General features: G+C 39.2%; 3 protein-coding genes and 2 pseudogenes across 5 annotated transcripts in view; 4 read left to right on the top strand and 1 right to left on the bottom strand.

Moving 5' to 3' along the window:
• Nucleotides 1-513, bottom strand: part of LOC133711475 (probable RNA-dependent RNA polymerase 3) — a 3,492-nt gene extending 2,979 nt beyond the window's left edge. Inside the window, exons 1-2 of the mRNA XM_062137592.1 lie at nucleotides 277-513; nucleotides 88-157 (exon numbers count right to left, since the gene is read on the bottom strand). The gene's annotated coding sequence lies outside the window, so the exon portion shown is untranslated. The remainder of the gene's footprint in view (nucleotides 1-87; nucleotides 158-276) is intronic.
• Nucleotides 514-11,755: 11,242 nt separating this feature from the next.
• LOC133707736 (probable aldo-keto reductase 2) lies at nucleotides 11,756-16,621 on the top strand. The gene is made up of 5 exons (XM_062133220.1): nucleotides 11,756-12,388; nucleotides 12,462-12,662; nucleotides 13,811-13,983; nucleotides 14,065-14,167; nucleotides 16,112-16,621. The coding sequence occupies exons 1-5, from the start codon at nucleotides 12,176-12,178 to the stop codon at nucleotides 16,451-16,453; spliced, it is 1,032 nt and encodes a 343-aa protein (XP_061989204.1). The 5' UTR covers nucleotides 11,756-12,175; the 3' UTR covers nucleotides 16,454-16,621.
• Nucleotides 16,622-31,956: 15,335 nt separating this feature from the next.
• Nucleotides 31,957-36,651, top strand: LOC133712619 (probable aldo-keto reductase 2; annotated as a pseudogene).
• A 3,225-nt stretch (nucleotides 36,652-39,876) lies between these two features.
• LOC133711474 (IN2-2 protein-like) lies at nucleotides 39,877-42,745 on the top strand (annotated as a pseudogene).
• A 13,469-nt stretch (nucleotides 42,746-56,214) lies between these two features.
• On the top strand, nucleotides 56,215-58,493 carry LOC133712961 (uncharacterized). Of its 3 annotated transcripts, none has more exons than XR_009847680.1 (4): nucleotides 56,215-56,522; nucleotides 57,354-57,438; nucleotides 57,622-57,790; nucleotides 57,918-58,493. XR_009847680.1 is itself a non-coding variant. In XM_062139078.1 (3 exons), exons 1-3 carry the CDS (start codon nucleotides 56,248-56,250, stop codon nucleotides 57,625-57,627), a joined length of 366 nt encoding a protein of 121 aa, XP_061995062.1. In that variant the 5' UTR covers nucleotides 56,215-56,247; the 3' UTR covers nucleotides 57,628-58,493. The 3 variants fall into 3 exon arrangements, 1 of the variants encoding a protein (XP_061995062.1); XR_009847681.1 differs by having other exon boundaries at nucleotides 57,622-58,106; nucleotides 58,229-58,493; XM_062139078.1 differs by having other exon boundaries at nucleotides 57,622-58,493.
• Nucleotides 58,494-72,089: the final 13,596 nt, after the last annotated feature.

Raw genomic sequence — 72,089 nt, 5'->3', positions numbered from 1 at the left:
GAAAATGGAGCTAGTATAAAGCTCCCACCACCATTCTGTGGCACAACACAATTAGCACTGAAGAACAACTCAACTAAAATACACAACCTGATATCTCATATATTACTGTTGGGTCATGGATATATCTTTTCTTTTTGGAGCACTGAACATCCTTTTCCTTCCAAAAAGTAAAGAGGCAACGTCATCATCCATAAAAGTTTAAAAATAATGCATCAGAATGATATAACATCAAAAAATAAACAGACAAAGAGGCGAAGGGATCTGGGCAAACAAAACCTTAAGAATGAGGGACTGCCATAAGAGAGGGATCAACCCAAATCCCAGAAATCGCCGAGTCCCTGCCAGGACCTACAGAAACGACACACTGGTCTTGGAATCTACGACGGAGGAGTTGAGTGCGTTCTGGAGAAATGGGTGTGTTGGGTTCGTGGGGTTAAGTGTGCGAGACGACAGCGACTCCGCCGCCTTCGTCACCTCCTTCTCCAACAACTCCTCCTCAAATCCCTAAATCGAATTTACACCCACACATACAACTAAATTTTGAATCACTGGAATTGAAGGACTGGAAAACATAGATCGGTAGCTGTTTTAATCAACGAGAGAGAGAGAGAGACTGTTAGCTCCGATAAATTTCCCAAATTTTCTATTTGGGAAAAAGCATAATGAAAAAGCCATAGTCAGATCGAAGGGAGAGAAAATTACCCTTTCGTGGTGAGTGAATTTTTTTGGCTCCGAGCTAAAGAATCTGAGATCCACAATTTGGTTCTTCGACGAGAGGAGATGGCAAATGATAGAAACGAGAGAGAGAGAGGGAGAGGGAGAGGGAGTTTAACTTTTGGCCCAAAAAAAAGAGCGCCTTTGTGTGGGAAAGTTTAATTTTGGCCAAAAAAGGGCTTCTGTTGCCCTGTTTTTTTTCCGGCTCGTCCTTAAAAGGATTTTAGGACACTTCAACTAAAAGACGTCCTTATAGGTAGTATTTGTAGTAGTGGACATCCTACAATCTTCTTTCCAACCGGCATAGGTACTAGCTCCCATGTTGCATTCTTTTGAAGAGCTTCCAATTCTTCATTCATCGCCTTTGTCCATTTTGGATCCGTCAATGCATCCTGCACGTTACTAGGAATAGATACAGTAGATAATTCATCAACAACAAGTGCATGTAACCCAGAAATCCTATGGTTAGACATAAAATTAGCTATAGGGTATTTAGCTTTGGCTTTGATATCTGGTTCATATTGTTTATTAGGAATTCCATTGGTAACCCTTTGTGATTTCCTAGGTTCGACACTTTCTAACCCAGAAGACTCATTAAATTTTAGGGGTACCTGAGGTGGATCATTCTGACCGGGATCTTTAGTTGGTGATGCAGAAGGGGGAATATCTTGTGTGTGAGCTTCAGATACGTCTTGATTTTGATTCCAACTATCCAGAAAAGTCGTCTCTTCTGTCTCGAAGTTCACAACGCTCTGTTCGGCAGTTGCATTTTCTATTTCGGAATTCACAACACTCCGTTCGGCAGTCGCATTTTCTGTTTCGGAATTCATAACGCTCTGTTCGGAAGTTGCATTTTCTGTTTCGGAATTCACAACACTCCATTCGGCAGTCGCATTTTCTGTTTCGGAATTTCTACCTTCAAATCGTTCCTCCAAATTTTCCAAGTCTTCAAAGACATCAAAATCAATAATAGAACGAGGATTCCCTTCACAACCTCTCTCCCCCTGAAGGGAAGACTGAGAAGCTCCCCCTGAGTAATATGGCTCAGATTCACGGAATGAGACATCAAGAGATATATGTACTGTATTGGTGAGCGGATCATAACATCTGTAGCCCTTCTGAAACTCTACATAAGCCACAAAAATACACTTCTTTGCATGAGGATCAAGTTTGCTCTGTTGTGGCTTTGGTATGTGGACATAAGTTGTACACCCAAACACTCGGGGCTCCAAATTAGGCATAGAAAGGATGGTTAAAAATGTATGAAGCTTTTGATAAGGATTCTAAAACTCAATTACCCGTGAAGGAGTACGGTTGATGAGATATGCTGCTGATTTCACTGCTTCTCCCCAATAGGATCGAGGTACAGTCATGACAAATAAGGAAGCACGAACAACTTCCATCAACTGCCTGTTCTTCCGTTCTGCTAAACCATTATGTTGAGGAGTATAAGAATTGGAGGTTTGATGACGAATTCCATGTGACCGGCAAAACTCAATCATAGGGCCATTCACAAACTCTCCACCATTGTCAGACTGAAACACTCGGATGGATTTTTGATACTGAGTTGCCACCATGTTGTGAAATTTAGTAAACATCCCAAATACATCACTCTTATTCTTTAGTAATGATATCCATGTCATGTGAGTACAATCATCAATAAACGTTACATAATATCGAGCTCCAGAAAGAGAAGGAATTTTTGCAGGAACCCAGACATTAGAGTGAATTTTCATAAAAGGAATAGGAATTTTATTAAGACTTGGTGAATATGAAACACGGTGGCTCTTAGCCAGTTCACAAATGTCACATTGGAAATCCAAATCACTGACAATAGAAAACAAATGAGGTTGCAGCTTCTTAAGATAACTAAAAGATAGATGACCTAAACGGCGATGCCATAACCATACAACTTCCTTCGCATTCTCTACCTCATTGATCTGATTCGCTTGCCCCAAAAGATGCTTCTGGTTCTCTCCAGTCTCTGTCAGATCCAGGTAGTACAATTTCCCCCTTCTAACACCATAACCAAGAATCCGCCGAGTCAGAATGTCCTGAAACACACAGAAAGACGGATGGAAGATCACAATACATGCAAGAGCTAAAATAATTTTACCAACAGACAGGAGATTATAAGCTAGTGATGGAACAACTAAGACAGATTCAAGGGTTAAGGTATCAGATAAAGAAATAGAACCTTCTCCGGTGACCGGAGTTGGAGTACCATCAGCAGTAGAGACAACATTTTGAGGGGAATGTCTAAGGTTTTTCACAAGATTAGGGTCATTGGTCATATGATCAGATGCCCGTATCAATTATCCATGTCTTATTCAAAGTAACCTTACCCTTCATTAGCGGAGGCACTGTCTAGATGTTCTTCCTCTGTAGTAGCAATGGCGGCCTTATCCAGATTCTTTCATGGTTTCTTGGTGAAGTCCCACCAATCAGGGTAACCAATCACTTCATAGCACCGCTCCTTGTTATGACCTTGTTCCCCACAAACAATGCACTTTCTGTTTGCATATGGATATGGTTTACCTAGAGGACGACGTGGAGAAGGACCTGAGAGGCCTGGAGGTGGACTTGGTTTGCGTTGGACAGCCATAATAGAAGATTCGGTAGGTATCGAATGCCCCATAGCCTGTTTCTCTTATTGTACTTTGCAAATGTAAGCGTAGCTCTGCTCCAAAGAGAATTTAGGTTCCTTGCGCAGGATTTCTCCATGCACTTGATCATACTCTGGGTCAAGTCCACTCAAAAACATGTGAACACGCATCCGGGACATCGTTGAGGTCTCTTGAACTACAGCTGCAACATTATCGTTCTGAGAGGCCACCCTTTGATCAATCTCCTGGAACATCGCCACTAACTCATTATAGTAGGTAGGAATGGGCCATCCATTTTGCTTTGCTTCAAAACACTTCTTATTCAATTCAAAGATCCGAGTTTCATCAGAATCATCATAAAAAGTTTTCTCTACAGCTTCCCAAATATCTTTTGCAGTAGGAAGACGAATATACCGGTTCATAAGAGAGGACTCCATGGAGTCAATGAGCCAACTTTTCACCTTTTCATTGTCTGTGGCCCAAGCTTCATACTCTGCAGAATTCATGGCAGGTTCAGCCTTCACTCCGGTCAGATAACCAACATTCCCTCGTGCGCCAATGCGCATCCGCATGAGAGGAGCCCATATGGTGTAGTTGGATTCATTCAAGACAACACTTGTTGGGAACGCAGAGTTGTCTTGTTGAGTGGTGTAGTGGTGATGGATGACTTGTGAGGATGGCACCATTGCCTTCTTGGGATTTGACTGTTCGGCTTCAATTACAGGTCCGGCCATTGAAGAATTCGGGATTTTTGGGTTTCAAGATGGATCTGAAATTTTTTTCAAAAAAAAAAAGGGTAGGGTGATGGTGATTTGAAATTCAGGGATGGTTTGATTTCAACGGTGGTGGTACGCAACGGTTTGTGGTGTTCTTCGGGATTCAGGATTCAAAGGATGCAGTGTAATTTCAAAGGATTGAACCTGCTCTGATACCAAGTAGAAAAGAATATTTCAATTCAGGGTTAATTCGATGATTCTATTCATCCCACAATGAGGGTATATATACAAGTACAAAGGAGTAGTCTAACTCTAATAGGAAACAATCTTTCCATAATTACAGGATATCCTAATTAAATAAAATCCTAATTACATACAAATTTACAGCGATTCTACACCTTACATATGTGTAACAAGGAAGTCATTAACCATGTATGAAGTCATGAAACAGCTATGTTCACATCCATGATACACCATCTTTCCGAACTTGAAGATCATGGTTCCCTATAAAAGTAGGTTTGACCTCCAAACATGGGATATTGCATTCCATCTCCAAACATGGAACCAGTCATAAGAGAATGGAATGAGAGAAGGAAAGAAGATCACAAAGAAATCATAGATAGTAATGTTCATTCCATTAGCTTCCAGTCGGAAATCGGAACTGTATTCATTCACAAAGAATCAAAGGAAATTCCCAAGCCAAACCTTAAATTGAGAAAGCAATTCTGCTAGAAGTAAAGCCAGCAACTTTGGCCATAATGAAACACCACTCCTTCGTTTTGATTACAAAATGATTACCATAAACACAATTCCACAAAAACTATAAAACCACACTCGTCCTCTATAACTTGCTAACATTTATCCAATTAAATAGAGATGGGCAACAGCGGCAAACAATTACAAGGTATCAAAATTCCAATTCCAATTGACATAACAGAGAAACACGAAACCATCCAAAGAAAGCAAGGAAAGTTGAGAGAAAAGCAAGATCATACCTTAAACTCCTTTTCTTCAAATCGAACTACAACTCTCCAACTCTCTTCAAATCGAACTTATTTCTTGCTCCAATTCTGTAAATAGCCTCCTTTAGAACCAAATTCATGAAAAAACTTATGGGCTCTTCATGATTTTATCAACTTTTCGAGTAAGGGATTGGGATTGGCTGCTCTTGAGAGTGAAGAGTTGGGGAGGAGGTTGTTTGAGTGATTTGGGGCTTGGCTCGGGTATAATACACGACCTAAATGAATCAAAACCCTCTAAAAACACCAAAACGACGTCGTTTTGGTGTGTTAAAAAAAAAATCTCAGGCGTACGCTCAGGACGCCTTAAGGCGCGATTTCGCCGCCTTCAACACCTCCATCTCCGCCTCTGCGCCTCATCTGCAAAACAGAGGCAATTTCCTTCACGCCTTCAACGCCTTTCAAGCTTTAAGGTGCGCCTGACGCGCGCTTTTTAAAACATTGGTGACAACAGTCAAAGAAATCACATTTGGCGCTTACATGGGTTACAATCTGGTGCACAAGGCCAACCCATATACTCCTTTGCCACCCAGCACCAAGCTAGAACCTGGAGAGGTTTACCATCTTGTGCCAAACCTTGTATGGCTCAATAAGGCTTCAGTTCCTTCAAAAATAGCCCACCAAGAACAGAAAAGCGGCAAAAGACAGAAGGTGAGGATTGTGGTGACTATAGAGCAATTGGAGCTGTTGTTGAATGGCGCAAAGAAGATCCGGTCTTTAAACATTTGGAGTCGTGGGTTAGAAGAGCCTCGAAAATGGAGGCCGTCTGAAAAAAAATAATAATAAAATAAAATTTAAAAGGACAATAATTTGAAGGACCAAAGAATAAATATGTAAATATGTGAATAATTTAGTAAAATTTAATAAATATATTAGATACACACACATATTTTTGGTGATGGGACATAATTGTTGGAGTTGTAATTACAGTGGGACCCACCAAATGCATTCACACGGACTGAAAAATCTGTGTGAAAGTAGTATTAGCATCGCCAGTAATAAGTACGGATTATTAATCCATCGTTGTACCGTGTGTATTGATGTTTTCACACAGATTTCCATATGGAATACTCTGATTCCACACGGATTCTCATCCGTGTGTGTGATGGGGTTTTTCCGGAACGTCTTCGGTGCTCCGAGCTCTCCATGCTCGTTTTGTTTGTCCCAGACACGTGATATGCAGGTGTAAATTTATTGAGAGGAATTAGAGACGGGAAAGGCTTAGCCTGTTCCCGGTTGGTGCAAGTTGAATCTCGAGTAGTCGGGTTAATTGGGTGAAGTTAGATTTACCGAGCCTCCCCTTTGTCATGTAGCACAGACGAGATCACGAGAATCCCACTGATGGTGGGGTTAATTGACTTTATTCCAGACCGGAGTGAATTCATTTATCTCGGTACTAGCTTGGATCGAGTCACCATCCCAACACATTCTATCTGTTTCTTGAAACTCATTTTCGTCTCAACTCGAGACTTTAGCCGGGATTTGATCGTCCGAATCATTCAGATCTTGAATTTCCAAACGAAATTGAATTCCAATACTTTGGCCTGCAAATCGAATCTGGAACAAACTGAATTAGACGAAATAGCCAACCTTAACTATGAATTTTGGTGGAAAAGATTTTCAACAGAGACGAAATTGGGAAAACGAACGTGTTGAGCTTCTTCATCAAATGCACGCAATACCGAAATTCTGCAAAATCTCATGAATCCTTTTGAAATTCTCAATACCCAAATTCGTACTTGCATTTTCACCTAAAATTGAAGGAGAGATTGGAATAGAGAGTAGTTATGTTTGTTTGCCTATTCAAGACGGAAAAAAGATTGGGCTATTTTATACTTTGCAGCAAGAAGAGTTACTTGCAGTTACAGAGGAAGAAAGAATTTTCAGTTCCTGAAGCAGATGGAGGAGAGAAGACCAGACCAAATGAAGAAAAATGCATCACCAATGCTGGAGCATGGTTGTGAAGCCACGTACTAGTTGTGGTGGAATGCGGGTTCGAGCCCAAGTAGAAGTTTATTGTGTTTTTGTTTTTATTTTTATTTTCTGCCGAAAGCTTTTTTTATTTTTTTTTGTTGGACTGCACTTTAATCATAATAGAGTTTTAGAAGAGGAAAAGCAATGTTCAGCTTCATATTTAATTTTTTATATATAATAAACACTAAAATGTGTAAGAAAAAAATTGATGAAATAAGAAACCTAAGTGTAAATATTAATTTCAATTTAAAGCAAACTTTTTCTTGTTTTCTATTATCTTGTTGGAATGAATTATAAGTTTCAATTAAGTTACTATCAATTGCAGAGGGTTGAATTTGGCGGTTGAAATGGGAGGGGATGCTTTGAATATTTTTATTTCTCTCCACTTTATTATATGTCTATTAATGTTGTCTAACTTGTTTATTAGATGTATCAAATAGTACACATTCCATGAGGAAGAATGTGGATAAAATATACTATATCAAAATCGACCGTTAGATGTTATCATGATAAGAACATATGAATATGGTCAGAATTTCAACTATTTTCGTCGTTGTTTGGGTCTCAATTTACTAGGTCAACCCTAAACCCTAAGTACCATATAAAACTAATATGTTCATTATCGCTCATTCGCAACTAATATTTTCGATCTGTCAGCTCTCACACTCTCGTGGGTATGAGCTATATCAACTAATGTAAAAATTTTAGGAAGTTTATCTCTTCGTGGTTTAGCTCCCCTTAGGGAAGTAGAAGCATATAAAGAGTTTAATTACCGCTTTATTTAATGTCGAAATGACGGCGGATCAGGTTAATTTTTTTAAACAGTACCTATTAATACTCTATAAATAGATGGGTAGTGTCAAATTTATCATTCCAATTTCAATTATTTGGATCACACAAAATCTTTATATGTCTACTAATGTGGTCTTGTTTATTAGCTGTATCAAATAGTGTACCTTCCATGAGGAACAATATGGAGAAAATATACTTTATCAAAATCGATCATTGGATGTTATCACGATAAGAATATATGAATATGGTCAAAATTTCAGCTATTTTCGTTGTTATTTTGGTCTTAATCTACAAGGTCAACCCTAAACCCTAAGTACCAGATAAAACTAATATGCTCATAACCGCTCATTCGCAAATTATTTTTTCGATCCTTCAGCTCTTACACTTTTGTGGGTATGAGCTATATCAACTAATTTAAAAATTTTGAAAAGTTTATCTCTTCGTGGTTTAGCTCCCCTTAGGGAAGTAGAACCATATAAAGAGTTGACCGCTTTATTTAAGGTTAAAAAAATATACCTTCCATAAGCAACAAGGTGGAGGAAATATAATTTATCAAAATCGACCGTACGATGTTATCATGATAAGAAGAAATGGTTATGGTCAAAATTTCAACTATTTTCCTCGTCGTTTGGGTCTCGATCTAGTAGGTCAACCCTAAACCTTAAATATCACATAAAGCTAATATGCTCATAACCGCTCACTCGTAACTTATTTTTTCGATCTGTCAGCTATCACTCTCACGTGGGTAGGAGCTATATCAAATAATGTAAAAATTTCGGGAATTTTATCTCCTCAATGGTCGGCTCCCCTTAGGGAAGTAGAAGCTTTTAAATGGTTGATCAGTTTATTTCATGTCAAAATGACGGCAGATTGGGTTAATTTTTTCACACAATACCTACTAATACACTATAAATAGATAGGTAATATCAAATTTATCGATTTTTAATTTCGATTTTTTGGATTGCTTAAAATTCTTTTATCTCCACTAATGTGGTATAAATAGCTTGTTAGTTGTAATGAAAAGTATACATTCCATGAGCAACAATGTGTAAGAAATAGACTTTATCAAAATCGACCGTACGATGTTATCATGATAAGAAGAAATGGTTATGGTCAAAATTTCAGCTATTTTCGTCGTCGTTTGGGTCTCGATCTAGTAGGTCAGCCCTAAACCTTAAATACCACATAAAACTAATATGGTCATAACCGCTCACTCGTAACTTATTTTTTCGATCTGTCAGCTCTCATGCTCTCGTGGGTAGGAGCTATATCAATAATGTAAAAATTTCAGGAATTTTATCTCATCAAGAGTCGGCTCCCCTTAGGGAAGTAGAAGCTTTTAAAGGGTTGACCGGTTTATTTCATGTCAAAATGAAGGCAGATTGGGTTAATTTTTTTACATAATACCTATTAATACGTTATAAATAGACGGATAATTTAAAATTTATCAATTTTCAATTTGGATTGTTTAGATAGCACAAAATCCTTATATGTCTACTAATATGATATAACTTGTTTATTAATTGTATCAAATACCATACATTCCATGAGGAACAATGTGGAGGAAATAGACTTTATTAAAATCGACCGTAGGATGTTATCATGATAAGAAGATATAGTTATGGTAATACACTATAAATAGATAGGTAATATCAAATTTATCGATTTTTAATTTCGATTTTTTGGATTGCTTAAAATTCTTTTATCTCCACTAATGTGGTATAAATAGCTTGTTTATTAATTGTATCAAATACCATACATTCCATGAGGAACAATGTGGAGGAAATAGACTTTATTAAAATCGACCGTAGGATGTTATCATGATAAGAAGATATAGTTATGGTCAAAATTTTAGCTATTTTCGGCGTCGTTTGGGTCTTGATCTAGTAGGTCAACCCTAAACCTTAAATACCACATAAAACTAATATGGTCATAACCGCTCACTCATAACTTATTTTTTCGATCTGTCAGCTCTTACGCTCTCGTGGGTAGGAGCTATATCAATAATGTAAAAATTTTGGGAATTTTATCTCATCAAGAGTCGAGTTATATCAATAATGTATAAGCTTTTAAAGGGTTGATCGGTTTATTTCATGTCGAAATGAAGGCGGATGGGGTTAATTGTTTTACATAATATCTATTAATACTCTATAAATAGACGGGTAATTTAAAATTTATCAATTTCTAATTTCAATTGTTTAGATCGCACAAAATCTTTATATGTCTACTAATGTGATATAACTTGTTATTAGTTGTATCAAAACCATACCTTCCATGAGAAACAATGTGGAGGAAATAGACTTTATTAAAATCGACCGTAGGATGTTATCATGTTAAGAAGATATAGCTATGGTCAAAATTTTAGCTATTTTCGGCGTCGTTTGGGTCTCGATCTAGTAGGTCAACCCTAAACCTTAAATACCACATAAAACTAATATGCTCATAACTGCTCACTTGCAACTTATTTTTTCGATCTGTCAGCTGACTCAGCTCTCACGCTCTCATGGGTTGGAGCTATATCAACCAATGTGAAAATTTCGGGAATTTTATCTCCTTAAGGGTCGGCTCCCCTTAGGGAAGTAGAAGCTCTTAAAGGGTTGACCGGTTTATTTCATGTCGATATGACGGCGGATGTGAGCCCCGGAAAAATGGATCGAGCTTAGTGGAGATCGTACGAGAAAATTTAACGATCTCAATAAATGTCAAAGTGCTCGAGAATATTTTCAGAAATTTTCATAAAGTGAAATCCTCGATTTAAGGATTGAATAATAAAGTACACGACACGAAAAGTTCTTGAAAATTTTCGGGGAATTTTTAGGATACCCGTATCGTGATTTTCCGAAGTTATGAGATTTTAGAAAATAATAGAAAATCAACGGTGCAATCGTGGCCTTCAATTCCACCACCGCTTCATCCTAGCCTTTGAAATAGATTGAACTTGGGGTTATAAATACCCTTGATCAGATCAAGGATTGAGATCACGTCCAGAGGCTTCGAGGTCTCCCGACTAGAAACCGAGAGCCAGCGACCCAATCCCCTAACCTGACCGGCGCTCCACCGTCAGGCCGCCTGCGACTGGCGCACGAGCACCATCCTCTTCGTCTCGCTGTCGCCTACGTTCCTGTGGCCTCGGATCATACATGCAGCGACTGTGAACGGAGAATTGACGATCCAAAGCTTGAAGAACCTCCGGTGAGTTTCAACGAATTCCGGCGACTCTAGCCACCGTTTGGGGTGCATGTGGTATGAAAATCACTCATCTCATCATGCTCTACACGTTGGTGTACTTAGTTTTCGAATTAGATTAAGTTATGATGATTTTCATTTCTGGGTTACTCTCGGCTCCGGCGCCGTTCTCCGACATCGGTGGTTTTCCGGCACTTCTTGGCTGGGTTTCTGGTTCGATTGCATCTATAGGCGAGGACTGACCTTGATTGAAGTTAAAGTCTGGAAATTTCGAGTTGGTGACTGTCAGATCGTACTTCATCACTAGTTGAGCTTCGTCGAGTTTCCGAAAAACGTTGAGTATCAAAATTACGTTAGTTGAGTTAGTCTCGGCTTTGGTGAATTGTGATTGTTGTTATGTTGTTGACGGGTTGTTATTTTGGTGGAGTTATAAATTCAGAAACTTTTGAGTTGTGGACGTTGAGGCTTGGATTGCCAGTTCATCACCGGGTTCTTAGAGAGCTGCTGCGAGGGAATTGGGATTTACCTTGCAGATTGTCAATCAAATTGGAGAATCATCTCTCAAGATTGGATTGCAGCTTCTTCGGACTTGAAATGAGTTTCTGTCAATTTCTTCTTGGGTGTTTTGGGTTTGTATGAAGATGGAAAATAAATGAAGTTGGAGTTGTTGTTGCTGGGTTTCGGTAGCAAAGGAAAAGGAAAAAGGAGATGACAAAATAAATGTTTTTTTCAGGTGGCTTTTTTCTGTGAGCTGGGCAAATGTCCAAGCAAATTTGTATCCATGGAGAGCAGGTCACCTGGTTAGCATTTTCAACCATCAGATTTCAGATTTGATATCCAGCGATCCATATTATTATGCTGACGTGCCCAAACATGGCAAGCTCGGAACATTGTAGAATTTTCGGGGTTTTTCTGGTAGTGGGAACTGGCGTCATTTGTTTGACTTCCGTTTGGTCAATGGTGCATCTCTGTTCGTCACTCTGACGTACGCTCTTACGCCATCCCCTCGCTCCATTCTGCTCTTCTTCTTCTTCACCCATCACCCCACTGCTGACGCCACCACCACCACCACCACCAAACAAAACTCACCCAAACACCTTCCTTCACTAACTCTGCTACTCTCTGCTTCTGCTCACTCACTCACAGAGACATTTAACACAAAGCATTTATGGCGAGCATGAGGAGGATGAAGCTCGGGTCACAAGGCCTGGAGGTCTCAGCTCAAGGACTGGGCTGCATGGGCATGTCTGCCTTCTATGGCGCCCCGAAGCCCGAAGCCGACATGATCAAGCTCATCCACCACGCCATCGACTCCGGCGTCACCTTCCTCGACACCGCCGACCTGTACGGTCCCCACACCAACGAAATTCTCCTCGGCAAGGTATGTCCTTCACTCTTGTAATCGATTACTATTTTTATGAGATTGTTTGGATTTCATTGAATTGATGGACCAGGCTTTGAGTGGAGGGGTGAGAGACAAGGTTGAACTGGCCACCAAATTCGGTATCAGGTTTGCGGACAACAAAATGGAGGTTCAAGGCGATCCGGCATATGTGAGAGCTGCTTGTGAAGGAAGCTTGAAACGCCTTGGTGTTGCTTCTGTTGATCTCTGTTATCAGATTAGGATTGACACCCATGTCCCCATTGAAGTCACGGTTTGATCTCCTGTTTTCTGTTCAATATCGCTGCATGCAGTCATTTTAATTCATAGATGTAATTAGTTACTCAATTTCTTCTAGTTTGTGGTTTTCCTAATGGAACTGAGGGCTTGACCACTACTAGATACTCTCTTTTTTAGCCTCAGCTGCTTCGTATTGAATTGATCAAGTTTGAAGAGGTAGTCAGTGATGAGGGTAAATGGGCCTTCACAAATCTTGCTTTAGTTGCATTGCGTCAAGTGATGAGGAAATAGTCCCATCTTTCGAATCATTACACACGGTTTGTGTAAAGATGTGTGATTCTCTGTTATCTTGACAATCACTGATTTACAAATCATCTCTAGGCTGCCAAATTTTTTTGGTTGATGAAAAGTTGCTTTTAGTATCCAAGGCATTGATTCTATAAATATTCTTAGTGAGCCCATCAAACCGTTACATCTTTGATTGACCCATGCATATATACTCCAAGCTCCTCCTCCTTCCTCGTGTATATATGATTTATGCACTATTATACAGTAGGAGAATGGTAATTAATGTGATTGCCTCTTTTAGTTGAGATTATGACTAAACTGCAGATCATTTTTAATTCTGAATTTTAAATCAAATGTGCACTGTTTTTGAGCTTCCATTTGCTATGTTCATGCTATCTTGGGCATATACCTAGTTTGCTTCTGTTATCTTATTCATATGTCTAGTCGCTTGTGTTATCATCTCCATATGTATATGACTTATGTTATGCCCTATGTATAAGGGAAATTTACATTATGACACGACACCTGTGAATAGAAGTACATGTTGATTAGAGGTGCATCCTTTAGTACAAGTCTACAGTACAGTCCAGAAATTTATAATCTTTAATCTATGTGGAAAAGATTTTGTGAACTGCCATTTTTTAAACACAAAAGCCACTACATTCTGTCATCATTTTCAGTGTATATCATTTCCAAATTTTTTAAAATCACAAAATGTTCTGTATTATCATTTTCAGTGTATTATCTTCTGTATCATTTTCTGTATTATCATTTTCAGTGTAGCTTATGCATCTTCCCTACTAGACTATTAATCTTTTGTTATTGCGATGCGTCAGTCTGTTATTTTGAGCAAGCTCTCATTTTCTTAAATTCCTTTATTTTGTCTTTGTGTAGGTGGGGGAGTTCAAGAAGCTAATTGAAGAGGGTAAAATAAAGTACATCGGTCTGTCTGAGGCGTCAGCTTCAACAATAAGAAGAGCCCATGCTGTTCATCCAATAACTGCTGTGCAGCTGGAGTGGTCCTTGTGGTCAAGAGATGTAGAGGAAGAAATAATCCCTACTTGTCGGTAAGGCTTGACGGAGCTACCTAGATTATTATAGAGTACGTTGCTAGCAATTCATTGATATTACTGTCCCAAATTTCTCAGGGAACTTGGCATTGGCATTGTTGCATACAGTCCTCTAGGAAGAGGATTCTTATCATCGGGGGCAAATTTCATCGAAAATCTTCCCAATGATGATGCTCGAAAGGTTGGTTACACAAATATTAATTGTGATATGCATGTGCATTAGATAATAAACTTAATTATATAGCTGATCCCATGTCTCGTCCTTCTATCTCCTTGAAAGTTCTTAAATCCTATGTTTGTAGTTGGCCTTTTTAGTAATCTGTGTTTGTGTGTCCTGGTTGACTTCATTCAGTAGTCTATTGTAATTCCAGTATCCAAGCCTTGTGTATCACTCTCGAGAGGATCACTACGTGATTAAATTTAATAAGTATTCATAATATGTTTTGAGCTGTGGTTTCTGAGAGGGGGTATTGCAAATTTGATTTAGGACAAATCATTTTTGCCCTTTCGATTTTAATTCCGACACTTTTGAGAAAGTATAGATATTATTGACAAGTCAGGTAGCTTAGCAGCTCTCACCGCACGCACAGCGTAACTAATTGATTATTTGACAAGTCAAAGTGCAGTGTCATGCTTACAACAAAAGGAGTGCCATGCTATGATCGTAATCATAAGAAGCTTATTATAATTCTTAGGGTTTTTGTCTATTTACTCCACTTTTAGAGATTTTTTTCCCACTTATCTCATTAAGTTTTTTTTTATTAATTCATTCTTAACCAAAACACTCTAAGGAGGCCTTCCCTAATATCATATTAAGATTTTTTTTTTTTAATACCATTTTACCCTCACCCATTTGTTACTTATAGAGAGAGAGAGAGAGAGAGAGAGAATGGAAGAGAGAGAAACCAAAGGAGACTTCGCCAGAGCCGGTCACTGATCGCCGGATTCCGGTCACCGGTCGCGGAAATCCGGCCAACCTTCGCCAGATTCCAGCCAACCTTCGCCGGATTCCGGCCAACTTTAGCCGGAGTCATCGACCGGACTCCGGTCACTGACCACTGCCCATAGGAATTTTTTGAAACTGCCAATAGACGTCTATTAACCCCCCAATAGAACTTTCGGTCGCCGGAATGGGAACTAATCTTCCTAGAATTAGACAAATAAAACTTTGATTAAAGAAAAAAATGAAGAGATTATATCAATTCAAAACATCTATTGCCCTCCAATAGACGTCTATTGACCCCCAATAGACATTCAAATTTTTTTTTCATTTCCTTCTTTCCCATTACATAAAAAAAAATAATAAAAAAAAAATTCCTTTTGATTTGGGCACCCTAGCATCCAACATACCCAGCAACCACCGCATATGATTCGCCGATCAAAGCCTGGCTGCCCAGCTTTCGAGTGGTGAGCTTTGTCATGAACCATTTCGAAAGCAAGCCACTGAACCATTTCGAAAACAAAGCAAGCCAAAAAAAAAAAAACGTAGATAGATTCACCTCATCCTTCCCCTACCTAGTTTGCGGCTTCGTGGCCATCACCGGCTTCAGCGGAGCCATACACGACGATGAAGAAGACGACGGAGCTGAGGGAGGAGAGAGAAGATGATGACGGCAATACTGCTCACCAATCTGATCAGAGAGAGAGAGAGAGAAGTGAAGGATCTGCTCCCCAATCTGACTGGAAACGATGGCGACAAGGTTCATCAGCGAGCACTGAGGATCTCGGCCGTCAGCGTGAGGGTGGCAGAGAAAGAGAGAGAGAGAGTTTCTCGTGACCGGTGGGAGAGAGGGGCAATGGCATGGATGTAGTTTTTTAATAAAGTTGAGGGTAAAAATGTCAATTTAGTTTAAAATGGGTTAATGGGAATAAAAATTTGTTTTTGGGGTAAGTGAGATAATTTTGCCTCATTTTGGTGCTTTGGGTCAAGAACCCTAATTCTTACTACAATTCTCAAATATCTTTCAGTGCTAAGAAAATACAGCAGTTGATCTGGAAGAAGCCCAAATTATTTTTCGTATTATGTACGAGTTATGTTCAATATGCATATTAGTTCCTTTGGATATCATTTGGTTTGATAAAGCTATATTTCTTGATGCTTAAATATGTACTGCGTTGGTTGCAGAATATGCCCAGGTTCCAAGCTGAAAACCTAGAGCATAATAAAACAATATTTGAGCGAGTAAGTGATCTTGCAGCAAGGAAGGGTTGCACCCCATCTCAACTAGCATTGGCCTGGGTTCATCACCAAGGAAATGATGTGTGCCCTATACCCGGAACCACCAAGATTGAGAATTTTAACCAGAACATTAAGGCTCTGTCTGTGAAACTGACACCAGAAGAAATGGCCGAGCTTGAATCTTTCGCTTCCGCAGATGCTGTTAAGGGCGACAGATATCCGACTGAATGCAACAGTACTTGGATGAACTCTGAAACTCCACCACTGTCTTCATGGAAAGCCACATAAGTAGGTGCCTAGATTCTTCGAGTTATGTCACAATAATGTCTCTTTGTGCCTTGAGAATTTGGTGAATTTGTATTTTTGTCTAAAGACTTGGTGATTTATGAAGCTACCAGAGTAATATGTTTAATGTCTGTCCTTGAAACAATAAAAAGTTCTGTATTAAAATTTGAACCGGGTTCTTGTGTTTGGTGGGATGGTAAGATAATGACATTCTATTTGAAACTGGAAGGAGGTCATGTGTTCGAGCCCCATCAAAAATGGGGTTAAAATAAAAAAAAAATTGTCCTAGTATCCAGGAGTAACAAAATATCTAAGGCGAACAAAAATTCTGAAATTCTTTCAAGTTAAAAGTGCTTAAATTGTTAGAGATGTATAGTACATCCAAATCCTCAGAAGATGATTACATGTTCTACCATAGAGGTTGAGACTCTCATGAAGTCATCCCTCGTTACATGACTTATTTATCAAGTCTTTTGTTTGCTTGTCTCTCTGAGACATAATTTATATGGCGTTTCTGGCCTTAATTAGATTATATTATCTCTTTTGTTAAAAAAAATGATAAAAAAAATTACACGAAAGTGTGAAATATTTTATATGCCGTTTTTAGCCTTAATTAGATGATATTATCTTTAAAAAAAAAAAAAACTAAAAAAAAAATTAAACAAAAATGTGAAATAGTTTATAAGATATGGATATACACGAATATATTTACTGACCAATTACATATAGGGCTATTTTTGAATATTATGTTAGCCAACATGCCACTAACATTTTTTTTTCTTCATTAACCAACTAGATTTAAAATTGTTTAAATTTTAGATATCAAAAATCAACATATTTACGAAAATGTCACTAGAGTAAAAAATCGTCAATAATTCTCTCTTTTCTTCTCTCCGACGAGGTCTCTGACGACATCCGGCTACTCTCACCACCACCAAAAGCTACTGTCACCAACACCAAAAGCTACTGTCACCAACACCAAAAGTTATTCTTACTAACACCAAAGGCTACTACTCTCACCAACACCAGAAAGTTACTCTCACCAACAACAAAAGCAACTTTCACCAACACCAGAAAGCTACTCTCACCAACGTCATCATTTTCCACCATTGAGGACAATGTCTCTACCTGATTCATGGCGTCGCTCGCCATTTCGGAGAATGGGAAAATCATCTTTGGGGGCTGTTGCAATGCTACAATTTTCAGACATCACTGCGCAATTGGGCGTCTGATTTCAGTGAAGAATAAAATTGATGCAAAAGCTCTGATGGGAATGATGTCCCATCCATTTGGGGTTTGAAGAATCGCCTCTCGGAAGAGGGATCACATTGTTAATGGGGATCCCTGGCTTTGTACAAACTCTTTGCTTGCTTTAACCTTACAATGGCCTCTTCAACATGAAGTCAGTCTCGATCACTTCTATTTAAGTGTGGATGGAAGTGTTTGGTCTTCTGCTAGCATTGGTTATAGAGGCGGCTTTAATGGTTGGCTCCACTTTAGGGTTTGTGCTATAGCTTGACAAGCCCGAGATCTAGCAGGGTACCTATAAGTATTTGGTTGTGTCAGTGAGATAGGCATATCCCCCTTTTAAGTTTGAATTCTTTTCGTGAGTCTCGGTGGTGCTCCATTGTAAATATGAGAAGTTTGTCAGTTTTTGCCGGGTTTGTGGCCTTTTGGAGCGCCCATCTTCTGGCTGCGCTAGTCCTCCCTTCCCATAGGAGAATGGCGGATTGTGTTATGCTTCTTCTGGTATGCGTCCCAACCCTAACCCTAATTCTAGGATGTAGGGAAGCAGTTGATAGCTGCAGCGGCAAATCATGTCGATCCCTAACCTCTTTTCTGGTGTTTTGCTTGCTCTCTCGGTGTTTCTACCTTTGCGCTGGTAGCTCAGGTAACATATTTTCGTGTTCTGACTCTTGCTGCTACTCACAGTGATAATCGTCAATGCATGACTGTGTGTGATCTTACTCCGATCATGAGTGTTAACCCGACTCCGGCACCTTTGATCACCTATGCCAAGAAATTGAAATAGCCGGTTCCCTTCTCACCTGTTCAACTAGATTTTGAACCTTCCTTGGCTTTAGCTTTGAAGACCAGGGCTATAGCAGTTTCTCCTGCAAAGAAATGGAAATTTGGTCAACCAATTCGTAGCAAGAGCAAGGTCCAGATTGATAAGCTGCAACCTAAAAAGATGAAACTTCTGAAGGAGTCCAATTTTCCCAAAAAGCAAAGGAAGAAGTTGTTGATAAAGAGTAGGTTGCGGATCAAGTTGAGTTTGTAGCTGCAGTTGATATTCCTGGGGAAACCCCCTCTGTGTATAGTAGTCCTAGGTTTAAGAATAAATTGGGGTTGGAGTTTGAATTGCTCGGCGCCAACCTTAGTATTGTCAAGTTATTGATTTCAGAGCTTTCTATCTAGGGTAGCTTTAGAGTTACCTAAACAATGATATAATTCTGTTGTGTGCTCCAAGAGTGGTCATTAGGTTTTTTTTTTTGAAAAGGAGTGGTCATTAGGTATTATTACCCTATTTTATGTTTAATAGATTAACACCCAATTTTATTAAAAAGAAAAAAAGATTCTAGTTACATAACTCATTTTGACTACGACTTTTGTTAGAGATTTGACACCTGTGGATAAAAAAAAAAGTAAAGACAAGAGAAGTGAAACTCTACACTCCTCATTTTATAAATCCACACTCATTATTTTCATTTTTGGTTGTAATTCTTAGAAAGATACAAAATTTAAGTTCTAAAAAATGGAAATAGGAAATGTGGATTGTAAAATAGGAGAGCCCCTCTAATGAGGATCACTACAATAAGGACTAGTTGAGGATTTTCTAATCAAATGTTTGGGAGACCCAGTTTTCGATTATATTACGACAAATCAACCGTTAGATGTTTATGTATGCATGAGTAGATCACTTTTGAAAATTTTCTTCCAAATTGCTAATCGTCAATGTATCGAACTACATCAAATTTATGGACGAACCATATCTGTCAAACATGAACTGTACATGTTCATAACTGATAAATCAAAATTATGAATGTTTTAACGGTTTTCAATTTGGTTGTAAAATTTGGATAATGATATCGACACATAAACATCTAACGGTTGATTTGCATAAATATGATTGAAAAGTGAGTCTAATACAAAAGTCCTCAACTAGTCCTCATTTTAATGGTCTTTATTAGAAGGGCTCCCTGTAAAATAGGTAGTCTAATTTCACTTTCCAAAAACAACGGCCTAATAGAAAATCTTGGGAGTTAGAAAGTTGTGCTTCCAAACTGGAGCATGAATCTAAAACCGACACTTGGCACCAACGATGGCCGCCGTCCCTCACCTCGTCTTCTCTTCTTCCCTCAGTCACTCTACTACTATCTCAGATAGTCTATCTACTTCACAAATTAACACAAACGCATGGCCAGCATGAGGAGGATGAAGCTGGGTTCACAAGACCTGCGAGGTCTCACCTCAAGGACGGGGTTGCATGGGGATGTCCGTCTTCTTTGGCCCTCTGAAGCCCGAACCAGACATGATCAAACTCATCCACCACGCCACCGACACCGGGGTCACCTTCCTTGATACCTGTTAACGTTTGTGACCGAGGGGTCTAATTAACGATAAGTAGAGAGAGAGAGAGAGAGAGACACACACACACACACACACAAGAAGTATAATGGTTCGTCTCCAGACTTAGCGGGAGACTACGTCCACTTGAATGTTTAACTAGTGTGTTTGGGCCTTGCGGCCGAAAGGGGATTACAAAGCATGTTGTAATGGGATGGATGTTTAAGTGGGATGAAGCATTCCTTTTATAGGTGAAGGAAGCCATCTCCTTTACATTTTCTTAGATGTGGGATGTAATAATCACTATTCTAGTCTAGAAAGCCATGTTGTGAGGGTATGTTGACAAGGCCGGGAAGGTGGCTTCCCGGCGACGTATTTGCCACTTTTGGATACCGTAGCGTAGCTTGGACATCCGACTACGTGATGCATGTCGCGGTTGGGCCCCACCGTGGCTTGTGGGCCCCCCTAAGAGGGTGTTACTTATGCTTGGTGACATAGAACATAGCCTTGCTAGTAGAGGTATCTACAAGTCCCCGAAGTCCCCAAGTAAGAGGAGCTTCTTGGTTGGGGAGTTATAAACATGAAGTCATCAAGCATAAGTAATGTCCGGGCGGCACCCAGCCCCTACAAGTCCCCGAACTCCGTAAGCAAGAAGAGACTCGTTGACCTGCACAACAAAGACAAAAGCACGCACTTGTAGAATAGTTGTTGTATTGGGCAACAAATGTGAGTTGCATTGATATGATGTGCATGATACATGTTGATGTATACATGTGGATGGCGCCGAGTACGATCGGTTATGACGTATAGAATCGAGAGCGCATATGGTCGTGTTAGCATATGGATTGCATATGCAAAATGTGTGACGCGCGCAAGGAAACAAATGAGGTCGAATTTTGACGGGGTTACGCTCGTGAAATGTAAGTTGCATGAGTGCCATGAAGGCAAGCGTTTGTAATTTCGTGAACGATGAATACGCGAACGCTTGTGTTTGTTTGGTTTTCGCTCGTATTAATGGAATGCGAAACGAATTCGATTTGTTGCAAACGACAAATGGTAGAAGAATTCAATGTTCCATTAATGTGCACTATGTCGAGGAGACGTGAGTGTAAATCTCGGGATTTCCAGGGAGGCGTGAGCGGAAGCTCAGGGGTTGCCGGGAAGGCATGAGCGGGAAGCTCGGGGGTGCCGGGAAGGCATAAGAGGAAAGCTCGTGAGCGGTAAGCTCGGGAGTACCGGGAAGGCATGAGCGGAAAGCTCGGGGGTGCCGGGAAGGCATGAGCGGAAAGCTCGTGAGCGGGAAGCTCGGGGGTGCTGGGAAGGCATGAGCGGAAAGCTCGTGAGCGGTAAGCTCGGGGGTGCCGGGAAGGCATGAGCGAAAAGCTCGTGAGAGGGAAGCTCGGGGGTGCCGGGAAGGCACGAGCTTTCCGCGGTAAGCTCGGGGGTACCGGGAAGGTATGAGCGGAAAGCTCGTGAGCGGGAAGCTCGGGGGTGCCAGGAAGGCATGAGCAGAAAGCTCGGGGGTGCCGTGAAGGCGTGAGCGGGAAGCTCGTGGATGCCGTGAAGGCATGAGAGGGAAGCTCGAGGGCGAAGGCGTGAGCGGGGAGCTCAGGGGTGCCGTGAAGGCGTGAGCGCGAAGCTCGTGGATGCCGTGAAGGCATGAGCAGGGAGCTCGTGGGTGCCGTGAAGGAGTGAGCGCAAAGCTCGTGAGCGGGAAGCTCGTGGATGCCGCGAAGGCATGAGTGGGGAGCTCGTGGGTGCCGTGAAGGCGTGAGGGCGAAGCTCGTGAGCGGGAAGCTTGTGGATGCCGCGAAGGCATGAGCGGGGAGCTCGTGGGTGCCGTGAAGGCATGAGCGCGAAGCTCGTGAGCGGGAAGCTCGTGGATACCGTGAAGGCATGAGAGCGAAGCTCGGGGTTACCGCGAAGGCGTGAGCGTTAGAGCTCATGAGCGCGGAGCTCGTGAGCACGGAGCACATGAGCGGGAAGCTCATGGATATCGTGAAGGCATGAGCGAGAAGCTCGGGGTTGCCACGAAGGCATGAGCGTTAGAGCTCATGAGCGCGGAGCTCGTGAGCAAGGAGCTCGTGAGCACGGAGCTCGTGAGCGCGGAGCTCGGGGGTGCCGCGGAGGCTGTGGACGTTAGGTAGCGAACCTAATCTTTTATACCCAAGCGTCGAGGGTTAACCGCCAGATCAATGGCTGCCGTGGGCTGTGTTAACTGGTCCCTTTACTTTTTTCCCAGAGGAGAAAAGTTTGACTATACTGCCGCGTAGAGTCATCGTCATTATGAGGCGTTGCCGTACCGCTTGGCGGTTGGTCATGGACCATAAACTCGTGGAGTCTTTAGACCCGTTTAGGTCTCTTTACTGTGGGGAGGGTTTGACAAAATATGGTGGCCAAGAGGCTAGACAAAATATTTACATAGCGTACATGTAAATTTTGCTAATTGTATGAACAACAAATAACCATGGCATAGTTTGTTTAGCATGTTGATAGGTTCATAATTTCATACATTTTTATACCCTTAAATGTAGGATTCTAGGCTTAGAACTTGTCATCTTTGAGTCATTTACTTTGTCTTTGTGTTTTGTAGGTTAAATTGGAGAAAAGAAGGATTTGGAGCTTAAAGTCAAACGCTGGATTGAAAGGGTGCTTGCTATCCTGAGCGTCCAGAATTGTCTCTGCTGTGCGTCAACTTTGAGGATTAAACTGTACCTTCTCACAAGGAATTAGCAGGCGAGCCTTATACCATTGGAAAGATACGGATGTTAGCTTTCTGAGAAATTTTACGGAAGTGGATTCGCATTCTTCTGGAGGAAGTTATGATGATTTAAGTGAACCTAGTTCGGGAAGGCAGATTCTGACGGATCTTGCATATCTTTTCAGAATCAGACTTGTGAGGCCTAAGTCCGTTGTTCTTAGAACTCGAATGGAACAAGACTAAACGTATCTGACATATTTGGAGTAATTTCTTGCGTTGACTATAATAACCTTGTGTTTCTTTGGAGAGAAGAAATCTATTCCAAGTTGGACTAGAAGACTTAAGAAGCCCAAGTCAAGTAGGAATTAAAAAGAGACATACAAGGCAGAAAAAGAGGACGTCTAGAGACAAGAGGCGGCTTGGAGAGCAGATTGGGACGCAACAAGAGCAAGAGGAGTCACCTCCATCTTTATTCCTCCTTCACTATGTTTTTCTTAGTTATTTTTATTGTTTCTTTTTGCTAAACTTCTAAGCTAGGGCTGAGATGAAGCCCCTAGTATGACTATTCTATTTGTTTAGTTGGTTTACTATTGAATTTCTGATTTCTATGTTAAACTCTTAATCACCGTTTCAATAGAACTTTTATTCAAAACTTTGCTTGGGATCAATAAGACCTAGGTTTTGTTTATGAGTTATTTGGTTGGAGAACATGATGCTTGATCAAAGAGTAGATGTTTTCTAGGGTGCCAAAAGATAATTCAATCTTGTGATTAAAGAGTTGTGAATTGAGAATACAAGTGCTTGATCATAGTCGATATTCTTGTTTGCATGATTTTCTAGTTCTTTAGTGCTTAATGGAGTTGAACATGTTTGCTTGAACCTGATCATTAAGTGAAGTAAATTATAGTTTGGCTACTTGAGTTCTATATGGGATCAATAAGTTAGAAGAACTTTGGCATATGTCCGGGATCAATAAGGCTTATGTACGGGAATCATTAGCATAAAATCTAGGGAATTCAATGGTTGTCAGCTAGCAATAGAGTAGAAGTACTAGGTGGTGGATTCAAAGTCTTAGCATTCAACTCTCATATTTTGTTAACCTTCTAAAAAACCATTCTCTCAATTCTTTTGTTTCTATTCTCAGTTGTTTAGTTATAATTTCAATCATTACAATATTCCCCAATGTTTGTTTATTTTTGTGTTCAATTGGTTATTTGAGTTAGAATCAATTTGAGTTTCAGTCCTTGTTGGAACGACCTCGTGCTTGCACTAACTATACTACAATCGATTCGATTCGTGCTTTAGCGGAATATGTCGCCGCCGGACTGGCTAGCGGAAAATGTCGTCGCGGGACTCGCTAGCCTCGCTCGCGGAGTATGTCGCCGCCGGACACGCTAGCGGAAGATGTCGCCACCGGACTCTCTAGCGGAATATGTCACCGCCGGACACGCTAGGCTCACTGGAGGAATATGTCGCCGCCGGACTCGCTAGCCTCGCTCGCGGAGCAAGTCGCCGTCGGACACGCTAGCGGAAGATGTCGCCGCCGGACTCTCTAGCGGAAGATGTCACCGCCGGACACGCTAGCCTCACTGAAGGAATATGTCGCCGCGGGACTCGCTAGCGGAAGATGTCGCCGCGGGACTCGCTGGCGGAAGATGTCGCCGCCGGACTCGCTAGCGGAAGATGTCGCCGTGGACACACTGGCTGAAGATGTCGGCGTGGAATCGCTGGGGGAAGATGTCGCCGCGGACTCGCTCACGGAAGATGTCGCCGCGGGACTCGCTAGCAGACCAAAAGTTCACAGTACGTGACGAAGCCTTTATGTTGGCTTCCCACAGACGGCACCAATGTTAACGTTTGTGACCGAGGGGTCTAATTAACGATAAGTAAAGAGAGAGAGAGAGAGAGACACACACACACACACACACACAAGAAGTATAATGGTTCGTCTCCAGACTTAGCGGGAGACTACGTCCACTTGAATGTTTAACTAGTGTGTTTGGGCCTTGCGGCCGAAAGGGGATTACAAAGCATGTTGTAATGGGATGGATGTTTAAGTGGGATGAAGCATTCCTTTTATAGGTGAAGGAAGCCATCTCCTTTACATTTTCTTAGATGTGGGATGTAATAATCACTATTCTAGTCTAGAAAGCCATGTTGTGAGGGTATGTTGACAAGGCCGGGAAGGTGGCTTCCCGGCGACGTATTTGCCACTTTTGGATACCGTAGCGTAGCTTGGACATCCGGCTACGTGACGCATGTCGCGGTTGGGCCCCACCGTGGCTTGTGGGCCCCCCTAAGAGGGTGTTACTTTTGCTTGGTGACATAGAACATAGCCTTGCTAGTAGAGGTATCTACAATACCGCTGACCTTTACGGTCCCTTCATCAATGAACTTCTTCTCGGCAAGGTAATCAAGCACTGTTGTTCTTTGCATGTAGCCACTATGGGGTAGCTTATTTGGATTGTTGACTTGAATAAATCGTTCAGCCATTGAGTGGAGGGGTGAGAGACAAGCTTGAATTGGCCACCAAATTCGGTATCAGCCAATGTTTTAAAACGCTGAGGCGTAGGCCAAGGCGTTTTTCGGTGAGCCTCAAGAAGGCGTTCGCCTTGAGGCGTAAAGCGTAAGCCTTACGTATAAAAGACCTATATTGATGTAATTATTACTCTTATATATACCAACTTCATTTTCATCTTAGACAAAAGAATCAGTTAATCTTGTGACTGATCCATTGTTCCAAACATGGGCTAAGAAAGAAGTATGCCTATATGGAACAGTTCCTATACACAGAACCACAAAGGAAGACTTAGTAAGGCCAAATCTCTTTCACATCAAATTTTTCGTAACATCAGCAACACTAATGATTTTTCCCCTAATAATCAGTTTCTTAACAAAATAGAAAAGGCCAAATGACAAGCACTCCCAAGAAGCTAGTATAAAAGAACTCAAATTTCAGCTAGCAATTATTCCTCTTAATTTCAGCTTTCCAGAGTTTTCAGTTCTTTTCACCTTGTATTCTTGGATCACAGCATGATAATCAGGAATCTGGAGTAGACTCTCTTCATATATAATGATACCATCACTAAACATTGAAGAATATTAACTTATTTCCCATTGGATTCTCCTAATTATAATTACTAGATAACACATGCATACCACGAATTGCTGAGTGCTGACAGTAATAAAATTCAAATGAAGGCTTCAATGAGGATAGTGGTTCACCTTATCTCAATATTCTTTGGTCCTAAGAAGCTCTGGAAGGACGGGCTGAGCAAAAAGGCCAAGAGAGAAGGAAGCAAGTTCCTGTCCGATAGGATTAGCCTTTTCTGCTGGACCACCAAGTCCAGCAACTTATCAAGATGATTAATCCGAATTGCACGGTTTCCTGCCATTCAACAACTCAGTATTTCAGTATCAAAACAAAATAAGAAACAGGCAGAAAAAATTTCTAAGCAGAGCAGAGCAATACCATTTTTCTTGCTCGAATGTCAAACATGAGATGAAAAGGTCTCTAAACCTCAATACAATTCATGGCAACATTTCTTATCTCCTGAAAGAAGGCAAACAATTCAAGAATAAATCCCTACCAATGTCTAAACTCTAAACAGTTTGAATGACTAAATGAAACCTCTAAAACCAAAACAAAGAACACACAATAACGATATACTCAACAGAGATATCCAACCCAGCAACAAATTCTAAATGAAATCCAACCCAACAGAGAGGAACTTCATATAGATCGGAGGTTTCACATTCACCAATGAACTCCACCCCAACAGAGAGGAACTTCATACCTTCAAATGGCCTGTTGCGAATCGAATTCCAATACCTTCAAATTGACTGATGCGAATCGAAATCGAACTCCTAACTCGAACTCTGGGTTAGGGATCGAATTTGCTACATTTTGGAAGAGAGAGGGCTGAAATCGGCTCTCCAACAATCGATTAGTCTGGGGTCGCGACCTAGAAAGGCTTTAAACCCAATCCATTTCAAAACGACGTCATTTTTCATTTGTTGCTGCGCGTACGCCTTTGACGCCTTTGTCTACGCCTCAGCAGCCTCATCACCTAGCCATGAAAACACACTCAATTTCAGGCCAGATTTTCGCTTTTTGAGCCTGAGGCGCACCTCAAGGCTCGCTTTTTAATTCATTGGTATCAGCTTTGAGGACAACAAGAGAGAGATTATTCGAGGGGAGCCGGCATATGTGAGAGCTGCTAGTGAAGGGATCTTGAAACGCCTTGGTGTAGACTCTATTGATCTCTATTATCAGCATCAGATTGACACCCGTGTCCCCATTGAAGTCACGATCTATTTTCTTCTTCAATTTGATCTCTCTGCATCAGGTCATTTCTTCTTCAATTCTTCAATTTTTTGTGGTTTGTGTTTTTTTGTTTTTTTTTTTTTTAAAAACTTCATTTTCCAATTTTTTTATTGCGATGACAAACTTATCCTTGCACATGAAAAAGTTTTTGTCAAAATTAACTTTTGGACCAACTTTGATAAACTTAGCAAATCACAAAAAGGTAATATTAAACATTCTGAAACCACAAATTAATATTAGGCGTTACCCCAAAATACATGGATCATTTATAACTTTTGCAACGGGAGTTGAAGACAACGATATCAGCCACCATATTGGATTCTTTGTGTATGTGCTTAAGTTGAATAGAATCAAAATTTTCCATTAGATGATTGCAAGTTTGCCACTTAGGCAACCATTAGCCTCTGATTAACACAGATGGAGGAAGATCCTTAAGAAAAGAGGTCTGAAGGCAGTAGGGGCAATGAAACTGATTAGGGCATTTGGTCCCAGGATTAGGATGTGCCTAATATATATCAATTAATCAACAAAAAAATAATACAATCAAAGAAAAAAGAAACTGGATTTTATTACCTTCGGCTCGTCTAGTTCTGGATCTTTATTATTATTTTTTTTTTTGAAATCCTGGTTCTGGATCCTTAATGAAAAAGTTGCAATTATTTTTCTATTAACAAAATTTTAAAAAATGGCACAATGTTAAAGGAAAAAACATTATGTGCATGCGTCAAAGTAACTGACGAAGAGGGAATTAAGGAATTAGCAATTACAGCTCAATCAACATTTACTGTCATTATTGTAATTGATATTTCCATTGTAATTCTCTCCCTATATAAAGGGACTATCAAATGAAATGAGTAGACCAATTCCCATTAACTTTTACACGTTATCAGCGTGCTCAGAGCCAATAGCCAAGAAAAAAGATAAAAAAACCCTAGATTTTTTTTCTTTTTTTCCGTCGACACCAAAAGAAAACAAAACCAGAAAAAAAAAACCCAAATCTGTCAAGCCGAGCCGTGCGACGTCTTTCCTCATCAAGCTAAGACGCACGGCCTAGCTCAAAGCACAGAACCACCAGATCTGCATAGGCGCATTATTGTACTTAGCCCAATGTACTCGACCAGACATTGCATTCTCAGTGAACTTGTTAGCTAGATTTAGCTCAGCGCCAACACAGCGTCACTGGAATGGTATCAAGAACATTTTCAGATACCTAAAAGGAACCATTGACTTGGGACTGTTCTTTCCCTATAGAAAAACAAGAGGGACAACAGATGCATGGAACTGCAATCCCTAAAGGAAATGTTGATGGCGAAAGCGCCACTCACTACACCGAAACGCCAAATAACGTTTTGGTTGGTTTTGCTGATGTTGGGTATCTCTCTGACCCACATAAAGGTCGTTCCCAAACTGGTTATGTATTTACCATTGGGAACACGGCGATATCTTGGAGATTAACCAAGCAAACCCTTGTGGCTACCTCCTCGAACCACTCAAAGATCATTGCTCTACATGATGCGGTTCGTGAGTGTATATGGTTAAGAGCTATCATTACACATATTCGAGGGACTAGTGGTTTGAGTTCTACCACTGAAGAGCCTACTTGCATTTATGAAAATAATGCAGCTTGCATCGAACAGATGAAGCTAGGATATATCAAGGGTGATAATACAAAACACATATCGCCAAAGTTTTTCTACAATCAGCAACAACAGGCTCTCCTCAAGATTCAAGTGAATCAAGTAAGGTCTGAGGAGAATGTGGTAGATTTGTTCACCAAATCATTGCCTAAGGCCACATTTGAGAAACATGTGAAGAACATAGGAATGCGAAGACTTTCCAAGCTCCCTTGATTAATGTAAGTATCAAGGGGAGGTGTAGACGTCAGGGGGAGTCAAACACACACATGTCATCCTCAAATGTAGAAGGTGCGTTGTGCACTTTTCCTTCGACCAAGGTGTATTTTTTGTCCCACAGGGTTTTTATTGTTACTTGACAAGGTTTTTAGTGAGGCAACAACTCATGCACCATTTCGTCTTTGACTTGGCACAAGGGGGAGTGTTAAAGGAAAATCACATTATGTGCCTTCGTCAAAGAAACTGACGAAAGAGGGAATCAAGAAATTGCAATCACCTCACAATCAACATTTACTATCATTATTGTAATTGATGTTAATTGATGTTTTCATTGTAATTATATCCCTATATAAAGGGGTTATGAAATGAAATGAGTAGACCAATTCCAATTCTCAATTTACTTTTACAGTTATATATTATTTGTGAAATTTGTTCTTTCATTTATTGTCCAAAAAGGACATGGATTTTGTATTTAAAATGTGTGTGTTCACTAGAGTTGAAAGGGTGATTTCTTGGCTTTAGTGACTTGATACAAATACTCTCGCAAGTGTACGAATCGTGTCAAGATAAAGAAGTATTAAGCCCAAAGTTTATCGTACCACGGGGATTAGTGGTTAACCCACAATCCTTGGGTAGTCGGAACTAATTAAAGTCACTAAGCATGCAAAAGAAAAATAAAATAAAATAAAAATACTAATCTAAGGCACCAAGCGTTAGCAATGCTCGGCTTTAATTTGCATCAAAACCTAATCAAAACTAAGAGCCTAGTGATGGCTAGTTACGATGAGATAGAAATTGTCATTCGAAATTGTGATTGTAATTTTCTAATAATTAAATTGCAAAAATTTAAATGAAAGCTTTAGCTAACAACTAAATTAAATAAAGGAAAGAAAAGTAAGAAATGGAAATTAAGTAACTAGGGTATCCTCTTAGCCAAATTCAATGCACAAGTAGTGGATGAGGTGAGGTGGCGTGGCAGCATGTGATTGGCTTAGGAGAGAAAGAAAAAATGGTCTGAACTTGGTCAACAAAGATAATTAAGCAATGGGTCAATTGTTGCTTAATTAAGACCACCACGTGCATGCAACAGGTTTCAAACTTTCAATCTTCTCTTCTTCTTTTTTTCTTTTTTTCTTTTTCTTTCTTTCTTTCTTCTTCTTTTCTCTCTCGTCTTTTTCTACTACCTCGATCACAACTCTCAAGATATGTTTGCAAGCATCAATAATATCGTAGTGATTTCACTTCTTTGTTCGGATTGACCATGATTAGTTGACATTTTTCTCCTTTTGTCGGGAAACTCAATTTGCTTCAATTCGCACAATTTTCTCTCATTTCCACAACTCTGCTTATTTTCTACAAAATAAATAAAAATGAATTAAATTGACTTAAAGATTAGCTTAATTCTAGTATTTAGAGTGCAATTACGCACATAGAAATGTGTGTAATCATTTAGCGTTAGTTGTTTGATTTCTTATTGATTTCTTGTTTTAATTGAATTGTTTGGTTTTAATGTGATCTCCTGAACTACACTATACGCAGGAGTTGCTATGATTTGAACTGTGTGATTTTAGCTGATCTCCTGAACTAATTTTCTATGCAGGGATTACTGATTTTTACCTTATGTGATTGTAAGTTCGATTGTGTATTGTGAAGTTAAATGTTGTTGCTTTAATTTATTCATAAGTTTTAGTTTATTCATAAGTTGAGGAAATTATAAGCATGTGTTGTTTTGAGTCATTTCAGTTGAGTTTTACTCATACGAGCTTAAAAAGCTTACTGGGTTTGTTGTTGCAACCCGGTGCACTATTCCATGGTGTAAGAGTTATTCTTGCAGGTGAGGGCAACCAGGGTTGAGATCGCGGCTTGTTGTTGCAGCAACGTTAGGTTTAAAACCTATTTTGTGTATCTGTTGTTGTTTGTAGGTATGCTCCTTGTGAGCGTTTACATTTACTTTGATACTTTTGAGTTTATGTAAACACTTGGTAATTTAATATGTGACTCTAGAGAATGATTCGGTATTGACATTTGTGGGCTTGGTTTGTTTTCTTGCTTAGATTAAATGGAAAAAGTTAGTATGCAAATTTTGGCGAATTGTTGATTTATCGGCTTATGGCATTTCATTTTTGAATTTCTTTATTCAAAATTCAGGGCGTGACAGTTTGGTATAAGAGCTTAAGGTACATATTTGGTGATAATCAGTACTACTCGAGTGATGGCCCGTCTGCAGCGGATCTCCATCATATACTCTTCGGTATTGATATAGTCATTAGGTATGTGGGAGTGTTAGAGTGTCGAGTCGTCAGAGCATAGGTCGGCTCTGTAAGTCAAGTGTAGGAGCATTTGTGTAGCTTCTTTTGAGTTTTATTCTTTTGAGGAATGAGAATCTCTAGACTGAACTTTTGTTTGAGATAGAAGATTTTGTTGCAGAAGTGTATCCTCCTTAATTGTATTAGTCTTTTAGTTAATACACTAGTCCTTGTATATGTGACTTATACTTGTGTTTAAATTTTATACAAGTGTTAACCAAGTGTTGTTATGCTCCTTAGGTAATGGATCCTCAGGGAGGCAGGGGCAGGGGTAGATCGAGGTATATAGTTACCTCTCAGGAGGAGTTCTATCATGAGAAGTAGATGGTGCAATTTGTTCCGCCTGTTGTTGAGGCAGTTGTACGTTGCTACTCACCTATCTAGGCTGATTAGGGAGGTCACTAGACTAGGGGCAGTGGCATTTCAAGATGGTACATGTTACTTGTTGGCCGATCAGTAGATCGAGAACATGGATACATACTTTGATATAGTCGTCTGTACTGACATGGAGAAGAAGAAGACAGCTACGTTCCTCGTCCAGAATGAGGCAGGACGGTGGTGGGATTTTGTGCTGAGGACTAAGGATATATCGGTTGTAATATTTCTTTTTAATAAAGACTTGTCAGTTTTGTTTCAAAAAAAAAAAAAATTATTCCAATTCTGAAGTGCAATAAAGCAAATTCTGAGGAGAACAATAATAAGCTAATTTAAAAAAATAAAAAATAATAAAAAAATCCAATTCTTAAGTCATTTAGCGCCAAGCAAACCAGTGAGCTCTTCCGAATATTTGATACTCGAGAGTGATTGAGAAGAAGATGAAGAACTTGTCGCCAGTGTTAGCTTTTTCGAGAGCGATTAAGAAGAACTGGTGGTAGAGCTGTACGTACTTTGTACTCGATCTGCGGAGGTTGCCGCCTCCATTTCTCAGAGACTTGAAGCAGGTGGTAAATCCAATTCTAACACTGTCGTTTCAAATCAATCATATAATTCGTCCTTCAATTTCTGCTTAAATCACCATCCCTGAGCGTTTGGCTGCTCAATTTTTTGTCCAAGACACTCTTGCAGCTCGCTAATCTCCACGTCGTGGTGCAAATCGGAGTCGCCCGAGCGACTCGCCCCGAGATCGATCGGATAGGTCTCTGCTTCGTCTTCAAAAATAATCCGATCAGGTACGCCAATTCGTAATGCACAGAACCTGTTTGATATTTTTTTTTTTTTTTTTTTTTTTTTTTTTTTTTTTGAGAATAAGAACCTGTTTGATTTATTGTGTCTGAGAGTAAGATCTGAAACTGACATGTCGTTTTACAGCTGAAGATCCTATACACGTACGCCTAGTCCACGCGGTTAACGGCCTGCGGGAAAATGCATTCCAGCCTCAGATGGACGATTCCGGTGCTCTCCTTGTCCCTGGCCTCAAGCATTTTCTCTGATATATATTATATATACTCACTTTGTTAGCTGATTTTGTTGATTTTTATATTTCATTGCAGATGTACATGAAGCTTTCCACTGCATGGCCATTTATGTAAGCGAAGCGGAACTGGCGTCCTTTGTTTGGCTTCCGTTTGGTCAATGGTGCATCTCTGTTGGTCACTCTGACGTACGCTCTTACGCCATCCCCTCGCTCCATTCTACTCTTCATCTTCACCCATCACCTCACTGCTTACGCCACCACCACCACCACCAACTTATATATATAACTCACCCAAACACCTTCCTTCACTCACTCTGCTACTCTCTGCTTCTGCTCACTCACTCACAGAGACATTTAACACATAGCATTTATGGCGAGCATGAGGAGGATGAAGCTCGGGTCACAAGGCCTGGAGGTCTCAGCTCAAGGACTGGGCTGCATGGGCATGTCTGCCTTCTATGGCGCCCCGAAGCCCGAACCCGACATGATCAAGCTCATCCACCACGCCATCGACTCCGGCGTCACCTTCCTCGACACCTCCGATGTGTACGGTCCCCACACCAACGAAATGCTCCTCGGCAAGGTGTGTCCTTCACTCTTGTAATATTGATTACTATTTATATGAGATTGTTTGGAATTCATTAATTGAATTGATGGACCAGGCTTTGAGTGGAGGGGTGAGAGACAAGGTTGAACTGGCCACCAAATTCGGTATCAGGTTTGTGGACAACAAAATGGCAATTCGAGGTGACCCGGAATATGTGAGAGCTGCTTGTGAAGGAAGCTTGAAACGCCTTGGTGTTGCTTCTGTTGATCTCTATTATCAGCATAGGATTGACACCCGTGTCCCCATTGAAGTCACGGTTTGATTTCTTCTGTTTCCTCTTCAATTTGATTTCGCTGCATGCAGCCATTTTAATTCATACATGTTATTAGTTCCTCAATATCCTCTAGTTTGTGGTTTTCCTAGTGGAACTGAGGGCTTGACCACTACTAGATACTGTTATTTTTAGCCTCAACTGCTTCGTATTGAATTGATGATCAAGTTTGAAGAGGTTGTCAGTGATGAGTGTAAATGGGCCTTTACAAATCTTGCTTTACTTGCATTGCGTCAAGTGATGAGGAAATAGTCCCATCTTTCGAATCATTACACTCGGTTTGTGTAAAGATGTGTGATTCTCTGTTATCTTGACAATCACTGATTTACAAATCATCTCTAGGCTGCCAAATTTTTTTGGTTGGTGAAAAGTTGCTTTTAGCATCCAAGGCATTGATTCTATAAATCTTCTTAGTGAGCCCAACAAACCGTTACATCTTTGATTGACCCATATTTACTCCAAGCTCCTCCTCCTTCCTCGTGTATATATGATTTATGCACTATTATACAGTAGGAGAATGGTAATTAATGTGATTGCCTCTTTTAGTTGAGATTATGACTAAACTGCAGATCATTTTTAATTCTGAATTTTAAATCAAATGTGCACTGGTTTTCAGCTTCCATTTGCTATGTTCATGCTATCTTGGGCATATACCTAGTTTGCTTCTGTTATCTTATTCATATGTCTAGTTGCTTGTGTTATCATCCCCATATGTATACGACTTATGTTATGCCCTATGTATAAGGGAAATTTACATTATGACACGACACCTATGAATAGAAGTACATGTTGATTAGAGTTGCATCCTTTAGTACTACAGGTCTACAGTACAGTCCAGAAATTTATAATTTTTAATCTATATGGAAAGGGAAAATTTCGCAAACAGTACACCAAGTAAATTAGTGGTCTAATTCTTATACATAAAGTTCCAAACCAAACATTTTGGTACACGAAATCTGAAACTCGACCCACTATCAGTACACGACGTTATGCCCTCAGTTCGTTTTTTTTTTTAATAAATTTTTTTTTCTGTTATTTTTTTTTTCCTTCGTTTTTTATGTTATTTTTTTTTCTTCCTTCGTTTTTTTTTTCCTTCGTTTTTATCTCTTTCTTTCTTTTCACATGACTAAATATTGGCTGAGTTACAAATATAAGCTGTAGGACCATAAATCTCACCAATTGGAGGGCAAGGGTGGCGTTGGAAGCGAGGGAGTGAGTGTGGAGGTGAGGAAGGTGGCGTTGGAAGCGAGGGAGTGAGCCCGAAAGAAGGAAGAAGAAAGAGATAAAAACGAAGGAAAAAAAAATAACAGAAAAAACGAAGGAAAAAAAATAACAGAAAAAACGAAGGGAAAAAAAATAACAGAAAAAAAAATTTATTAAAAAAAAAACGAACTGAGGGCATAATGGACATTTTGGTGTCAAAAATTGACGTCGTGTACTGATAGTGGGTCGAGTTTCAGATTTCGTGTACCGAAATGTTTGGTTTGGAACTTTATGTATAAGAATTATTAGTGACCTTTACTTGGTATACTGTTTGCGAAATTTTCCCATATGGAAAAGATTTTGTGAACTACCATTTGTTAAACACAAAAACCACTACATTCTATCATCATTTTCAGTGTATATCATTTCCAAAATTGTTAAATCACATAATGTTCTGTATTATCTTGTAGCTTATGCATCTTCCCTACTAGACTATTAATCTTTTGTTATTGCGATGCGTAAGTCTGTTACTCTCATTTTCTTAAATTCCTTTATTTTGTCTTTCACAAGGTGGGGGAGCTCAAGAAGCTAATTGAAGAGGGTAAAATAAAGTACATTGGTCTGTCTGAGGCGTCAGCTTCAACAATAAGAAGAGCCCATGCTGTTCATCCAATAACTGCTGTGCAGCTGGAGTGGTCCTTGTGGTCAAGAGATGTAGAGGAAGAAATAATCCCTACTTGTCGGTAAGGCTTGACGGAGCTACCTAGATTATTATGGAGTACGTTGCTAGCAATTCATTGATATTACTGTTCCAAATTTCTCAGGGAACTTGGCATTGGCATTGTTGCATACAGTCCTCTAGGAAGATGATTCTTATCATCGGGGGCAAATTTCATCGAAAATCTTCCCAATGATGATTCTCGAAAGGTTGGTTACACAAATATTAATTGTGATGTGCATGTGCATTAGTATATACTAAACTTAATTATGTAGCTGATCCCATGTCTCGTCCTTCTATCTCCGTGAAAGTTCTTAAATCTTATGTTTGTAGTTGACCTAATTTAGTAATCTGTGTTTGTGTGTCCTGGTTGACTTCATTCAGTAGTCTGTTGTAATTCCAGTATCCAAGCCTTAAATGTATCACTCTCGAGAGGATCACTACGTGATTAAATTTAATAAGTATTCATAATATGTTTCGAGCTGTGGTGCATGACAACAAAAGGAGTGCCATGCTATGATCGTAATCATAAGAAGCTTATTATAATTCTTACTACAATTATCAAATATCTTTCAGTGCTAAGAAAATACGGCAGTTGATGTGGAAGATGCCCAAATTATTTTTCGTATTATGTACGAGTTATGTTCAATCTGCTTATTAGTGCCTTTGGATATCATTTGGTTTGATAAAGCTATATTTCGTGATGCTCAAATATGTACTGCGTTGGTTGCAGAATATGCCCAGGTTCCAAGCTGAAAACCTAGAGCATAATAAAACAATATTTGAGCGAGTAAGTGATCTTGCAGCAAGGAAGGGTTGCACCCCATCTCAACTAGCACTGGCCTGGGTTCATCACCAAGGAAATGATGTGTGCCCTATACCCGGAACCACCAAGATTGAGAATTTTAACCAAAACATTAAGGCTCTGTCTGTGAAACTGACACCAAAAGAAATGGCCGAGCTTGAATCTTTTGCTTCCGCAGATGCTGTTAAGGGCGACAGATATCAGACTGGCATCAATACTTGGATGAACTCTGAAACTCCACCACTGTCTTCATGGAAATCCACATAAGTAGGTGCCTAGATTCTCCGAGTTATGTCACAATAATGTCTCTTTGTGCCTTGAGAATTTAGTGAATTTGTATTTTTGTTCAAAGAGTACTTGGTGGTTTATGAAGTCACCAGAGTAATATGTTTAATGTCTGTCCTTGAAACGTACAATAAAATGTTTTGTATTAAAATTTGAATTTTATAACTTGTCTGAGTATCCGGGTTCGTGTGTTTGGTGGGATTGTAAGATAATGATTTTCTATTTGAAACTGGAACAAGGTCATGTGTTCGAACCCTATAAAAAATGGGGTTAAAATAAAAAAAATAAAAAATTGTCTGAGTATCCAGGAGTAACAAAATATATAAGGCGAACAAAAATTCTGAAATTCTTTCAAGTTAAAAGTGTTTATATTGTTAGAGATGTATAGTACATCCAAATCCTCAGAAGGTGATTACATGTTCTACCATGGAGGTTTAGACTCTCATGAAGTCATCCTTCGTTACTTGACTCATTTATCAAGTCTTTTGTTTGCTTGTCTCTCTGAGACATAATTTATATGGCGTTTTTGGCCTTAATTAGATTATATTATCTCTTTTGTTAAAAAAATGATAAAAAAAAATTAAACGAAAGTCTGAAATATTTTATATGCCGTTTTGGTCTTAATTAGATGATATTATCTCTTTTGTTAAAAATAAAAAATAAAAAAAATTAAACAAAAATGTGAAATAGTTTATAAGATATGGATATACACCAATATATTTAATGACCAATTGCATATAGGGCTATTTTTGAATATTATGTTACCCAACATGCCGCTAACATTTTTTTTTTCTTCATTAACCAACTAGATTAAAAATTGTTTAAATTTTAGATATCAAAAATCAACATATTTACGAAAATGTCACTAGAGTAAAAAATCATCAATAATTCTCTCTTTTCTCCTCTCCGGCGAGGTCTCTGACGACATCCGGCTACTCTCACCACCACCAAAAACTACTCTTACCAACACCAAAAGTTATTCTCACTAACACCAAAGCCTACTACTCTCACCAACACCAAAAAGTTACTCTCACCAACAACAAAAGCAACTTTCACCAACACCAGAAAGCTACTCTCACCAACATCATCATTTTCCATAATTGCGGACATTGTCTCTGCCTGATTCATGGCGTTGCTCGCCATTTCAGAGAATGGAAAAATCATCTTTGGGGGTTGTTGCAACACTACAATTTCCCGGCATCACTGCGCAATTAGGCGTCTGATTTCGGTGAAGAATAAAATTGATGCAAAGGCTCTGATGGGAACGATGTCATCCATTTGGGGTTTGAAGAATCGCCTCTCGGAAGGAGAGGGATCACATTGTTAATGGGGGTTTCTGCTTGCTTTGGCCCCTTACAATGGCCTCTTCAATATGAAGTCAGCCTCGATCACTTCTATTTCGATGTGGATGGAAGTCTTTGGTCTTCTGCTAGCATTGGTTATAAAGGCGGCTTTAATGGTTGGCTCCACTTTAGGGTTTGTGCTATAGCTTGCAGAAGCACGAGATCTGGCAGGGTACTTGTAAGTATTTGGTTGCATCAGTGAGATAGGCATATCCCCCTTTAAGTTTGAATTCTTTTCGAGAGTCTCGGTGGTGCTCCATTGTAAATACGAGAAGCTTGTCAGTTTTTTCCTGGTTTGTGGCCTTTTGGAGCGCCCATCTTCTGGCTGCACTAGTCCTCCCTTCCAAAAAGTGAATGGGGAATTGTGTTCTGCTTCTTCTGGTATGTGTCCCAACCCTAACCCTAATTCTAGGATGCAGGGAAGTAGTTGATAGCTGCAGCGGCAAATGATGCCGATCCTTAACCTCTTTTTTGGTGTTTTGCTTGCTCTCTCGGTGTTTCTACCGTTGCACTGGAAGCTCAGGTAACATACTTTTGTGTTCTAACTCTTGCTGCTACTCATAGTGATAATCGTCAATGCATGACTGTGTGCGATCCTACTCCGATCACGAGTGTTAACCCGACTCCGGCACCCTTGATCACCTATGCCAAGAAATTGAAATAGCTAGTTCCCTTCTCACCTGTTCAACTAGATTTTGAACCTTCCTTGGCTTTAGCTTCAAAGACCGGGGCTATAGCAGTTTCTCCTGCAAAGAAATGGAAATTTGGTCGACCAATTCGCAGCAAGAGCAAGGTCCAAAATGATAAGCTGCAACCTAAAAAGATGAAACTTCTGAAGGAGTCCAATTTTCCCAAAAAGCAAAGGAAGAAGCTGTTGATAAAGAGCAGGTTGTGGATCAAGTTGAGTTTGTAGTTGCAGTTGATATTCCTGGGGAAACCCCCTCTGTGTATGGTAGTCCTAGGTTTAAGAATAAATTGGGGTTGGAGTTTGAATTGCTCGGTGCCAACCTTGGTATTGTCAAGTTATTGATTTTAGAGCTTTCTATCTAGGGTAGCTTTAGGGTTACCTAAACAATGATACAATTCTGTTGTGTGCTCCAAGAGTGGTCATTATGTATTATTACCCAATTTTACGTTTAATAGATTGACACCCAATTTTCTTAAAAAGAAAAAAAAAATCTAGTTATATGACTCATTTTGACTACGACTTTTGTTAGAGATTTGACACCTGTGGATAAAAAAAAAACTTAAAGACAAGAGAAGTGAAACTCCACAGTCTTCATTTTATAAATCCACACTCATTATTTTCATTTTTGGTTGTAATTCTTAGAAAGATACAAAATTTAAGTTATTAAAAATGGAAATAGGAAATGTGGATTGTAAAATAGGAGAGCCCCTTTAATGAGGATCACTAAAATGAGGACTAGTTGAGGATTTTCTAATCAAATGTTTGGGAGACCCACTTTTCGATTATATTACGGCAAATCAACCATTAGATGTTTATGTATGCATGAGTAGATCACTTTTGAAAATTTTCTTCCAAATTGCTAATCGTTAAGGTATCGAACTACATCAAATCTATGGACGAACCATATCTGTCAAACATGAATCGTTCATGTTCATAACTGATAAATCAAAATTATGAATATTTTAACGGTTTTCAATTTGGTTGAAAATTTGCATAATGATAACGACACATAAATATCTAAACATCTAACGGTTGATTTGCAAAAATGTGATCGAAAAGTGAGTCTAACACAGAAGTCCTCAACTAGTCCTCATTTTAGTGGTCTTTATTAGAAGGGCTCCCCGTAAAATAGGTAGTGTAGTTTCACTTTCCAAAAACAACGGCCCAATAGTAAATCTTGGGAGTTAGAAAGTTATGCTTCCAAACTGAAGCATGAGTCTAAAAACGACACTTGGCACCAACGATGGCTGCCGTCCCTCACCTCGTCTTCTCTTCCTCCCTCAGTCACTCTACTACTATCTCAGATAGACTATCTACTTTACAAATTAACAAAAACGCATGGCCAGCATGAGGAGGATGAAGCTGGGTTCACAAGACCTTGAGCGAGGTCTCAGCTCAAGGACTGGGCTGCATGGGCATGTCAGCCTTCTATGTGTTGAGAATCGGTCAATATGTGAAGTCGAAAAACCACAAATAAGCACAGCACACCAAGATAAACAACCACAAAGATACGAGCACAAGAACACAGATTTAACGTGGTTCAGCAAAACCTTTGCCTACGTCCACCGGGCAGAAAAACGATCTTCCACTATGTTTATAATGGGTACAACCAGAAAGAATAAGAAAACAAGGACTCTCTCTTCTCTTCCTATCTCTCTCTTCTTTGCCCTCTCTCACTCTCTAACTCCGAGAATGGAATACACTTTGCTCTTTGTCTTTGTGATGCAAAACTAAGAGCAGAACCCCTCCTTATATAGCCCTAAGGATATCAGCTTTGTTCACCGATTAGGAAACCTATTCCTATTGGTGGTAGGCAATTATGCCTTCTCCTTCTCTGTAATCAACAAGGATTACAGGTAATCCTACATCAATAAGGATTTTCATTCGTCATTGGAACTCCATGTTAAACAGCGACAAGCGTGGCCCGTGGCCCACCATTGTACCGATACTGTCCCAACTTAACCACCCTTTAGGTGTTGGGTTTTAATCACAAAAGGCCTCGGTACAATTGGGTGAGATCCACCCACTTATAAGTTATATTTTATTTGTCACTTTTCCAATGTGGGATCTTTCCTCTCCAACACGCCCCCTCACGTGCAACCTAACTCTAGGTCTGCACGTGAAATTAATTAACAATCCAATTCCCACATTGGGGATTGGGACACAAGTCTCAATATGAGACTCGGCCAATATAACAATCCAAGACCCACATCGGATACTTGGTAACAATCCAATCGGAATTTTCCGATGGCAATATAAGGAACCCAAATTCGGGCCCATGACAATTGGAGACGCAATTGAAGAGAGACCTGCTCTGATACCATGTTAAACAGCGACAAGCGTGCCCCGTGGCCCACCATTGTACCGATACTGTCCCAACTTAACCACCCTTTAGGTGTTGGGTTTTAATCACAAAAGGCCTCGGTACAATTGGGTGAGATCCACCCACTTATAAGTTATATTTTATTTGTCACTTTTCCAATGTAGGAATGCAAAACCTACTGGGTAAATAATTCTCATACTCTAAGACAATTGTCTTAGGAAATACTCATGGGCTGGAAACCCAACACTATGGCCCCCCGAAGCCAGAAGCCGACATGATCAAGCTCATCCACCATGCTGTCGACTCCGGTGTCACCTTTCTTGACACCTCCGACATCTACGGTCCCTACACCAACGAAATACTCCTCGGCAAGCTATGTCCTTCACTCTTGTAATTGATCACTATTTATATGAGATCGTTTGGAATTCATTGAATTCATGGAGCAGGCTTTGAGTGGAGGGATGAGAGACCAGGTTGAATTGGCCACCAAATTCGGTGCCAGGTTTGCGGATAACAAAATGGAGATTCGAGGCGAGCCGGCATATGTGAGATCTGCTTGTGAAGGAAGCTTGAAACGACTTGGTGTATTCTATTGATCTCTATTATTAGCATAGGATTGACACCCGTGTCCCCATTGAAGTCACGGTTTGATTTCTTCTGTTTCCTCTTCAATTTGATTTCGCAGCATGCAGTCATTTTAATTCACAGATGTATTAGTTCTTCAATATCCTCTAGTTTGTGGTTTTGCTAATGGAACTGAGGGCTTGACCACTACTAGATACTGTTTTTTTGGCCTCAACTGCTTCGTATTGAATTGATCAAGTTTGAAGAGATTGTCATTTTTTTGATCGACGCGTGCCCCCTTTGTGTGGTATAAGGAGGGAAGGGATCCCCAGGTCTGGGGTACGTGGTTGTGTTTCTTCCTTATGTATGATTTACGCTCTATTTATATGGGGAAAATTTGCATTATGGCGCCAGTAGGAGAATGGTGATTAATGCGATTAACTCTTTTAGTTGGGATAACGACTGAACTGCTAATAATTTTCAATACTGAATTTTGAATCAAATGTGCACTGTTTTTGAGCTTCCATTTGCTATATATGTTGGTGCTATCTTGGGCATATATCTAGTTTGCTTATGTTATGTTATTCATATGTCTAGTTGCTTGTGTTATCATCCCCATATGTATATGACTTATGTTATGCCCATGTGTAAGGGAAATTTACATTATGACACGACACCTATGAATAGAAGTACATGTTGATTAGAGTGATTGCATCCTTTAGTTGGGATGATACTACAGGTCTACAGTACAGTCCAGAACTTTATAATCTTGCATGAATCTAAATTAATGGAAAAGATTTTGTGAACTACCATTTGCTAATTAAGCACAAAAGCTACTACATAATGTTCTGTATTATCTTGTAGCTTCTGCATCTTTCCCTACTAACTAATGATCTTTTGTTACTGTGATGCGTAAGTCAGTTATTTTGAGCAAGCTCTCATTTTCTTAAATTCCATTGTTTTGTCTTTTACAAGGTGGGGGAGCTCAAGAAGCTAATTGAAGAGGGTGAAATAAAGTATATTGGTTTGTTTGAGGCATCAACTTCGGCAATAAGAAGAGCCCATGCTGTTCATTCAATAACTGCTGTGCAGCTGGAGTGGTCCTTTTGGTCAAGAGATGTAGAAGAAGAAATAATCCCTACTTGTCGGTAATTCTTGACGGAGCTACCCTAGATTATTATAGAGTTAGCATTTTATTGATATTATTATCCAAAATTTCTCAGGGAACTAGGCATTGGCATTGTTGCATACAGTCCTCTGGGAAGAGGATTCTTATCATCAGGGGCAAAATTCATCGAAAGTCTTCCCAATGATCGATGATTCTTGAAAGGTTGATTACACAAATATTAATTGTGATGTGCATGTGCATTAGATAATAAACTTATGTAGCCAGGGGCGGAGCCAGAAACATAGGGTTACTGGGGCACAAAAATAAAATAATAATATCAAAATATAAAAAAATCTTGAAAAATAACAAGAAATTTGTGATTGAGTTGAGAGTCGATACATGTTGCAACTATGCTTTTCTATTTTAAGAGATTTTCTAAATCATCACTAAAAAGTAACACCGAGTGACAAAGCTAGAACTTCATCCTAGGTAAGGACCTTTAGAAATTGAGAAGAAAAAATTTAGAACTCAAATTATATATAAGAATTTTTAATGAAAATTCCGATTAAAAAAATTTGATAGAAATATTATAATCTAGTAGTAAGATTAATTTAAGATAAGAATATTGTTAAAATTATGTCTAGCAAACCACATGAAAAAAATAGTAATAGAAAAAACTAGTAATAGTAATAATAATTAGTGCTGCAAGCTAGAATTAAACCTTGGAAAAAATCTAAATAAAAAATTCTGCGGTTAGCCTGATTCGAACCCAAGACCTGTAATGTAGCAATAGCATGGCAGACCATTGCACTATCCCAACCATATGTGCTACTTGGTCACTTAATTATATACATCTATCCGAAAGTTTACTGGGGCACAGGACCCAGTGTGCCCCAATGTGGCTCCGCCACTGTATGTAGCTGATCCCATGTCTCCTTCTATCTCCTTGAAAGTTCTTAAATCTTAAGTTTAGGGAATGATGAAGCTTCTGAAGGAGTCCAAGTTTCCCAAAAAGTAGAGGAAGAAGCTATTGATAAAGAGTAGGTTGTGGATCAGGTTGAGTTTGTAGCTGCAGTTAATATTCCTGGGGAAGCCTCCTCTGTGTATGCATGGTGGTCCAAGGTTAAGAAAAAATTGGGGTTGGAGTTTGAATTGCTCGGTGCCAACCTTCGTAGTGTCAGGTTACTGATTTCAGAGCTTTCTATCTATGGTAGCTCTAGGGTTACCTAAACAATGATAAAATTCTGTCGTGCCCTCCAAGAGTGGTCATTATATATTGTTACCCACTTTTACATTTAATAGATTAAAACCCAATTCCATTAAAAAGAAAAAAAAAATACAGTTACATGACTCATTTTAACTATCAGACGAGATAATGCTGATTTTCTGTCGTCTGAGTTTTCGAGACGACGGATAAATTATATGTGTGGTCTGAATGCACAGAAAAACCATACTTTGAACTTTTTGAAAATATGGTCAGATTTAGGCAACAATTATATGTTGTTGTAAAAGACAGAGATTTTCTACATTGAACCCTAGCAAAAATTTTAGAATTCCCCCTAAGAAATTTAGGTCTTTCCCTCTCAAGTGCCGAAACTCTGTAGCTGACTAGTTAATGGGGTGATATTTAGACGACACAATTGTATTATCTGAATATGGTGAGTTTGACTTTAATTGTTTCAAGTCTCTTTGGACATGAATAGCTGTCAGATTAGTGATGAATAGCTTATCCAACGATGAGAGAAAACTTTCTTCAATATACCCCTTTTAGAGTTCAAACCTAATTTAGATCTGGAGGTTTCTCCCTTTATCTCTCTTTCTCCGTCTCCTCTATTTTTTTCTCCCCTCCTTCTAATTTTGGATCTCTCTCCTCTCTAGTGTTTTCAATCTTCTGGGTGACTATTGCAGTAAGGAAAAGATCGCCTCCCATCACTTGTCATCCGTTTTCAGTCTCAGCACTACAAAGAACATGAAGCCGCCATTGACGTGCTTCCAAGATCTGCGTCGAGGTCCAAGGAGGGATTCTCGAGAAGAACGACCCTCCGTTTGAAGCCTTCATTTTTGTTTCTTTACTCTCTGGATCTAACCCGTAACCCCTTAATCTCTAGGCCTCGAACAATCGTTAGTTGAGGTTAGAAGTTGCTTGGATCTTGGTCAGATTAAAAACCCAAGCTTGAACCCTTCAGTCTTTCTCTTCGTCAAACCCTATAATTTCAATTCCCAGATGCCAAGTTCTCTCCCAGTCTAGTACCTATCAAATCTATGCTTTTATCTTCTCCAGGCCTCCACCAAGGTAGTTCCTATTCCAACTTTTCCTTGTTCTAATTGTTGTTGTTTCTTAATTTGATCTATTTTTATTTGGGTTTTTTTGGTGCAAAATGGACCCAGATAGCTTTGGAATCCTATACATTTGGATCGTACAAAATCGACAGCAGGGAAGTGTTTTAATTTGGCTTTCTTTTGACACTGGCCTAATAGTTCCAATACTTAAGCCCATACTGTGTATTTAAGTTTTATTTTTAACAAGTTGTTCATAGCTAGGGAGGGATATGGGTAGATGTGCTTTGTTGGCTGTCCTTTGGGTGATTTGGAGAAATAGGAACAAACGAATTTTTGAGTAAACAAGTTGTGAGGATGTAGAATACTTATGGAAAATTTATGATATAAACATCCATCTTATATATACACACACACACACACACACACACACACACACGGAGCCGTTCCAAAAAGGACGTCCTCAACCCAACCCAGAAAAAGTGCGGACATCCGGGATTTCTCCACGATCAAGCTCCGACGGCGGCTCGCCTCTTGCCAGACGGAGGCCAAGGGCATCCTAGACCAGTTTGCAGTGAAGACGAAGGCCAAGAGATCGAGGTCGAAGGTCTGGGCAGTGTGGTCGACTGCAAAATGGTAGTCCGATCAAGGTCGACTGGAAAGTGGTAGCCGGCGAGTCCACCCAACTCTAAACTGGTTCGGGATGTCCAGAGGGTTCGTCCGGCAACCACAGCGCAGCCATCGCCGCCTTCTCTACGCCGGAGGAGGGACGTCCTCTTCAGAACTGGCCTATATATATATATATATATATATATATATATATATGAGGGCCCTTCCACTAAAGGGAGCCCTTTTTTGGTCTTTTATAGGGATAGAACATTATATGGTCTTTTATACATTATATATATATATATATATATATATATATATATATATATATATGTGAGGGCCCTTCCACTAAAGGGATCCCTTTTTTGGTCTTTTATAGGGATAGAACATTAGACTAACTTTTCGATAACATTTTGGCATCTCAACCGTTCAGTTTTTAGGTCCTAATGTGTAGATCACTTCTGCAAATTTTCAGCCAAATCGGTGATCGTTAAGGTATCAAACTAGAATAAATCAATGAACGAACCAAATCTGTCAAACTTGAACCGTTCATACTTATAATCTTAAGTCGCCGTTTTAAATGCCTTAACGATAATCAATTTGGCTGAAAATTTGCAGAAATGATTTGCACATTTGGACCTAAAATCTGAACGGTTAAGATGTTAAAATATGAACGAAAAGTTGGTCTTAGGCCTCATCAAAAAGCCCGCGGATCAAGTGGGCCGATGGAGGCCCGCCTGCCCGGAGGGCCAAAAGCCCGCCTTGGTGGGCCGATGGAGGCCCGCCAAAAAGCCCATAAAAACCCGGCCCGCCAAAAGCCCGGCCCATAAAAGCCCGTAAACTATTTTATATATATATATATGTGTGTGTGTGTGTGTTTATAAATATATATATATATATATATATATATATATATATATATTTATTCTCAGGTGCGGACGTCCGTACCGAATTTTCGGTACGGATTTCCTGTTTTCGACCACTTTCCGGCCACATTTTTACATCTTAACCGTTCAGTTTTTAGGCCCTAGTGTATAGATCACCTCTACAAAATTTCAGCCAATTTGGTGATCGTTAAGGCATCCAAAACTGCATTTTACACGAACGGACCGAATCTGTCGAACCGGAACCGTTCGTATTTATAATGGTAAATTGCAGTTTTGGATGCCTTAACGATCACCAAATTGGCTGAAATTTTGCAGAGGTGATCTATACACTAGGACCTAAAAACTGAACGGTTAAGATGTAAAAATGTGGCCGGAAAGTGGTCGAAAAGAGGAAATCCGTACCGTCCGCTCGGTACGGACGTCCGCACCTGAGACGGACTGTATATATATGTGTGTGTGTGTGTGTGTGTGTGTGTGTGTGTTTATATATATATATGTGTGTGTGTGTGTGTGTGGAAGTTCTCATACTTCTATATAGAATATGTGCATATATATTCTAAAAAACAAGTGACAACGGTTGACCAATTCGATCGGATTCTAAAATATGGTGAAATTAGCTAATTTTTTTACCACACTCGTAATTTATTGTAATAATCACATCCAACGGTTGGTTTTTTCATTTTATTTGAATTTATAGAGGTTGCTCTTTGGAGTGTATGATATATAAATATAGGTTTATAAGAGTAACTAAGTTTGACCTAGTTGATCGAATTCGAAACGAGAACTAAATTGACTGGATTTTTTACAACCACTATAAAACATTACAATCTCTCCATCGAGCGGTTGGTTTCTCCAAATTTATCTTCCACTCTATGGTTGCTTTATAATGCACCTCAACAATTTAAATGCAATGTATAAGTCATACAACTTTAGGAGGCAAATTGGTATAGGCCAACGTATTTGTAATTAAAATTGAAATTTTTATGTTATGTCCACACACATCCATTGACTGAATATTTACATACGTGATGTGAAAAAATAAGCACGTTTCGCGGTCGTTATGTCATCGGTCAACCAAGAAGACATACAAGTGACAACGGTTGACCAATTCGATCGGATTCGAAAATATGGTGAAATTGGCTAAATTTTTTACCACACTCATAATTTATTGTAATAATCACATCCACCGGTCGGTTTTTTCATTTTATTTGAATTTATAGAGGTTGCTCTTTGGAGTGTATGATATATAAATATAGGTTTATAAGAGTAACTAAATTTGACCTAGTTGATCGAATTCGAAACGAGAATCAAATTAGCTGAATTTTTTACAATCACCATAAAACATTACAATCTCTCAATCGAGCGGTTGATTTTTCTAAATTCATTTTCCACTTCATGGTTGCTTTAGAATGAACCCCAACAATTTACATGCAATATACAAGTCATACAACTTTTGGAGGCAAATTGATATAGGCAAACTTCTTTGTAATTAAAATTGAAATTTTTATCTTATGTCTACGCACATCCATGGATGTAATATTTACAGACGTGATGTGAAAAAATAGGCACGTTTCGCGGTCGTCATGCCATCACCAAGAAAACATATAAGTGACGACGGTTGACTAATTCGATCGGATTCGAAAATATGGTGAAATTGGCTAAATTTTTTACCACGCTCATAATTTATTATAATAATCTCATCCAACGGTCGGTTTTCCCATTTTATTTAAGTTGATAGAGGTTGCTCTTTGGAGTGTATGATATATAAATATAAGTTTATAAAAAATATTATCTTTAAAGATTTATTTGTAAATAAAGCCCGGCCCGGCCCGCTACTATTTAAAAATGGAGTAAGGCCCGGCCCAAGCCCGCTACGAATGGGCCCGTTGATGAGACCTAGTTGGTCTAATGCCCTATCCCTAGAAAAGACCAAAAAAAGGGATCCCTCACTAGAAGGGCCCTGTATATATATATATATAATTATTCTCAGGTGCGAACGTCCGTACCGAATTTTCGGTACGGATTTCCTGTTTTCGACCACTTTCCGGCCACATTTTTACATCTTAACCGTTCAGTTTTTAGGTCCTAGTGTATAGATCACCTCTGCAAAATTTCAGCCAATTTGGTGATCGTTAAGGCATCCAAAACTGACGTCCGCACCTGAGACGGACTGTATATATATATATATATATATATATATATATATATATATATCCTATCCAGAACGAGGCTTCGCTTTGAAATTAACGTGCGAGGTTGGAATTTAGGATCAATTTTCAGTCTCATATCCACATCTTGACTGCTCAGTTTTTAGGTACTAATGTATAGATCATCTCTGCAAATTTTCAGCCAATTTGATGATATTTAAGGTATCTAACTCACGTAAACCAATGGACGAACTGAATCTGTCCACCCTGAACCGTACTAGCTTTAAGGCAGTTATCTATATTTTAACGACCATCAATTTGGCTGAAATTTTGCAGAGATGATCTATACATTAGTACCTAAAAACTGAACGGTTGAGATGTAGATATGAGACCGAAAAGTGAACCTAAACTCCAACCTCACACATTAATTTCAGAACGAGACCTCACTTTGGATAGGATCTGTATATGGGGCTTCGTTGCAGCAACCAAATCCTTGGAAGGAGAGCAAGACTACCAATATGGTTTCTCGGGTGCACCTTAGAATTTCCAGCAATCATAAATCAATGCTAGTTTCATATCAATGTAAAAGACCAAGGAAAGTACATAATCAATTAGCAATAGCTCCTACTAGTTTCATAGGAATCACTAATTCTTCAAGATTATACTGATTGATCAGCAAGAAGTAATAGTCAAAGATAGCAAACACTGGTCACTTTGGAAAAGCTGCAACCCAACATAATTTCACTCGTATTCATTTAGTGAATAGAGTTTTTATTATTTCGGGTTCGACCCATTCAAGACAGAATGTGTCTCTTAATTACAATCTCTTGTTACAGGGAAACACCCTTTGATTCCATTTATGAGGAAACCAATTGATGGGATGTGTGTTTGTTTGTTTTTGCGGCTGCACCCGGATATTTGAATGGGTTGCCTACGTACCCTTGGAGAGGGATCAAGCCACTCGTAGTTCAAGAGTTCCAATGAGTGAATGACTCATTGGAGGGCTTTGATTTTGGAATGAGAGTAGTGTTTGGGACGAATTTGGTTTAAGCGGACCAGGGATTCGATTTTTGTGTTTAGGACGCGGTTGCATCTAGATAGATTTGGTTGTAGATTGCCTACATACCCTTTGCGGGATCAAACCATATGTAGTTCCGGCATTTGAGATTTAAATGGGTAGATGACCCATTTATTTTGGATTTGTGTTTGGGAGATTTGAAAGGTTTAGAGCCTTTGAATTTTGTGTGATTTGGGAATGATTTGATTTTCTGGTGCTGAGAGAATTTGACTGGAGTCAGTGATTCATTTGGGACTGGCTGAATTTGACTGGTGGAGTCAGGGATTCTGTTTGGAGTTGCGGTTGCATCTAGTGGGTCGCTAGACTGCCTACATACCCTGTGAAGGGATCAAACCACTGTAGTTCAATGTATTTGGCTTTTCGGTTTTGTACCGACCTTGGGTTTGACGGATGTGTATAGACTTTTTGAGTGAGCACCCAATTTGGGAGAGTGTTCGCCAATTTTGATTTGGACACTCATCATGCTGAGCTGTGCAGTGAACTTTGTGTTACTTCGCGGGAACCATGGTGATCTGCTTTAAGTGAGTAATTGCTTTGAACACCCATCGAGACGAGCTTTGAGATTGGAGTCGAAGATTTGATGTGGACCTTTGTAGAGTGGGCTTGCTTCCATTTTTTTTGTAGGAGGCCCAACCGTGTTTGAGAATTGTCTGGCAAACTATTAAATTAATAGATATATTTATTTGATCAATAATCCATTAATTTAGTAGTTCACGTTTTGGTGTTAATTGCCCAGCAAACTTTCAAAGCATGTACTTTTGGCCTTAGACTTGTTGTCTTGCTCAAAGACCAACACGGTAGATATCAAGTGGCATATTTAATATGAGATTCATACTTGAAAGTAGTGGAGTTTGTCTCTAATCTGCGTGTACATACATGTACATTTGCAAGCATAATTAGCTCTAATGGGCTACGCTCATTCTACCGCCAAAGGTATTAATTCCAACCAAAGGAATGACATGCAGACACACCGCCAGGCGGGCTACAGTCCCAACGTCGGACCACCTCCAGATCGCCGCCGACGCGCCGCCACGCGCCGCGCCAAGATGGCATCAGAAGCTTCTGAAACTGGGAACTGAGGCACATCAGTCCCACACCGAAAACAAAGAGAAGATCAACCTCTTCCTCACCTATAAAAGGTCCTCTCCTCTCTCCTCATTAATTACGCATTCAATACTTACCTACTGTTACTTTGTCAACATAAATACATTGACTAACTTAGGCATCGGAGAGTTGAAGACCGCCCAACTCGGTCTCCCTCTGACGCCCTTTGTATTTTACTTGACAGGTAGCGGAGGCTTTGAGAGCATCACAAGTATCGATCCGCCCACCGGATCAGCGTTAACAAAGGTTCAGCTACCGCCGAACTTTTAGACATTAACACTGCGTGCTCCCTTCTTCAACTTGTTTTCACTAAAGAATTCTTTCTTGGTGGAGCGGTGGGCTTTGGTCTTCAATTTGCTTCTTCCGTTCTTTGATCACCAATTGTCTCTTGGATAAATGGACGCTTGTCCCATGATTTAGGTGGTGGGAGAAAAGCTTGTGCACGTCCAATTTTGCATGTTACAATCTTGTTTGGCAACGAACTGAGCATTAGCGACAGTCATGAATTTTGGCGTGGCTGAGACTTTGTTATTTGTCTCTGTAATTTGCAGAACAAGTGATCAATATCTCCTTCAATGTGGCAAAAGTGGAGCTGTGGCCTATGGGGCTTCGGTATTAAGAGAGAAATCACCATATAGCCATGTAGTATGCAGCTTCGTCTGCCTCTTTTCACGACGATAATGCAAAAGTTGTTTTTTCATTTGCAAGCCTCAGAATCATTGGTAGAAGAGATGATTTTGTTGCCAAAGTTTGTTGCCATGAATATCGATGACACAAGAGCTACAGTTCAAAGCTTGCTGCCTCTGGTCGTTGTCATTGCCTGTGTGGTTTTCATACCCTGATGCAGCGGTCCTTTGTCGGAAGAGCACAGTCATTTGTTGACGCAGCAGTCTTTCACCAGGAGGAGAGTACCATCATGGTCACTTTGCTTTCGCCACCTATACGCAGGACGCACCGCCATATAGGCATCGAGAAGCAAAGTGAGACAAGAATGGCGTTGTGGTTTTGATTTGTGCCAGAGAGACTATTGTGGGCAGCAGCTCATTTGTTGACGCAGCAGTCTTTCACCAGGAGGAGAGTACCATCATGGTCACTTTGCTTTCGCCACCTATACGCAGGACGCACCGCCATATAAGCATCGAGAAGCAAAGTGAGACAAGAATGGCGTTGTGGTTTTGATTTGTGCCAGAGAGACTATTGTGGGCAGCAGCTCAACTTCTCCGTGATTGCTGATGTGGTAATCGCCTTGGTCACCAGCAAGAGATTATGAAGATGGAAGCAACATAGACACTCCAGAGAGATTTTTTGGCCATGCTTCATGGATCTTAGCACTTGACAATGTCTGCACCATGAAAGGAAAAGTTCAGTCAGGTGATAATCATTGTATACCTGTGACTTATGGAGCTTCTTCTACTGAAGCGTGGTTCTCAGTCTGTGGCTTCTCTTGGAAAGCTTTAAGGATGGAATGCTGTAGAACTCCGGTCTCGTGCGAACTCTCTTTTTCTGCTCTCCTCTCTCTTGAGTGCCTCCTCGTTTGTTGCTTCCGTTCTCTAGCCTTTTTTTTTCCTCCCCCTTTTGTTGTAGAGAGTGTGCCTTTTTATAGGCGACAATGGATCAGCTTGAGATAGGACAGTTATCAATTCAAATTCCAATTGCAGTTATCACATTTGTCAATTTGAATTTGAAATGAATATAACCAATTCACGTTGAAACTTCTGGTGGCTGTTGTTTGTGAATTTCAAACCTCATTTATCTTGACCTGGTCTTCCATTTGTAGGAGGTGAAGATTATCTTGTTTTGAAATTTGAATGTTCACGTGAAGCAAGAAGTAGAGCTGATCATCTTATGGATAAGTCAACATCTTTTGAAACATTTGAATGACTTGATCAACTTGGAATTACATGGTCAGTAAGAAGGATTTTATCCAAGCTTGGGGTCTTATTTTTTAACCAACGCAGCAATATCCTCTCTTTTTTTTCACAAGTCTTGTACCTCCGTGGATGAAGGTCATGCCTTCTAGATGAAATATCTTGCAAGGGACTAAAAAAAACAGTTTGAATTTTTATGCTTCAACACTCTTTAAAATGAGTTTCACCAATTGTGGTCAAAAGCTGGTTCCACTCCAATGTCAAAAGACCAAGAAATAGGAATGATGGAGTAGCAAGAAACATATGTTATTTCGTTCAAGTCACCGACCAATCAATATATATTGTAATCTGAGAGAGAATGATACTCTAACAAGAAAAATCATATCAGAATCTCATAAGAATTCGTAGAGAAAACATCTCATATCAATCACACCCAATACATACTAGATTAGAATTAATCTAAGCTATAAAGAAAGTTTTGTTTTCCTTACCTCAACCCTTCAAAATCAGCAGCCAAGAGAACCAAGCAAAAGCAAACCAAGCTCAACACCCAGCTTGTACCTTAGCAATCCAAGTCCCCTAATTGATATTCATGATACAAATCATACTTCCATTTATTTCAAAAGAGCTGAAACAAGATGACTAATTTGAGAAAGACAAGGTTGGAACGTACAGAAGCTAGCTGCATAAAGAGGAAGAAATTTTAGTTTCTTTGACAATGAAAACTCATGGTGAATTCTCTTTTCTCTTTTTGTCTTGGTAGCTAGTTGTGGATTGATTGTCAATGAATTAGAGAGTAGACTCATTGGTACCAGAAAAGAAGAGTGTAGAGAAAAGGAGAAGGAGGAGGAGGAGAATATGTGTCTGGTTGAAAGAGGAGAATATAAGGGAGAGATTGATGGATGGAGGAGATTAATCAAAGTGTCTCATTGCAATTTGGGTGGCTAGATGCTTCTAGTACTAAACTAGGTGTTCAAACAAATTTAACTCACGTTTTAAACAAAGCTAATAACCTAAACTGAAAATAATAAACTCAAATTTTTAACAATATGAGTAAAACACCAAAACATAGAGTAGGGAAAACAATTTTCCTAAATTTAATACTAGGTCATCACATATACCATGAAGAAAGAAACAGAGAGTGACCTTCTGGGGTGTAACAACAAAAAACATATAAATTAACCTTGCCTTCAAAATAGAGAGTGAGCTCACTAGTCCTCGACAACAACAACAAGAACTAGTGCCCCAGACTTCCACCTTATTAACAGCAATGATGTTGTCCCCATATATTCACAGCAAGTCTCCAATATCTGGCCAAGCTTGTAGCAGTCTAGTAGATGATCAAATCCAACAAATATATACTAATCAAAAGTAATGCAATTATGACTATATAGAAAACCCCAGCAAGATTGACCGATACTTGCTTCTAGCTCTTTAAGCACTTGCTGGCACTACAATTTGTTTGCACCGGATATTGCAACTCCAAAATCTGCAAACCTCCAAAATTCAAAGTCATCTATATGCCAAACAAATTGGAAAAAGAAACAGACCTCGAGCAAAATCAAGACCCATGAAAAATTTCTACTAATCATTTCAAGATTTTATTTCTTTTTCTCCATTTAACAACTTCCTCAGCAAAAACTCAGACCTCGAAACCAATTATTCCACACAAATCTTGCTATGAAATGTAACAATTTCAATCCTCAAATGACCTAAACAATAAAACAAACAACAATTCCTCCATAGTAGCAAAAGTAACTGATTCATAATTACCGCAATTGAACTAGTGGATAACAAATGCTTACCTGAGTGCCCCACTGGCCTTTCAAGCAAGAGCTAGAGTCAATGGTGCCATCACTGACGAACCCATCAGCTGCTCATCCAAGTTGATAGAAATGGTGATGACAAAATCCACATGGCACAGATCGGAGAAAATTCTTAACCGGAAAGGCATCATCTTCCTTTTTAGGGTTTTTTGAAGAAGCTAGAGAGAGGCAGACAAGTGCAGGGGAGGAGGAAGAAGCAGTGAAGGTTTTAAGGGTAGAAAGCGTTTTGGGTGTTTGGGTGGTTTGAGATTTCAATGTGATTCATGAAATTTCTGGAGAATTTTGGGGTTTCAGAACTACGAGAGAGAGATGACAAGAGAAAGATATATGACAGAATGAGGGACTTGATTGTTTGATGGCTTCATGATAGTCATGGCCGTCGCGGAGCTTGGCTTGCTCAAGGAAGAAAAGGCGCAGTTTGAGGTTGAAATGGAGTGATTTGGGAACTGGCCGGGGTTCTTGGGAAGGATTGAAGATGAAAAATTGGGTTTTTAGGGTTTGATGGAAGAAGGGAAAGGTTCGGGTCGAAGAAGTCTTATTTTGACTGAAGTGCGGAAGAGAGAGAATGAAAGGAAAAGAAATGATTTGAACTTCAAATATTACTTCTCAAGTCGATCCCATAACAGAAACACAACACACTGTTGTAAGAGCTAGTGTGACATAAAATCAAAATGTCAAAACATGGAGGGAAATCTGCCGCTTGCTGCATTTTGAGCCAAAATGCTGCCGCCTATGTTCCCACTTCACACAACATAAAAGTATAACTTCTGTTGTCTAATTTCTAAAGCTTGCACAAGGTTTACCTAGTGGAAGATATCCAAGCAAGCTTCCTCAAAATTTGGCATCTAGTTTTCAATCACACAACGGAAAATGTCAAGCACCGTTGTACTAAGTACCCCAAATTTCAGATTTCAAGAGGCAACCAAGACTCGAGAGTGGAGGGAAATCTGCCGCTAAATTTTTAAGACTCGGACAACGGACAATACTCAATTGTGTTGTGCAATGTAGTTCTAAGAAAAAAAGTTATAACTTTGTTGACATTCACACAACACAACATTACTAATACCGTTGTACAATAGATTTTACTTAAACACACAACAGAAGATTTCTGTTCCGTTGTGTGATTAGTGTTGTGTGATTAACTTTTTGTAGTAGTTAAAGGGTTCGTTTTTGGGCTTCTCTTTGGGCGTCGGTCTCTCAAAGTTTAAATTACTCTCTCTAGTTGTGTTCTAGTTCTTGGATGCTTGTCTTTATTTTATCCATTTGTTCTACGGGCAATGGCGGACCTAGAAAATTAGTTATGCAGGGACGAATTTAAACCGTAATGGCTAACAAAAACTGAAATCCTTGTCCACCCATTTCCAAAAAACAATTTATGCATAAATCATATGAAAATAAAGAGAAATTTCTATGATATTAGATTAAACATGCATGAAATCATCAAAATCATGACACTTGTGGGGGCAAAAGCTGCATAATACACTTTCAAATGCATAAAATTGTCCAAAACTTCTATATATATATATATATATATATATATAGTGTGTGTATATGATGATGCAGTGTGGGCGGCAGCCCCCACTAGCCCTATGCTAGGTCCGCCAGTGTCTACGGGGATGTAAAATTATTTTAACATATGGCTCTACCACTTCCAGTCTACTTTAGGAAAACAAACTTACTTTTTGTTTTTGTACTGTCTGTCGAACTATAATAGATTGTTCAATATTATGTAAAGAGTTCCACATGTAGAATTTATTCTTCCTTGTATGGTGTTTTAATCGAAAAGGGTTCCTCACTATGCTTGAATTTGGCTTTCTTTTGACACTGACCTAATAGTTCCAATACGTAAGCCCATACTGTGTATTTCTGTTGATATACATGACAACACCAGTTTTGATTTTCTTCAGCTTAGTTTCTTATGCTTCTTTTGAAACTTAAGAGTTGGTTCTTGCTCTTCTCTTTTTACTCATCGTGTTTCGTTTCAATACTAGTTCTTTATGGACAATTTGTTTTTATCTTTAAACCGTTTAATTCATTGCAACAAATTCTGAATCCCAGACAGCAGCACCTTTGGCTGGAGATTCTGCTCAAGCTTTCTTCTCACGTTCAAAGGCTTCAACAACTTTGGGAGGAAAAGCTTCTGAACAACCCCCACGAACACCAGTATCCAAAGAAGAGATTGAGGCTATTTTGGTATGTAGAACTTTTCGCCTTGTATTGCAATAATTTGTATTCGTGGTTTTATTTATCAACTTTCCTTGGATCAAATTCTTCAGCCCTAATGCTTGCCTCTTCACTGGCCACCCACTGACATGCAACTAGTAGTCTACATAGGTGAATGTAATGACATGCATCATATTAGTCTTTTTCTCTTACTAAATTACCACACTAGAATTGTTGTTAATTATAATTTTCTGGTGTTGTGAAAGTGGTGGGAAGCTTTCACCAATTCATGCCTGTAAATTCATTTCACTTTATAGGTCAGGAGGAAATTCCTTCGAACTGGTCAAGCAACGAGTATTATATGGACGAGAACTATGTTATATGATTAGTGATTCATTGGGATCTGTCGAGTCTCAAGTTACTAAAACAGGAACACTGACTAGATGTTGTTCTAGAAATAATGCAGTAGGCTATATGTGTGTGATTCATTGCAAGTTTTAATTTTTCTACCAGAAAAAAAAATTAGGAGTTAAATTACATTTGAAGGTGTATTGTAGTTCACATAGTACTCAATTACTCATATAGTCATATATGCTTCATCTATATATAATGGCTGAAAATCTGCATCATGAGTGTGAATAAAATGATAATCATTGCTTGTTCTTACAATTGTTATATAGTTGTTTGATGTACAATTTCTTCTTCTTCTTCTGATCTTTTATGTAATGTGAAATATCAATTTAATCTTTATAAGCATGCAACTAGTCCATTATTCATTATCATCAAGATTTTCAAAACGCTGATATGATAAACTTGAAATTGATTTTCCTGTACTGATTTGTTTTAACCATTTTTTGGCAGTTGGGTGGCTGCATCTGATGTTCTCTGGAGCTTGAATAATGGAGGTTTATATTCTGGACAACGTTCTCACCATTTTAAGCACTTGGTAGTGCTCCTAGTTCACTTTTCATTGTTTGAACGACAACTACTGGCTGAAATTCATAAATGTAGTCAAACAACTTAAATATGTGATATTGAATTCCATCCTTGACATATCTTTTCTCTTGTGCATGCAACTTACAGCACTAGTAGTAAATATAACTTCATTCTATGTGCATATTATCTGCAGGCTTAAGTCCATCTGGTTGCGCTAAAAGAATTTGCACACCCTTCAAGGGAGATTCCCTCTGCATTGCAGACAGTAGGACTGACCTTAAATAAGCCTTGCAACTTCCATGTTTGGTTTTGTGTTTCAAATGAGTTCTTTGATCACAGAAAAAGAACTAAAGCTTCGACAGGTAATGACTGTGAACAACTTTAGTTGATGAATGCTTGTCTGGTTAGATGGATTTAAGTATGCCTAGCATTGCTTTGCATTTACAAAATCAATTAGTTATTTACCGTTGTATGTGTTCTGCCCTTTAGGCAATGACAATTATTGGTCTTTATGACTCTACATACTGGTTCTCATGGCTCACATGGGAGGGAATTATCACACTTCTCTCATCACTTTTCATCACTCTGTTTGGATGATATATATTTCAGTTTGATATGTTCCTGAAAAACAATTTTGAGGTCATCTTCCTCATTTTCTTTCTTTTTCAACTCAATATGGTAAGTCTGTTTCTTGCAATTACTCGCTTTAATTTACACTTGTTCTTGCTGATCCCTATTCTTAAGCAAAGCCTCGTCATATTTGATTACCGTTGTTCCCTTCTCTCTAACATTGATGCCAGATTGGTTTTACCTTTATGTTATCGGAATTCATAAGCAAGTCATCTTCATCGACAACTGTGGGTTTCTCCATATTTATGACCACTTCTATGATTCGGGTGATTCCATTCATGATCAGATTGTGAAACTAGTATAGCAGTACAGCTAGCTAGTTCTTTATTAACTTGTGTCTAGAAGAAATTCATCATTCATTAAGCATTTGGACTTGTCTGCAGATCCAGATTAGTAGAGATGGATCATTTTGAACTGATGTTCACGATTAGGTTTGTGTACATGAGACAATGGTGGATTAATGGAAATTGCAATGAATGATTTTGGATGTGGATTTTATGGTTTCATACTTTCATGAATGAACAATTTTAATTTCCAGAATGCATGCATACCAATTGTAACAGGGGACTACTAATATGTGTTATCTCAAATTGCAAGCTACAACAAAATCACACCAAAATGTATGGTTGCAGTTGCACAAAAACAACACAAAAACCAATTAGAAGTCTATTGTCCTTTTTGCATTGGTACAACAGAAAATTGTAGTCTAAATGGCAAAACAACAACATAAGTTAGATGAAAATGTTGGCTAAAGCGTATAACAACAACAAAAAGTGTGGTTGGACTTAACCAAAGACAATGTAAAAGATCTACAATTTGTGGTTCCTTTTATATTCAAACCACAAATATTTGTCGTGTTAATAACCTCAAATGACAGAAATCTATCTTGCAAATATGCTTCACATAATAGAATTTATATTAGAATGTAGTCATTTTGTTTCTCATACAATACAAAACTGTTGTGTTATTACGTTTAAAGATACATATCACATTGGTCCTGAAATGCAAAACTCATCAGACGACCCACGACTTTTATTTGTTTCTGTCCTCTGAAAAATCAGACGACAGAAGTGTTCTGTCGTCTGATACCCCCAAGACACGACACCGTACTAGACGACATATTTGGGTTCCTTCAGACGACAGAATAGTTCTGTCCTCTGATAGACTTTTTGGCATAGTATATGACTTGTGTCAGAGATTTGACATATGTGAATAAAAAAAGGGTTAAATACTGCTTACTCCCTATACTTATAGGGTTTCATCATTTCAGTCCCTGACCTTCGAATTTCACCTAAAAAGTCACTGAACTCCCAATTTCCTCCCAATTGGTCCCTGCCGTCAAGAATCTGTCAAAAACTTCGTTATCTTCCCCTAAAAAGTCTATTATACCCTCATTTACTTAATATATATATATATATATTTCTCTTCCTTTATTTTTTTATTTTATTTTTTTCTTTTTACCTCTTCTTCTTCTTCCGGCTCTCTCGCCTCCTTCTGTTAATCTCCTCATCAAGATGGTTCCAATCCATAGACCTTCAAGAGGTGAAATGAAAAAACGAAATAAAAGAGAGAGAAAAAATAAATTTAAGAAAACAAAGTAAGTGAGGGCATAATAGATATTTTCAGCAACTTTAACAGAAAATTTTGACGGCAGGGACCAATTGGGAGGAAATTGAGAGTTCAGGGATTTTTTAGGTGAAATTCGAAGGTCAGGGACTGAAACGATGAAACCCTATAAGTATAGGGAGTAAACAGTATTTAATCCATAAAAAAACTTAAAAGACAAGGGGAGTGAAATCCACACTCTCCATTTTATAATCCGCGCTTATTTTTCCATTTTTGGTTGTAATTCTTAGAAAAATACAAAATTTAAGTTATTAAAAATGGAAAGAGAGAATGTGGATTGTAAATTAGGTAATGTAAATTTCACTTTCTACAAATGGCTAAATACAAATTACTACCCTGTGGTTTAGGTTCAAAATCAATTCAGTCCCTGAACTTCTAATTTCATCAAAAACACCCCAGCACTTTCAATTTTGATCTAATAGGTCCAATTTGTTAGTTTTCCGACAATTGAGTTATTTAACTTGTTAATGTGGCTCATATATAGCCTATGTTTTATGATGTGGTGTCGAGGTGGTCTGCATAGTCAATTTAGGAGTGAGTCCTACTATTAAAAATAGGGAAAATTTCGCAAACAGTACACCAAGTAAAGGCCACTAACAATTCTTATACATAAAGTTCCAAACCAAACATTTCGATACACGAAATCTGAAACTCAACCCACTATCAGTACACGACGTTAATTTTTGACACCAAAATGTCCATTATGCCCTCAGTTCTTTTTTTTTTTAGTAAATTTTTTTTCTGTTATTTTTTTTTCCTTCGTTTTTTCTGTTATTTTTTTTCCTTAGTTTTTTCTGTTATTTTTTTTCCTTCGTTTTTATCTGTTTCTTCTTCCTTCTTCCGGGCTCACTCCCTCGCTTCCAACGCCGCCCTTGCCCTCCAATTGGTGAGATTTATGGTCCTACAGCTTATATTTGTAACTTAGCCAATATTTAGTCATGTGAAAAGAAAGAAAGAGATAAAAACGAAGGAAAAAAAAATAACAGAAAAAACGAAGGAAAAAAAAATAACAGAAAAAAAAAATTATTAAAAAAAAAAAAACTGAGGGCATAATGGATATTTTGGTGTCAAAAATTGACGTCGTGTACTGATAGTGGGTCGAGTTTCAGATTTCGTGTACCGAAATGTTTGGTTTGGAACTTTATGTATAAGAATTATTAGTGGCCTTTACTTGGTGTACTGTTTGCGAAATTTTCCCTTAAAAATAATTAGTTCTTCAACAAATAATCCAACTATAACTTGAACCCATAACAGAATATTAACGAATTTGACCTATTAGATCAAAATTGAAAGTGCAGGGGTGTTTTTGATGAAATTAGAAGTCCAGGGACTGAATTGATTTTGGACCTAAACCACAGGGTACTAACTAGTATTTAGCCCTTCTACAAACTACGGTCTAATAGTAAATCTTGGGAGGTAGAAAGTCGTGCTTCCAAACTGGAGCATGAGTCTATGAAAGAAACTTAGCACCGACGATGGCCGCAGTCCCTCTCTCCGTCTTCTCTTCTTCCCTCACTCACTCTGCTACTATCTGCTTCATAAATTAACACAAACACATGGCGAGCATCATCAGGAGTGTCACGCCCTGATTTTTAAACAACAATAAAAAAAAATCAAGATAATTTTTACAATTACACAGTCGTGATGGTTCAGCCATCAATACAAATACTTGGAAAACTTTTCATTTTAAACCAAGCAAGTACATATCGATGCCTTGAACCCACAACGTCAAAACAGACTCGCTCGGCAGAGTCATATATTACATTTCACAAGTTTACGAATTGAGTTGCATAACAAAATAATAAGCAAATGCCCATTAGAACTCACTACAATGGAAGTCATAACAACAGTAAAGCCACAAAATTAGCTTCTTACCCATACAACTGCTAACACGATATCTCAGCTTCACCTGCGATTACCCTGACCTACAAGATTAACCCCTACACCATTGAATAGTACGCTGAGCTGCCACACACCAAATCCGATAAGCTTATGAAAGCTTGTATGAGTATTTCAAATACAAAACCACACAATGATAGGAGCATATCAATGCGACGATTTAATAGTTAACCTCTCATATTTTTCTTAGTTATTTCCTTTACTTAATTATTTTTAAATTAGTTTCAATTTTCTAGGTATATTGGAATAAATGACAAGGAAATGAGCTTAAAGGCACCTGAAAAGGATGTGAGACGTTGGAAATGACAAATAGAAGGCACAAGGGATGCAGAAATGAGCTGAAATGAAGAAATTGAGTATTCCTGGTCCGACTAGGAATCCCAGTCAAAGTAGGAAACCTGGGTCAACTAGGAAAAATGTTTGGAAAAATGAAGAAAGATGGAGAAAATGCAGAGTCCTAGTTGGACTAGGAAACCAACTTCTGCTATGAAAAGGAATCCCAATGACACAAGGAGTCCCAGTTGAACTAGGAAAGCAAAAGAAGATTCCAGAAGGTTTAAGAATATTTCATGTGAAGATTCCTTGTTTGACTAGGAGTCCTGAAAGACATAAGGAGTCCAGATGGGGCTAGGAAACCTGAGAGCACTAGGAGAAAAAACCCACAAAAGGCCAAATCAGGAAATCAGCCAGTGCAAGTCAGACAACTTCGACAGAGCATTGAGAGAAGCTCAGAAATAACTAGATGATGATCTTTATATTGATGGAAATCCTCGAATGTCTAGTTTCCAGAACTTTTTACAGCTTATCAATATCATTTTTATAGAACAAGTTATGGATGATTTTGTGTACAGTAAGGTCAAGCTACGCGTGAATCGGACTTTTGACTAGAATTTCTGTTTTGAGGCCAAATCACATCGGGAAGCCCATGGCCGAATTTGCTCTTCATATTTCAGATAATATTGCACATGTGATGTCCTAGAGGCTTCCAGAAGGGTTTGGCATCATCCTTGGAGGGTTTTAAGGGATTACAACATGCAAAAAGGATGGAAACAAGTCCAGATACGTTGCTTGTTGCTCACACCCCTATTTGGACGAATTTTAGGAGATAAAATCAGAAAATATTAATGTTAATTCGGCAAAAATAATCTCCCTAAAATTAAGGTGTTATTTTGAAGGCTTCTCATTGATTGGATGGCATGAAATTATTTGATTGGCTAATGCTGTGTGGATCAATTGGAAAATTCCTAGTAATTAAAAGAAGGATCCAGAAGGCCTAGACATTTCCTATATATAGATGCACCCAGGCCTAGACATCAATTCTTTCATTCTTTTCACACACCAAAAATCAGATTCCATTATCTAGTCTTCTAGTTCTGCGACTTCAAGCAAGGAGGAGAAGAAGCCAAGCAATACATTAAATTCCTAGCCGCCATCCATCCTTGTGCTGTCCCTAGAAGGTTGCTTGCTTTCAAGGATCTTCTGTTCTTCGTCTCAAGGCTTGTCATTCATCTTTCATGGTGTATTTCATCTTTTTCTTAGTAAACTTTTTATTTTTCCTTAGTTTGATTCGTAGAGTTATGAATTCTAGTTAACAAATAACATTAAGGGCAAAGTTTAAAGCCCGTCTATATGTTTTGAAATAAAGTTGTGATTGCTATATGCGAATTTCTATGTTGCTTATGTGAGATTGCTTAATTGATTTTGGATTACATAAAACTTTTATATGTATGTGTTCTTTGGTGGCCAACTTAGGATATATATATGCATGTAATTGGAGCTACATTTAGGTAAACAATTCACCTAATAGTTTCGTGAACCTATTTCATAAGTAGTAAAGGCTTTGGACAAAAGTCGAAATCAATTAAAGAGGATTGCAAATAGATCGATGAACTTTTTCATACTAGGTTGTGCACTTTGGTTGACATCCTTTCTTTGTTCTTCATGCATTGAATGTGTTCTTGAGAGCTAGCTTTCTAGACTATGATTGCATGTTCAATAGGTTTAATTAAGGTTCTTTCACTTAGATTAAATATTCAAGGAAAGTAAAATATGGGAAATCGTTTGCTTACTAACGTTTCACATGATCAACTTCTTTCTCATAACATGGATAATCAGCTTTAGAAATTGTAATTGGATTTCTTACATATGGATATGGTTTTGATCTTTGTTCCTTGCGTTCCACCCTTGTATATGTGTTTTTACATTTTCTTTATTTTATTATGGATTAATTCATGTTTACCTACCTGAACTTTCACTCATTCTTTATGTTTGTTCCTGAACTTCTAATTTCATCAAGATACCCCTGAACTCCAATTTTCATCAGCCCTGTCCAATTTCTTGAGCTCCGCCCAAATTGGACATTAAATCTAACATTTGGGCCCCACGATCAGGGCTAAAATGGTCATTTTGTGAAGAAAAAAAAAGGAACTAAATTCCTCAGCCACGCCTCCTTTCTTCGTTCTTCTTTTTTTTTTGGACAAAATACTGTTTACTCCCTATACTTATAGGGAGTCGACGTTTCAGTCCCTGACATTTCAATTTCACCTAAAAAGTCCCTAAACTCTCCAATTTCACCCAATTAGTCCTTGCTGTCAATTATCCGTCAAAATCTCCTCTAAATTGATGACGTGGCATTTTTTACACTGTGAAATGTCGATTATACCCTCACTCTTTTTTTCTCTAATATTTATTTTTTCCCATCTCTCTATTTTTTTTTCTTCTCATTCTGAATCGGTAAGCAGAGCATTTTTTTTTTAAACCTTTTCTTCCAGCTCTCCCTCCCTCCTTTAACCATTGTCAACACTCAACAACCACCCACCACCACCATCACAACCCTCATTCTTCTTGCCGGCGCTTCTGCCCCACCATCGTGGATCTCCAGCGGCGGCGATGAACACGTAAGAGGCCTGACGGCGACCAGTGATCGTAGGAAAGCCCAATCTTACTGTAGACGGTGCCCAAATTGAAGAGAACGGCAGTCTTTTGAAGATGGATGTTCTGCTGCGAGGCCTTCTGCTTGTTCTTGAAGGTTTCGTGCCAGAAGAAGGTGACGGTGTTGATATGGTCCTTGTCCGGCGAGACTGGGAAGCGCGTCTCGACGAGGCAGAGGGCTTTGTACTAATTTTGGAGGAGGTCGTGGCGGGCCGGGAGGGACGATGGGGTTGGCGCTCTAAGTCGGAGCGGAGCTGCTTGAGGGTTTAGAGGTTTCAAGGTTCTGGGCTTCACGCTTGGAGTAATTGAAGGCGAGGTCGTCTTCCATTTTTCCCAGCTCCCTGTCCTAGCCCAGATCAATCTGGTCCGACCCGAAGCCACTCCTGTCCGACCCGAAAGTCATTAACCCATACGAGCTCATGGCGGCCTCGACGCCGAAACCCTCCACCTCTGATTCAATCTCTGCTTCACCTTCTCAGATCTATCACTATTCGTTTTCTCAATCCTTTACGTCCTTGTTATTACCGCTTAGGAGTTAATACTCTTGTGTGTGTTGGTTTCGATTTTGGTAGATCTGGAATTGAAATTCTTGGATCTGTGCGTGTGTTAGTTTTTGATTTCATTGCTAGTTGGATTTAATTGTGTGCTTGTCTCTGCTGTGTTGATTAGTGGATCTGGTATGGTTGAGGAGTAGGATGTAAACCCTAAATTAGCTTCGTGTTGTAATTTGTTTCAAGAAAGTGGTTGTCTTGCTGTATTCCAGGTTAATTTGTTATTCTTTTTCATTTGGCTGATGTCAGTTTGTTTGAATTTTGATGTAGATATATTGTTGGATGCGTATTTAAGAGTAGGTTAGATACAGTGGTGGGTGTTCTTTTTGTTTAGATTCAGATGGTTGTATGGAAATCGAGAATGCCCGCGATCTAATGGGCATTGCTGGTTTTGGTTTTGTTTGTGTACGCCTGTGATGAGTTTTATCTTCCTGGAAGTTACATGCATACGTATTCCCCAGGGGAACCAATCTTTACCAAAGTTAATTCCTTGACTTCTATTGAGACTGAGCTTCCCTTCAGCTACTATAATCTAACGTAATGCAAACCCCAAGATGGTGTCAAGAAAATGGCCGAGAATCTTGGGGAACTTCTTATAGGAGATGAGATTGAGAACTCTGCTTACCAATTCAGAATGAGAAGAAAAAAAAAATAGAGAGATGGGAAAAAATAAATATTAAAGAAAAAAAGAGTGAGGGTATAATAGACATTTCACAGTGTAAAAATGTCATGTCAGCAATTTAACGGAGATTTTGACAGATAATTGACGGCAAGGACTAATTGGGTGAAATTGGAGAGTTTAGGGACTTTTCAGGTGAAATTGAAATGTCAGGGACTAAAACGTCGACTCCCTATAAGTATAGGGAGTAAACAATATTTTGTCCTTTTTTTTTTCTTCTTTCGATTCCGGCCACATCTTGGTGTTGCACATATGGGTATCTAAGACGAGCTTTGATTAGGGAGAATCGAAGGAAAGAAGTCTTCCGGGGTCCTACAGGTTCTGGGTATTTTCAGGCTACTCAGACAGTGAACCTCAATAAGTAAGAGGCCTTTGGACAGCTCCCTCGCAGGAAACCCAGCCTGCTAATGCTTCTTAGCCGGAGCGGGAGCCGGCGATCAGGACCAGCCCGCACCATCAGCTGGATGACTCTATTTTTCTTCTTTCTCTTCCATCATTGTTTTGCTGCGACCAAGCTCCTCCTCCGTTGACATGGCCGGCGACAGAGAGCAGTCCTTGAGTTTGGTAGAGTCACCGTTGGTGACGAGGATGGCTAGGCCGGCGATCTAGAAGGTTGGGAATCGGGTGGTGAAGAGATCGACGATGGGGATGTGGGTGTTGGCGGAGATCGACGGTGATTTCAGGGACAAATTGGGGGGGGGAGGGGGGAAGTGGTTGGAGGAGTTGATTTGAAGGAGCGGTAGGGAGAGAGGATGAGGAGGGTGCCCTGAGAAAGAGTGTGGAGGGAGAGGAGGGTGCCCTGAGAAAGTGTGGTCATTCCAATCACCTCCACCATTTCTACAAGGCCCGTCAGTCACTGTATCTAACACCATCACCTTCTTCCAAATACACTCAAAATTGTACTGGATTATGGGATTTCACAATGTGCACCAATATCTCATGGAGATGGGTTTCTCAAATTGTCTCATTTTACTTGTTCTTTCTCAATATTGTTGCTGATGCTCAGGCCTATGATTACCCATCTCTTTCTTCTTCTGTTTATGCTTGTGAAGATGTTAACAATTACTATGTCAATATGGAGTATTTAGAGGATAAATCGATGGTTAGGGAAATAGGTGTGGAATGCTCTCAAGATCCTAGATGCTTCGGATGTTGACAACGTCCCAGGAGCTTCATCAGGGATATGGGGTAATCAAACCAAAGTGAGGAATTGGACATGGTTGGTGAAACCGTGAAGATTTTTTGATTTTTTTTTTCATTTATGTTTGACAAGGGGTAGTATAGGAATTTAGCAATTTTATCTCCTGCCACGTTATCACTGAACATCCAATTTGGACGGAGCTTAAGAAATTGGACACAGCTGATGAAAATTGGGAGTTTAGGGGTAATCTTGATGAAATTGGAAGTTCAGGGACTAACATGAAGAATGCGTGAAAGTTCAGGTAGGTAAACAGGAATTAATCCTTTATTTATTTTAATTTTCAAATTTATAATCCTAAAACCCCCTTATTTGTATTTACTTGTATATATTTCTATTATTTATTTTATTTTTGTAATTAATACCTTATACATAATTATTTCAGTGTTTATGCAATTACAAGTGTACGAGGACCCCCGGCTTGAACGATCTATACTCATTCTATATTGACAACTATATTTTACAGGGTTAAATTGTGTGTTATTTTTAACATGTCACACATCTCACGCAAATCACGAGAAATCCACCCATTCCATTTAAGGAAGCAACTCACACAAATCACAAGAATTCCACCCGTTCCATTTAAGGAAGCAACTCACACCAAAACAACTCACGCCTTGATTCTTTCAAAACCTCCCATCCTTTTCTCAGAAGGAAAAACATGTGTCACTCGGTGACAAAATCATATTAATTGAAACCTCGACAATTAAAATATGACAACCCACATCCTTCATGGACAATAAAAGAAAGAATACTCTTAAGACTCTCTTTTAAAACCCATACTTATGAGTCCCAAGTAACCTCACTGTTACACCCATAAGATACAATAAACCCGGCAGATAGACTAGAGTTATAAGTGATCGTAACCACTAACTCGGCTAAGGCGTGGTTCCCGATAACATGTCATGGTCACATTCGTGAGCCCTGATCCTCAACCCTCAAGTCTTTGGATCCCCAGTACAAGTACCAAAACATTAATTGAGTCGCACTAGACCCAAAATATTACCCGAATCTAAAGTAAAAGATTTCCCATCATTGATCCCTATTAATAACTCTCTGTACACAGACCAAACATTTAAATAAGTCTCCCAAGACCTAAAAATGTTCCACAAATCTCCACACTTTTCATAACAATAGAAATCATCATTTTCTACAATATATTGTTTCCCAAAAAGTCATGCCCCAAAGCAACAATATGAACTCACCTACAAATATTGCTTGCATCACAACAAATCCACAAACACATATATATCTCACATAAATACACACACACACACACACACACACGTAGTAGCTCAGGAATGCTACTAATACCAACTATAGTTTGCAGTTAAATAAATAACTCCCAAAACGATAAGATAACTTCGTTCGTAAATGAACATTGTGAGACTACCCACCTCAAAATTCCCGCTGCGTCTTCACACAACTAGATAACTTACAGAACGCATTCTGTCAAGCACCTATGGAAAATACGGTCTTAACTCAATACATGAATCATAAAGTAATTAAGGTTCGAATCCCCCTTTTTGAACTAAAACCCGAAAGTAACGCCAATCGAGGTGAAACCTCATCCGGGACAACCCAAAGTCTCCGGAATACTCCTAGAATCAATATGTCCAAATGACAAGTAGATCCAACAGTCAGATCCTCACGGATCGAAAACCAAGATAATCAAATTACAGAAAACCCTAACATTTCAAACGATCTTCAAATGCTACAAATCATATATCAAAACGCTTGTATCAACGAGTAGATGATAACATGACAAACAACAGCCCCAAAGGAGGCCAGACGTGCCGCCACCAGTGGCCGCGCGTGAGCTTCACCCGCTGCCGCCTCAAACTCAAAACCAATTCAATCCAACCGTCCAACTTGGAGAGCTCAACACAAGGATCAGCTTTAATATTTAGAGTTCAAGCCAACTCGGCCTAGATCGTTGTCGATCGCCGCTGCAAGCCAAAAACCACTATTCACCATAAGTTGCAGCTCCACACTAAGAATCGATCAACACCACTACCAAGGATCGAAAGAGGACGCTACCAGGAGCACAACGCGATCGGTTTCACTTCAAACCGTCACTGGAATCGGGAGAACCGATTGGGTCCTCCACCGCCTAGCTTCGCGGCCTTGCTCCACTGTTGTGAGTGAGAATCGAAGCTAGAGGCCACCGTAGGGAGGACCGGAAGGAGGAGAGGAAGAGATCTGGGTCGGTACCATGGCCGAAGGATGCCGGAATAGGAAGTTGTCGTCGGGTCGGGTCGAACGAAAAACTTCCGGATCCTAGGGTTTCGAAGAGAAAGAACGGAGAGAGTTGGTTTCCAATTTCGGAAAGTTTCCGAAAATATAAATAATGAATTTTCCAAAACATAAATTCCTATTTATAGACATTTCCCAAGTTAATAGAAACTTCCACTGACCATAATTTTCTCGTACAAACTCCGATTTAAGTGTACCACATATCCACGAACTCGTATCGACGTGATCTACGACTTTTGTGAAGGAAATTTTTGGAGAAACTCAACGAATAAAAATTCAACTCCTTAACCCCTCGAAAATAAAACGTTTCGAGTAATTATTCGTCCAAAACAGTTCCACTCCATCCCCGAACCACGAAATCATCCTAACAACCAATTCAATAATTTCTGAAAAATATCAAAAATTAATAACGAATTTCTGGGGCATCACAAGGAGGATGAAGCTCGGTTCACAAGGCATGTAGGTCTCGGCTCAAGGATTGGGTTACATGGGCATGTCCGTCCCCCCGAAGCCTGAACCTAACTTGATCAAGCCTATCCACCACTCCATCGACGCTAACGTCACCTTCCTTGATACACTGACATTTACGGTCCCTTCACCAACGAACTTCTTCTCGGCAAGGTAATCAAGCATTGTTGTTCTTTGCATGTATCCACTGTGAGCTAGCTTATTTGGATTGTTGACTTGAATAAATCGTTTAGGCTTTGAGTGGAGGGGTGAGAGACATGATTGAATTGACCACCAAATTCGGTATCAGCTTTGAGGACAACCAAATGGAGAGCTGACATATGTGAGAGCTGCTTGTGAAGGAAGCTTGAAACGACTTGGTGTAGATTTTAGTGACCTCTATTATCAACATCAGATTGACACCCGTGTCCCCATTAGTGTAGATTTTTTTTAATTATTATTATTTTTTTAAGAGGATTAAAGGATTTCACTTCTACCCCCATGGCTCCACATTGAAGTCACAGTTTGTTTTCTTCTTCAATTTTATCTCTCTACATCAAGTCATTTCTTCTTCAATTCTTCAATTTCTTATGGTTTGTGTTTTGCCATGGTGAATGATTTGTGTTTTTTTTTTGTTTTTTTTTTTTCAGATTTCATTTTCCATAAAATTTTTAATTTAATTATCTTTCATATTTTTTAATTGCGATGACAAACTTATCCTTGTGAAAAAGTATTTGTCAAAATTAACTTTTGGACCATCAACTTGGCAAATCACAAAGGTAATATTAAACATTTTCAAACTACAAATTAATATTAAGCATTACCCCAACACACAGGGATCATTTATAGCTTTTCTAACGGGAGTTGAAGACAAATACCATTAGAGTGCTAAGTACTTTCCTTAGCAAAGATATCAGCCATCATAATGGCTTATTTGTGTATGTGCTTGAGTTGAATAGAGTCGGACTATTCCATTAGATGATTGCAAGTTTGTAACTTAGGCAACCATTAGCCTTTGATTAACACAGATAAAGGACGAGCCTTAAGAAAAGATGTGTGAAGGCAGTAGGAGCAATGAAACTGATTAGGGCATTTGGTCCCAGGATAAAGATTTGCCTAATATATATCAATTGGCCAACAAAAAAACCATACAATCAAAGGGAAAAGAAAGTGGATTTTATTACCATCGGCTCGTCTAGTTCTGGATCCTTTTTTTTTTTTTTTGGAATCCTAGTTCATGATCCTTAAAGGTCAAGAAAAAGTTGCAATTATTTTTCTATTACAAAATTTTAAAAAATGGCACAATTTTTTTTGAAATTTTGATATACTAGCCTCTTAGCATATGTCAATGGACTTTTACATTTATAAAATCAAAAAAATAAAATAAAAAATTGAAAACAATGATTATATAGTGTTTTTCACTCTATGTTTGAGGGAACTTCCCCATATTTTGTGGAAGATATTGAAATCTTTCATTATTTTTTTATTAGTTTACAATTGCATCCTAATTAAATTTTTTTTTTATTCGAATTCTGAAGTGGAATAAAGCCAATTCTGAGGGGAATAATAATAATTAATAAGCGGACTGCTCTTGGGGTCTAGGGTTTGAAATTTTCTGCTTGTCCAACGGTGTTCGAGGTCTGTAAGGATCTCCTCGCCACTGATGGGCCGCTGCCGGAAGAGTGTTTGAAGGCTAGTTGCTCGTGGAGTTCTGGAGAGGGGTGTTTAGCTCAGGGTTTGGCTGGATGGTTTTGACGACGAGTACCGGATGAAGTCTTGAGTGCGGTGGGCATCTATACACAGCGAGTCGTGCTTCATCAAGGATGGAGGTGCTAGACGATGGTGCGGGGTGCTGGATCGGGCATCGTGGGAAGCTGGTTTAGATGCGGCGTGGCTTGGGTGCAATGTAGACATGGTGGCGCGGGTTGTAGCATGAAAATGGTAGCGCGGTTTACATCGGCGAGGTTTGGCGGATTTGCACCATATCCGTGTGCAGCCAGTGAGGCTGATGATGGACTTTGAGCTTCGGTCAAGCCAGTGGGCTTTGAGTTGGGCCTCTTTCTTGGGGCTGCCCTCTTGGGCTGGTAATTTGGGCTAGGTTGTGTTGCCCTTAGCCTATTTATATTTTTAGTTAGTCTAAATTCATTAATTTCCTTTTCTCTTAGGAAGCTATGTACTTTGTGCGCACTCTATGTACCTTTAGCGCCTCTGGAGTAGTACAAAAAGAGGATTTCCGCTATGTCTATGTACATAAATGTCTAATGAGTGGGTCTATTTCTATGTACCACTGTGGGTACTACCACTATCTTCTTGTCTGTCTGTAGATGACAACAGAAAAGTATGTAACGGTCTATTCTGACTTTAGAGGAATATATTGGCACCCGGCTTTGAGTTTGATTAAAAAATAATATTAATTAATTAGCTAATAAAAAAAAAATTCCAAT

Source organism: Rosa rugosa, chromosome 5 (genome assembly GCF_958449725.1).
Source record: "Rosa rugosa chromosome 5, drRosRugo1.1, whole genome shotgun sequence".
NCBI lineage: Eukaryota > Viridiplantae > Streptophyta > Magnoliopsida > Rosales > Rosaceae > Rosa > Rosa rugosa.
This window is presented reverse-complemented; position numbering and strand designations above follow the sequence as displayed.

What these genes read in the sequence shown, in the direction of transcription:
- LOC133707736 (XM_062133220.1), top strand. Translation starts at nt 12,176, where the DNA reads ATGGCGAGCATGAGGAGGATGAAGCTCGGGTCACAAGGCCTGGAGGTC. An exon ending in ACGAAATTCTCCTCGGCAAG is followed by an intron (nt 12,389 to 12,461) that starts GTATGTCCTTCA and finishes TTGATGGACCAG; the next exon opens with GCTTTGAGTGGAGGGGTGAG. An exon ending in CCAATGATGATGCTCGAAAG is followed by an intron (nt 14,168 to 16,111) that starts GTTGGTTACACA and finishes CGTTGGTTGCAG; the next exon opens with AATATGCCCAGGTTCCAAGC.
- LOC133712961 (XM_062139078.1), top strand. Translation starts at nt 56,248, where the DNA reads ATGCTTCTTTTGAAACTTAAGAGTTGGTTCTTGCTCTTCTCTTTTTAC. An exon ending in AAGAGATTGAGGCTATTTTG is followed by an intron (nt 56,523 to 57,353) that starts GTATGTAGAACT and finishes ATTTTTTGGCAG; the next exon opens with TTGGGTGGCTGCATCTGATG.